At 33.0% G+C, this 58669-nt stretch overlaps 2 protein-coding genes across 2 annotated transcripts; one reads left to right on the top strand and one right to left on the bottom strand.

Annotated features, from left to right (window-relative positions):
- Nucleotides 1-15237: 15237 nt before the first annotated feature.
- Nucleotides 15238-22280, top strand: LOC126836411 (kinesin-associated protein 3). The gene is made up of 19 exons (XM_050569769.1): nucleotides 15238-15421; nucleotides 15567-15756; nucleotides 15872-15989; nucleotides 16874-17039; nucleotides 17104-17325; nucleotides 17441-17577; nucleotides 17858-18110; nucleotides 18470-18610; nucleotides 18885-19063; nucleotides 19169-19331; nucleotides 19470-19570; nucleotides 19632-19844; nucleotides 19983-20148; nucleotides 20220-20357; nucleotides 20668-20766; nucleotides 20839-20924; nucleotides 20994-21174; nucleotides 21250-21334; nucleotides 21401-22280. Exons 2-19 carry the CDS (start codon nucleotides 15725-15727, stop codon nucleotides 21525-21527), a joined length of 2607 nt encoding a protein of 868 aa, XP_050425726.1. The 5' UTR covers nucleotides 15238-15421; nucleotides 15567-15724; the 3' UTR covers nucleotides 21528-22280.
- A 638-nt stretch (nucleotides 22281-22918) lies between these two features.
- Nucleotides 22919-40777, bottom strand: LOC126836580 (homeobox protein SIX1-like). Its single transcript, XM_050570121.1, has 3 exons — nucleotides 40251-40777; nucleotides 34818-35195; nucleotides 22919-24727 (listed from the first exon to the last, which is right to left on the bottom strand). Exons 1-3 carry the CDS (start codon nucleotides 40559-40561, stop codon nucleotides 24355-24357), a joined length of 1062 nt encoding a protein of 353 aa, XP_050426078.1. The 5' UTR covers nucleotides 40562-40777; the 3' UTR covers nucleotides 22919-24354.
- Nucleotides 40778-58669: the final 17892 nt, after the last annotated feature.

Raw genomic sequence — 58669 nt, 5'->3', positions numbered from 1 at the left:
ACTATTATTGATGGGTGCTTTTTAGCGTTTAATACGATTTTTGGACTAGGAGATTTATCAGGTATACCTTTAATTCCTATGAGGTATTTAGTGCATTGTAAAAAAAACAATTTAAATCATTCAAATTGTTCCGATTGTAACTGATAAAAAGAATTCTACAATGGGCGCTATCAAAAAGGAACTGATAAATAGGAAAAAAATTGTTTGGTGAACATAATTTTGCGTAACAAGGAATTTTGGTTAAAACAAATATCATGTACAGGATTTAAGAAAAACATTGAGGTCTATAAAAATGATGTTAAGGAATTGTTAGAAGTGAGCTCGCTTTGTAGCATTGTTACAACAAAACAGCATGAGATAGCAAAGGTTAGGGTTTGGTTTCCTTTTTGTACTTTTTATTTAGTTATAACAAAGGCAAAGCGAAAAACACTAGTAGCTCTTCCGAAAGCTTTCTAACTAGAAGCCAAAAAAAAAAAATCTTTTTCATACACCAAAATAAGTACAATCCAAACATAAAAAGAAAAAATGAAGAACTTGGTATGGAAGAAGTCCGGTTGGAACAGTTGTGCATTGTTCGGTTATAATATTGAACCATACCAGTATATTATAATGCGTTTTCCGTATGGCAGACATGTGACACCCTGTACACGTTTAAGTACCTATATATGTATTATGACGGCCTCGTTGTCATGCAAAATCAACATCGACTCGCCCCGGCTATCAGTCCGTTGGTCGTTGGTTTTTAAGACCACGAAAAAATAATAACAATAAAGTAGGAAATGTCGCCTGTTCGCTGTGGTCGAGCGCAGCTATTGTTGATGTTGTGCTCGGCCGTGTTCTCTGGCCAGACATTTCGGTTTTGCGGCAACGAGTGCAACGACGGCGGATGTGGCGTGTGGGACGAAAAGGGCAAACTCGAGAGGTGCGATTGCGATATACCAAACGCTTTACAGCGCCCACGCGCCGGTGATCGATGCGAGCAGTACGAGGACGCGTGCAAAAAGATGACGACCAACCTGTGCAAAAACCACGGCCAGTGCTTGTCGGTTTTGGGTCAGCCCACGTGCAAATGCCCGGCCTTGTTTGGAGGCGATTTTTGCCAGTATCCGCACGGTAACCGTCCACTTGGCCATGTCGAATAACCCAACATCCGTTCGATGTTCGATTTGAGCCTTGAACGACCGTTTAACGTTTTATTAATCATTATTGGGGGGTCAACAAAAAGGTATGTCAGCACGGCCTATGTATACAATATGTTTTAAAGTAGGCGATTCTGTATTAGGCGAACTTATCGTCCAGATCAGACTTTATTGTAACTTGTAAGGATTTTTTCCAACAGCTGCACATATATATTTTTGTAAGCCGATCAGTACGAGGACTAGCATACCTAATATTGATAGTCTTGTTAAATTATCAACATATTTTTTTTGCACTTTTTGAAGAAAATCAAATAATATATTACGCAATTAAAAATATTTTAATCTTAAAACAAAAAAATAATTATAATAAACAGAAGTGAATATTACCACATTGTAAAATAAATTTTCAAGAGTAATGCGTTAATATATATTTTTTAATTATTAATCATTATTTTAACTAACTAATTTGGGTAAAATGATTTTACTATTAGCTTATGTAAATTTTATTAAAAATAATTAACTAAGTTAAGTTATAAACTGTTTGAAATAAACTTAAGTTTAAGAGCTGTAAGGTGAGAAATATTTGCTTGAACTTTTTTTTACTGACGAAATTTGATGGTGGCTTTTTGCATAATATGTCAAATGTTGGGTACTGTATCCAACAGTAGGACTTATCTTAAATTTGTTTAGAAAACCTTTTTGCGATAACAATTTCAAGTTTTTACACCATATTACCGCAAGAAACATTAGTTACCAGTAACCAGCTTACGTTGCAGTGTAAACTAAGCCATTGTCATCTGTCACTGTGACTTGTTTGTAGACTGATGTCAGCGAAAAGGATCAGGATGACTTCCGATTCACCGGACTGATCGTCCCTGGTATCGCCATGTAACAATAAGCGCAACTAGACCTACATTTTAGGGGGTGCTAAAATTATGACTAAACATAATTTTTATTTTCAAAACAATAGATATAAAAAAAAATATTTATAAGCAAAAATATTGTTAAATAACAAATTTAAGCAGCGTATGTGCATTATTAAAAATTTATGCGTACGAATCAAGGATTGTGGTTTCATTTTTTTTTTTTGGGTGGAGACTAATTTTGAGTCTGGGGGAGCTTATGTCTCCCTAGGTGTGCCTATGCGTGTAACCGTAAATTTTTGTTTTGTTTTAGCGACTGACAAGTCGTATCCAAAAAAATGGAGGTTTTACCACCGCACTAAAGTCAGACCCGGTGAGACAATACGGTTGATGTTCGTCATGGACATAACGGTCAAGAAGAGTTTCTCCCTTACCTTGAAGTTACCGGCAGTGAACAAATTTGATTCTCACACATTGAACTACGAAACGGACATTAAATCCGCCAAATATGTGTACCACGATTGCATAACTTTATTAGATTCCGACCACTTTAAAGTCTACTACCGCATGTGCGATGACATCAAAAATAACTATGGTAAACGCACGCTCATAGGTCATAAACGACGGCGTATGCGATAAGTAGGAAAGACGTGTAGATTTGGCCTCTAAACGAAAGATTTGGCGGTGGACGATAAGTGGGTGGAATGAGGTTGCCGATAGAGGTCACATTAACTACTTAAAGTGCAGTACAAACAAATAAAGTAAAAAAAGATCTTTAACCTAACTTTCCAGCTAGTAGATTATAGAGAAAAGTGTTGAGTGTTAGATCTTGTTTAATCGGTTAAAGTATATTGTTTATATTGACTCCCGGGTTTTTGTAAATGATCTAGTTTATTAAATCCAATCACTATTTATTTTAATAAATAATTTACTTAAATAATAATTAAAATCCATAGGATTATGTTAACATATTATAAATTTTGATTAAATAGGTAACTCGGACGTTATTGTCTTCAGCGTTCCAATTTATTTACCAAAAACTAATATGGACAGAACAAACGTCTACTTCAGTGGCGCAAAAGACAATGGCAGAATGGGTGGTCTATATAGAAATGTATTAACTGGTACCTATGCAAATCAAGATGCACTATTCAACACCAATTTAAAACATCTTGTTGTCGACGATGAGTATTCCTACTGTTTACCGTTTATTGACCCCGGTGAACATTGGCAAGTGTTATATTTATAAAATAGATATACAGCTTGATTTAGTTGATTTGCATTGCCTATTTTTAACCATCTGATAAACTTGAGTTCTCTTGGAAATTTAAATTTAAAATTCATTTACCAGTAAGTAATTTTTATTTTTCTCTTTCCTATGCAAAATTAAAACATATTACAAAAACTGAGACTTGAGATTTAAGAAGTAGGCTGATGTTTAGTCGGTATCATCAAATTATAATGTTATTAAAGTGCTATCTGTCTTGCTTATATCGAATTAAAATCATAGTTTGACTAAATTCAATAAATAAATTAAAGTACCCTAAAATAATTAAAAACTGATTTGTTTAGTACGTTTAACAAGCAAGGGGAACAGATGCTTTTATCCCGAGGAGAAGATACAGAAATAAAAATAGTCATCACCCCTGATGTTGAGTTGTGCAAGTTTACTCTTGACTACACTTTCAATTGGGTAGTTAATATTTCTTACCAAAAAGCAGGTACATACAGTTATTATTTATTATTACACATACACATAGGTACCTAAGTAAATTCACTAAGAAAAAAACACTTAGCTTTAGTCAAATATATTTATAGTATTGTTGTAATTTGAATACCGGTAATAGGCCATAATCATTTGAACTTGTGGGGCAAGGGCGCTAGCAGGTGAAAATTCCGAGGGAGACCGCCTATGATTTTGCAGAATTTAAGATATTGGATATAATTTTATTTAACTTGCAGAAAAACTAGAGTGGAATTGTCCCCCCCCCCTGCCCCTCCCTGCGGGCACTCTTGATAAGGGGGTTAGAGAGTATATTATAACGACTAGTCCGCTGAGCTTCGTACGAATTTTACTGAAAAACTATTACCATTTTGTGTTCCACTTAGATTTAGATCCATTTAGCTTTAAATTCGATCACCACATAGCAAGCAAGCAAGACCTTTTCATTCCGAAATATACGTTGCCGCTGTTGCGTGGTTATAAAAGCCTGATGACAGCAGTGATTGAGCTCAACGTCAACGACGTCAACAAGATTTTGACCAAACGTCAAGTACCCAATCATTACATGGTTCGTATGGGTACGGACAACGGCGACGCGTTATAAATTTATGTTAACAGAGTGTCCAATTGCAGTGTATGTTCGAATATTCTCTGGTAGATCTTCAAGCAGAAATCATTGGCAGTCCTGAGATAGTCGTCAATGTAAACCATTTAGTGACGTTAGACGCATCCTTGTCGCACAACCCGAACGAGCCCAACGATCAGCAACACCACATAGAATACGTATGGCGCTGTAACGTCAAAAGTGATCATCGCAATTGTAATACTTACATTACTAAAGGTAATTGTGTACACGTTGAGGTTCCAAAACGGAGTCGTTTACAATAACGATTGTGTGTGTAGATCCGATTCGAACTTTGACTGCGCCTTTGGATCTTAAGTCGCAGTATACATTCGATTTAGTTATGCGACCGGACAGTCATTATAAAGCAACGGTCGGTGAACCGAAAGAAGCAAAAGCGAGCATTAAAGTGATACCGCGTTCGTTTGATTTCACTATGTCAATTAAGTACGTGAAAATCAACCAGCTCAAGGCGATAATTACGTTTGGGTCCGGTCTATTTATAATAACGTTGCAACACAAAACTATATGGAACTTAAAATACGACATAAAAAAAATAAGAATCCCCCTTTAAAATTGAATAGCCGCTTTACAATACCCGTGGCTACTTAATCTTCCAGTAAAAAAAAACTCGACAATACCTATTTAATACCAATTAAACATTTCCCATTAAATATGTGAACAAACTGAGCACAAGCGATATTGTAAAAAATCCGGACTTAGAAATATTATTTTTTATTATTTTTTTTTTTAACCTGAAATATAAAATTTGTATTATTAACATCCAGTACAATATTGTTAGGTGTATAAAAAATTGCGAAATCGTTTCGAGTTCATTGGATATTCTGTACCTTGTTGTAGAGACGGGCTGCAAGAAATGTACGTTTGAGTGGTCTTATAAAGAAAAAGCCCAGTCTGTTTTCAGCTCAGCCTCTTCGATCAGCACTCCAAAAACACCATCGTACGTCCTTATCGTGAAAAAAAATTCGCTAGACTTTCAAAAGACGTACACATTCAAAGCTACAGGTTAAGCAGAACAATTTCATAGATTAAACATACATAATTCTACTAGACTGTATATTTTGTTAATAACCTTAAGTTGATCGAATAAACCGATCAAATATTTGGTTTAAGACGACAAGAGAACATAATAACACTTAAACGAGGATTTTATGATAGAGGAATGAAGTATAAAAACGTATAGTAAAGTTCCGGTTTAGAGATAATAAATTGTAGGAATGACAGAAAATTATTTAGATGATTTAGATACGCTGAATGGAGGAAGAATATCTGTACCAAAGTTGATGGATATTACTAAGATGATAGTAGTACGTGAGTAGGTGCGAGTAGATATGATTTTAACTATTTCTTATATCACTATTTCCTACCCATAACCTATAAAGTCAAAAGCAAAATGTTCCATCTTGGTACTCCGTTTAGAAACGAAAACATCGTTAGCCTGTTTCACGACAATCAAAACGGCTGGAAGACCAGAGTTGGGCGAATGTCATTTGAACACGATCAAAATAACCGCTGGCGAGTCTCTGTGCAATATAGACTGTTTGGGTTTTCGAGACGAATACGGTCATTTTTCGTTACAATACGATTGCTATCAGTCATATGACGGAGACCAGAGCGGACTCGGTAACATGGAAAAAAGTGTATAACCGGATCGTGTTTAGATGAACAAAATTTCACTATATTGTTTAACAAAATCAACTATACTCTATACAATAGAAGAGCGGTAATGCGCAGAAACCAAAACGCTTCACTCAGGATCCAGGAGTAATGCGTTTAGGTTTTTGCGCAGTACCGCTGTTATATGGGATAGAGTATAATAATGTGTTCACGAGACTTGATTGGTCAATTAGTGTAATTTGTCATATTATATAATCCATCTAATCGCGAAAGGTTTTCTAATACACCAGAAGTGTTAATAACAAAGTGAATAATAATAATTGTTGTCGGTTGATAACAAAATGCAGGAGTACTTCTGGGCGATATTAAAGACAGCAAGGTCAGACTGTCATCCACGGGCTCTTTGACTATAAGAGCGGTCAACAAACATGGGATTTACGTAGATCACAGAATTACCGTTCAAGTAGGCAATTGTGATTACAATACGCCAATCGTTTCGTTAATGCAAATAAAATCTGACCGCAGGTAACCAAAGGAAACAAAGAGAATTTGGCCGACGGATTTAAAAAATTGAAAATAGAAGCGTTGACTACATCAGGTAAAGATCACTTAAAGCGACGAAAAATAGTTGTTGTTATAGTTTTAATTGTTTTTCAACCTAATAGAAATAGTACAAATGGTTTCTTTCATGAGCGATATGCTGCTGGAAAACAATATTCCAGATAAATTCACAGCGTTGCTGAAAACGATACAAAGAGTTAGTTAAAGTATACAATGGTGCTCGCTTTAAGACGGGTTTGAAAGTGTGTAGAACGCATTGGTATTCTTTGGGATTTGTATTCAGGTATCGTCTGAAGGATGTATGGTTTGCATTGAACAGTCGGCGCTGGTCCTGCACAAAGTCGCACACGCTTGTTCTAAAGTCAATAATGGCCGTATGAAGCCGGTAGATCTACGAGAGATGTCAGCTAGTCTATTGCAAACTGCCAATGATCTGTTCAATTTTTTGAAAACGTCTAATAAAAAAACTAGAACGACCGAAGTGGAACGCATCGAGCGTACACTGCAGTGAGTTAGCTGTTTCCACTGAAACCATATTGTTAACATGTTATATTGTTTATCTAATGGGTTGCCAGGACAATACATTGATTTTTAAAGGTCTCGAGGGTTTCACCTCGGCTCTCGATTTCCCGATATCAGTAGAAGGAGGGGAGGTAATTTTTTAGTATAAACGAGAAGAAAAAAATATATAGCCTGAATAATCATGCCTCTAGCGAATCTTATAATTGTGTATTGTAATATTATTTAGATGTTTAAAGAACGTCGTCGACATTATAATCAATAATGAAAATTCGAAAGGCAAAAAAGGAGACGAGCAGCATCTTCATCGGTATTACTGGACGTCTCTGCAAAACGTAAAATATATTAAACGCTATGAGGAATAAACAGATTTAATGCAATTTCTCCTAACAATATCGAGCATAGTTTTTTTAGTAACATAAGGTAACAAGCAGTATATAAAAAAATAGAGGAAATGTCATTACAATTTAAAATGTTAAATATGTTTTGTAAGAATATTTTAGGTATTTGAGAGAAATCCTTATGTTATATTCATTGGCTAGTGAACTTTAAACATGACACTTGATGTAATTTAGTTTTATTATTTCTTTTTACCTAAAAATGTACAAGTAGAATTTTGTTAACGAATATAATAAACTTTCCAATAGACTTCCACCTAATAAGTTTATTTTTCTCTTAAATTAAGTTTATACTTTGTTTCAAAACATATACATGAAACTAAATAATGACATGTAGTTTTTTATCGTTCTCATTTTACTTGATGCTTTTTATTAGTATTTTAATTTGACGGTGTCTATAGTTAGCCGATATGACGCAAAATGTCGAAGATACTTTAAAGTTTTTCGGCGAATCTATCACATTACATCATTTTCTCTATGAAAATGAAAAGCGTTATGAAAGTACGGAATCAAGATTATGGGCTGATGTAAGTAAAGAAACCACCAAGTTAACTAATTTCGAATATTTTCAAATACGATGCGCATACCACAGGTGTTTAATGCTGAATCTCTCGAAAACGGTATCGACTTAATCAATGAAAAATTAGCCGCCGAGTTGTTTTTGAAAAGTAATACATGGGGCGTTAAGATATTCGAACTAAATAGGGATTTAACCATTTGGGCTAATGAGGATCGCGGAATGGTATCGACCATCAAGTACGCTGCACTGTCGGGTCACGGAGAGTTCATTAAAAAGGAATATATGGGTCTCATCCGACATTTAGACTCTCCGGCTTCCATACATTTTAACTTGACAGGATCTCTCAATGACACGCTGGTTGAGCACACGATTCGAGTACCGACAGCAGGGTCCAAACAAATATTATTTGACAAAGCAGTGCGGGTCTTTAGAGTGGATATGAAAGAAATTGGATCGTTCGTTTTGAAAATAGAAACGTCAACGAAAGACTTGCTTGTTCGTGATGTCTTAATTATAATGTTTTTTTTAACACTCACGTGTATTAATTTCGCAAGCAGATCACTTGGTTGAGAAGCAAAAGACCCGACTTCGAAACAATGAGCGACTATCGTTACGTGAGGAGTATATCTGCAGGTAAAACCCACAAGATGTCGTTTAAAACTGCCAAAGAACACCTGAACGATGTACACTACCTAGGCGTGTTTGTAAATACTGTGAGTCTTGATAATTTCTCATTAAATCAACTCATCAATAAAATACAGTTGAATTTCAATGAGAGATTTCAATTTGAGAAATATAATGAGGTTACTAATTAAATATGAGTATATTGATGATAAAAAAAAAAAAAAATTAATACAAAACTGTATGAACAGCTAATAATGAAGCAAAAACTATTACTTTCAAGTAATTGTTTGTATTGAACTGAACAAAAAAGTTGATTGACTCCCAAAAAGGGATATAAAAATGAAGAGGTGTATGATAGTGTTCATTTTTCTCTTTTGAAAATTCAGTGAATAGGACATGCATAGTGAAATGGCCGTTAAGTCATTTTTAAAAGTATGAATAATATTTTTATTTCGATTAGACTAAGGTAAACCGGTCAACCGAAGTGATATTCCGTATGAGCATGGTGTGTATGCGGTGCTTACGTTGGTCCGATGGCGTGTGGTCTCCCGAAGGAATGGAAGTCGGTCCACAAAGTGACGTTAAAGGACATATGCATTGCCTCACCCGTCATTTGTCCATGTTCAGCAGTGAAATATTTGTTATGCCGATCATTCCGAATCCGGTCGAAGATTTCTATCTATTCTCGACCATCTCCGAGAATATGGTGTGTCTTGTGCTAATTGTTGTGCTCTTTACCATTTACGCCGTGTTGATGATTTTCTCTAGAATCTGGGACGTGACGGATATCTACAGGGTATAACGATTCTGTCAACTAATTTCTGAATTACCAGTGCTATATAAAACTAATGGCAAAACGTTTTAGGCTAGAATAACCGTACTAAACGACAATTATCCGGAAGAAGATGAAGTATATCTGGTGGTTGTGTACACGGGTCACCGGCCTGGATCAGGGACTACGGCAAACGTGTGCATCGAATTGCAGGGAAGTAAATACAGCAGCCGAGTAAGTAGATTCCGTGTAGCCTTTGATATCTAGTTTTATCTATTTGATAAACAACTATACATTTCTATTTAAAATCGCAAATATAAGGTTGTAATTAACTTTTACATCAATTACGAGTAATTCTTCTTTTTTTAGATAGTCGCCTACCCAAAAAAAGAAAATGCCTAAAAGTCATAACTGAGGGCAGGCGCGGATCCAGCTTGCGTTAACGGGAGGGGCGGTTTAGTAATGCATTTATAATTATATATATACAACGTATCCAATAAGACATTAGGACCTATTGATGTATTGAACCCTGCGGTCAATATGAACAGCACGGGTTGTGCAGCTAGTGATAGGTACAAACTACAAGATAATATTTGTAGACAAAACAATATAAAATCAGATTCTATTTTTGACAAAAAAAAAAAAGAAGACACATGGCGGTCCTCGGCCGCCGGTGTGAATATTAGTCTGCGTTCACTTTGATAGAGATTTTATTTGTAATACTACATAAAATTGATTTATGAACAATAAAAAACAAAAGCTTTGCCCCAAAATTAAAATAGCAAATACTATGATATAGCCAACGGGGGGGGGGGGAGCGCCGCCCCTACCTCCCCCCCCCCTGAATCCACGCCTGTCTGAGGGTCAAAGTGGTGATAGATCAGCACTACTACTATGGCATTACATAGCCTCCTTAAATCAACCATACTTATTAGCTAGGAGTAACAATATAGTAGAACTAACATAATTTGATGACCTTTTAGTACAAGCACACATAACGTTAAAAATCACACAAACAAGTGATATTTGATTTTTTTTATATTTTATAAGCCACATTGGCTCTATAGTATGCACTATAGAACGATGCAACGATCCAACGACGATTGGTTTTTGATATTCACGCCCCAGAGTCTTGGCGAGATCCGTTCTATTCGAGTGTGGCACGATAACGGCGGTTCTGACCCCGAATGGTATTGCAGACGGATTATGGTCATCGAAGTACGCGGTAATAACTCGACCGAGTTTGAAGTTGAACAATGGTTTTCTCTAACCCGACAAGACAAAAGCATAGAATACGTCTTCAATTCTGGTCCCCGAAGCTATAAGTGGAAAAAACAAGCAAGGGAGTTGTTTGAGATGACCGTTCGCGAAAAACATATGTGGGCCAGTGTTTTTTTGCGGTACTTGTGTATTATTTTGTTTATTGGTTTATCTATCTACTATATGTTTTTATGTATTTTGTTTTGTCTCAAAGTCATCCTAGGTCGCTTTTCACTCGGTGCCAGAGGCTGAGCCTGATTTTCTGCACTATGCTGAGTATAATGACGGCCAGCATGTTGTTCTACAGCCTATTGCATAGTAATCGGACGGATGATAATAATATTTAGCGTCAGCTAAAGCACACATTCGCGTTTAACGTGTACCTTTTTTTTTTTTTGTTATAGCTGACGAGGAAAAATTCGGGACCTTCACTTTACAGCTCAGAGAAGTCTTCATCGGCATCCAAAGTGAATTAATAGAGCTGATATTCACTTTCGGTGTACACATTTCATTCGAGTAATGCTCGATAAATGGTCAGACCAAAAACCAAACCAATACTAATAACCGTATTTTATCCACATGAAATGTATAGAAAAGCCGCCAAGATAACTTACAGGAAAGTTGTGCCAGTGTTTCCGCAGACTAACCCTAATCAACAAGAGGACAATACGAACATTAAAAGTAAGCACGTTAGGCTGTTTTTGTTTTATTATTATTACCTACCTACTCTGTCGTTAGAGACGTGGATTAAAAATCCGCAAATACTGATCGCCAAACGGGTGGCACGGCCGATTTATTACTATCCGGCAAACACTGAAACACCGCTTGTACAGCGCCGTTGTAACGTTTGGCTTATAATAGGTTGGTACGTTCCATCTCGTATTGCTTGTATACTATTGCCCTATTATAATGGCCCGGTTTGAGTTTCAGGTGTCTTTGCCTTCTGTTGTTTGCATTTACTGGGTTTTACATCATTCTGTTTGGTTTAAAATTCGGCAGAGTGAAAAGTCTCTGTTGGCTAACGGCTACAATCATAGGGTCAATACAAAGTGTATTAATAACTAAACCGTTCAACATTGTTTTCTCCAGTTTGTTTGTAGCGAAATATAATGATAATAATGAGGTGGGAAGGGTTTATCGGTATTTATTAATTACACATGATAATTTTAATTCCAATCTTTAGAATTCAATGTTATCGAGGTTCTTCATAAATTTAAGACGGTATAGGAGAAAATCGAAACCGCTATCGCAAGATCCATTTTACTTGATGCACATCCGGAGTATTCGATTAAGAAGCATATACACGCCTTTGTCTATGGAAAAAGCTATAGTAAATAAATCTATTAAATTTTAATACATTAATATAAGGGTATAATAATTGGTAGTTGATAGAAATTTCAATAACAATTTATCCAGAATAAACTATTTGAGAAATTGTAGTAATTTTTAGGTAAAGTAATGTATACTGTAATAGGTGAAGGATTTTTTACTAGTAGGGTTGTTCCTTTTTGTATAGAATAGGATACAGCTTAGTAAAATACCATATCAGTTAAATCTAGCATTTATAATGTGTTCGAACAGGTTTCTAGTAACCGACAATTGCGCATGGCCGAGTATAATAATTCGCAGGCGAACAGTTTTCTTTGCATTGTACTTATATTATTGTCCGTGTGTTATCTTTGTTTACTGGACGCTTTTGGTAGCCAAACCATTCATCATTACGCAAACCAAATGGTGTCGAAAAATATTGAATATATTTTCAACACAAGTATAAACGACGTGATCACGCCGAAAATGTTAGTTAACTGTTAATCAACACGTAAGCCACCCTAGTACGCAAAATCACGTACTTATCAACAGTTAATTTTTTGTCCTTTAGCTTAAAGACAATTTTGTCAGATAAACTTCTGAAATCTCTTCATACTTTGGAACTATATAACGGTGTAGTGCTTATCGGAGACCCGCCGGATACCATGAGACGTATGAATGTTGAAAGTCAGAGTATACGCATAGTAAGTTAACCACATGGGATTTTAATTTCAGACGAAAATATTGGTTGGTTCAGCTTGTACAACAGTAGACTAATCGGGGCGGGCATTCGACTGCGGCAAACCAGGTCTCATTGGAACGGAACGAAAGACAAAGGCACGTATAAACCGGGATGGATTGAATACGCTGCTAAATCAAACGAAACTGCAATTCCTTGGACGTATGACAGGAAATATTCCAAACACAAGTTATTTTTCGGTACGTTGTCTTAAACATTATCGCTCCACATAATATAGGTATAGATCTCTCTTCATTGTATTCCATACGATTCATTCCTTCGTTTTGTATCCCGTTTGATCCCATATGCCTACTTTTAAATTCGTTAAATCTTTGCTTTCTAATAATTAAAATGTCTTCACCCTTTTAATTAGGTACCTACTAAACTTACTAAAGTTTAATACCTAATGAAAGTAATAATGTAATTAAACAGTATTCTGTTTGAGACTTCCTTTTTTTAAAGTCATTTCTCTCCATCGTCTTACTTTATTGTTCTAATTTAATTTTAAAAACGTCTGTATTTTACCAAAAGTACATCGTCCACAATAAATGGACGTTTAGGTTTGAACCAGGATAATGTAAGAAGTAACTATTTTAATTCCAGAGACTATTAGAACAGACTATTCCGGGTTCAAGTTGGATCTAGTCGGCGGACTGACCAAATGCAAACGAATTCTCAATGAACATTTAAACTTGCAATGGTTGGACGACCGAACGAAGGAACTCTTCGTGGAGTTCCACGTGTACAATGCCGGCATAGACACGGTTACTGCGGTCAAGATAAGTTTGTTGTCGGTGTTTGGACTTTCTTACAAGGTCAAAACGGAAGTAAGTATCAATTATTACGACTGAATTATTTTTGTGAGCTAATCAATTTCTCAAATTACACTATTGACGTGCTCAAATTTTAATTAGAATTATATTTTTAAGGTCCGCTCGATACCGATGTTGTCAGTGTTGGTCACGTGGGAGACGTACACGTACACTCTGATTATCGTATTGTTGTTCAGCGGGGTAGCAGTGTGCCAGTTAGCGTTCTTGTACCAAGAGATCAATCGGTTTAGGCTGCCGTTGTTCTGGATTGTGTATGACAGCACGATGGCCGTGGTGATCGTGTTCTGTGTGATCGCATTGCTGGAGCGTCTGACCGCCATGGAAAATTTAACACAATCGTTCGAGCCAGGCGCCTCGAAACAACCGCTGTACGACGACTTCGAAGTGCCTTGCCGAGCGCATTCCATCGCCGTGGTCACAGCTGCCACCTTAGCTGCCATGTCGGCGCTTAGGATGTTAAAGTTGCCCACACGCCGTGGACCGCTGCGCATCATCAAGTTCGCCGTGGGCCAGGCCAAAACACAGGTGGCCACTGTAGTAACGTGGGCGACGCTGACCGCTGCCGGCGCCACTGTGGCCTACTGTTCGTTGTTCTCCTGGGATCTGAGCAGCCTTATCGACGTCGTTCTCAACGGAGGCGGCAGAATGTTCAATACAGCCGTCCCTTTGTCTGTGAAATGCATTGTATCTGTCGCATTGCTTTTGTTCGATGCCACTGTCGTTGCTATATTCGTCAAATACCACAGGCTCCACAGAAATTAATTCAGATCTGTCAGGGAAGGTTCTTATTTTCCTTCAATGTTCGTTATTTGCACGTGTTAATACCACCGTCTATTTTAACAACTATCGTTAAATAATTATTGCATTAAGTATACTTCTATTGTTTGTTTCGTTAAACATGTTTCTTCATATTATTGCCATGAACTTAATTGATAACGAAAATTATTAAGTATAGCAGCAACGTCCGGTTTGAGGGCGGTTTCTACGGGAAATTTGTAATAACAGTAGTAAATAGTAGAAAATGTCATAATTGCAAATCTGGCTTTGCATTAAGTAGGTATCATTTTTTTCGCAACATTAAACTTGTAAGTTACAATTTGTCAATCATACATTTTTTTCATTTCACACACATGCAGAACAAATATTTACTTATGATAATAACTAATCATAGAACTTATATTATATTATTATATAATATCTATAGACTATATGCAACTTTAAGAAATTAAAACCAATATTTTTTTTCTACGTCGTGTTAAAATGTAATGACGAAACGCATCATCACATTTGGCGTGGTAATAACTATAGTATGTCGTAATAATTGTAAAATGGTCTTCAAGATAATATTATTGTATGCTCATAGACATACGTACTAAATTTCAATTTCCTAAGCTAATAATGAGCCTAATAGCCCAAAAGCAATAACTTATTATTGCGCTTAAATTCTACTTATATTTATACAGTACCTACGGAAAATTGTAATTAGTAATTACTAATTACTCAAAAAACCACAAAAACCTTATTGCTTAGTGATTACCATAAACTTATATACTACAGTAAATGATGGGTATATTGTGTATTGCTAGAGTAATCTATAGCGACCTCTATCACATTTTCTTCTTATCAGTCATTTTTTCTTATCAATATCAATATTTTTCATTTATTTGGATCACGGCCATCTGCTATCATAATTCAATACAACATTATTTATTCAAAATAATATTCATTTTCACTTATAATAATTTACTGTTTTCATTGTGTTAATTGAATAAAATTATGTAATACGAGTTTTTGTTTTGGTGTATTTTACAATTTTTAAATGTTTGTTTTGTCAAAATGTGCCGATTATTTTTACAACGATGATAACAATTATTCTAGTCAAATTATAAAGAGAACATTGTGGTAAAAGTTAATTTTAATATTTTAAACATCACCTTATAACTTTATTTTGTCTTTTTTATTTTGTAGACTGTCAAATAGTGTTTTGTTTAAAAACAGTAATAGTTTTTTGTTATAATAAGTATTCTTTTATTATTATTGATTATAGTTATAGATAAAAACTATAGACCAAATATTACCTAATGAATACCTGATATGATAGCAAATACCAAATCCCATTTGACCAATACTAAATTTGTCTATATATGGAAAAAGAGTATCATTATTCTTTATAAAGCAACACGATAAAAAATATCATTTGTCAAAATGCTTGCGGAAGGAACTCACTATATCAAACGGTAAGTCAACTGTACAAAGTACAATCTATTTTGTTTTCCAATTAGTTCTTATCTTCTTCTGCTGGTATATTAAAATATATTTTTTTATATTAAAATTATATTTGTTCTATAACAGGAGGGTAAGATCTGGAGCTGTAGACGCCCATCCAACTGAAACAGCGATTGTAGTAAATTACGAGTTGGATGCTTTCGTCTTGGGTGAAAATGGTGAACCAGTAATAGGAGATCATAAGGTAAAGATAAAACAATTGAGCTTCAAGGGATAAAAGAATACTTAATTCATAAAGTTATAATATAGATGGAGGTTTATCTAAAGATTAAACAAATTCATAAAACTTACAATTTAATACATTTATTAAATGATCATCATAAAATTATTGTTATTTTTAATCCTTTATTATACAATTTTTATTTTTAACTGCATGACCTTAAATAAAACCATTTCTTTAAAGATTACAATTATTAAGAAAACAAAATAGTGGGGGACGAATAAATCAGGATTGGGAGGTCACAGGATATCAGGATTTATTATAACTGAATGTGATTTTATCACTTTAAAATGTACTCTGATGCAAATCTATAGACATAGTAAAGAGTAGAAATAAATATCAATAAAAAAAATTGTAAAGGCAAAATTGAGTGTTAAGATGTATTTTTAGTATTAGGGTTTGATCAGTCTTTCCTAATAATTTTAAGTCGTCAATAAACAACAAAATGAAAATATTTTTTGGTTACCTGGTGACTCTTGATTGCCTCCCGGGTTAATAAATATATGCCCAAATTTGAATCCCATCTAGCTTTAGTTTTGTAATTTTTTTAACATGACTTTAGGACTTCAAACTAATCTTAAAACCAGATCCTCGGTATGCTCTATGCTCATGACGATCGGAAAAGTGGTTCCAGAGCCAACCCGTGACAACGATTCTCATTTTATATTAATTTTTATATATATTGCTCTAAATAATATATAAATTAAAAAAAATATTGTGTAGCACAAAAATGAATAGATGTGTGGGTTTTATAAATATCTGATTTTAGTTTTATTTATAATTTTAAAGTGCATTTAGGTATCTAATTAAATTTACTTACAAAATTTGTGTATATTTGTTTGTAACAGGAATGTCAGAAAGTAATACATTTGAAAAGTTTAAACAGTAATACAGATTGTAGAGCTTTAGCAAAAGAAGTTATTCATAAATGTAATCTAATACATGAGTCTAAACTTTATGATGTGGAACACCTGATTTACTATCTTCAAACTCGTACAACTGCCGCTATTACCAGTAATATTTTATAATCTAATCATTTCATGTATTGAATTATTATTCAACTGATTTTGTATGACAGATAATAAAATTAAAGAAGACAAAAGTCAGTTGGGGTTAGAGAATAATTCATCAAGCACATATCGCATATGTGGCTTGTTACCTGATGATAAAGCAAGCTTAGCGAAAATCGACGACTATATTGAAATGCTGTATGACGATATACCACAAAAAGTTCGAGGTTCCGGCCTAATTTTGAAAGTAACTAGTGAAAAAGACAATCTTGAAGAATTATCTCTTTCAGGTAAAAAAAATGTTCTAAACAATGCTAATGTTAATATTTTTAAACATATGTTTATCGAAGTATTAAAATTTCACATAATATAATATTATTACCAATAATTATTTTTTGTTTTTAGAACCTGCAATGAGCGCTTTAGCAAGAGTTCTACGGGAAGAATATCGAAAAAGTTTTGATCTCAGTTCAAATATAATAAATATTTTTCTTTGTTTTTCTGCCTATCAAATATTTCACAAGATTTTAATTGATCATAAGGTAAAATACACTAATTTAACATATTTATATTAAAATATTATGCACAAAGCTTATCAGATGTGTGTTTGTTGGTATGGATAAAACAACGGACTTGGTTTTCAAAACCAAGTAATTTTAAAATAACTTTGACCGCCTAGACATCACACAAGTTTTGGTTATTTCAGAAAGGGAAAGGGAGGAACAAACACACATGACTGTATTCTATGTTATACATATTTAAAAGTATATGTAAAAAACATTATTTATAATTTATAACGCTTAAAATTTCATTTCATTACAGGTTTGTTTACTTTGTATAGAAGTGTTAGAATATGAACTCAATCGATATGACAAACTTAAAAGTCAAATAGTAAACTCTCCTCCTCGCGAATCTAAAATATCAAAATTACCAACTCCCTCAAAATTACCTGTTCCCAGAAGTGCTCCTACTACATCAAAAATTGCTCGCAGTCAAATACCTGTTAGTTCAAGTACTAATACTGACAATCGTAGACATTCAGCATCTCTTGAAAACGTCAAACAAAATGCCAAAGGTATATTTTTACTAACTACTTAAGTATAAAATTAGTCGTACTCGTAAAGAGATTATTAAATACCTATTTACAGTATACTATACCAATGTCTCTTACGGGAACTAACAAGCTACTCTTTTCTGATAAAAAACTAGACCATTTCAAGTTTTGACGAACATGTTTGTTTTTTTCAAACGAAAATTAACACTTGTTTTTAAACACTTGGTTGTACTGTAAAATGTTAGTTTTTGTTGGTAAATAATCAAAATTTGTAATCTTCATAATGAAATTTAAGCGTGTTAGTTTTTTTTTATAAGGGCATTAATATATTCAATTTTTAAACTACATTATTCACTAACTGCTGTTCAATTTAATTCCAGACAATAAAATACCTAGAAGTTTAGATACAAGTGTTGTTATAAAACAAGGTACAATAACAAGAAGTCCTGAGGAATTAGCGGTACATCAACTACGAAGGAATTTGTTTAAGTTGGGAAAAAATCAAGACCAAGCTTTGAAAGGTTGTGAGTTATTGCCAGTATTATAGGTTACAACAATTTGTATTATACATATAGTAAAACTTAATTTTCACACATTTTTTATTTTTAAATTAATTTTATTAATATTGCAATTATAATAACTAAAGATAACATTTCCGGAGGGTTCATTATTTTTCCTGGTAATTACCAGGTGACATACAACAAAGTTACTGTTATTATTTACTTTTGATTGTATTTTGTAATTATGTTTTTTTCTTGCAACAAATTTCGATTTTAATCTTAAATCTTTATTTAGGAGCTGTAGAGTTAATTTACAATTTGTCGGTTGATAAATCAATAGAAGAAAAAGTCGTTCGTAAAGGGATTATTAAACTATTATGTCAATTATTAGACAGAACTAGTACCGATTTACTGTTGGTAAGCATCAAGTTATTGATCCAACTATCAGTTTATAAGGAACATATAGATAAAATGGTAAGTTAAATATTGAGAACTTGAAATTTAGTAAACAATGTTTTATCCGAGTTGTTTAAAAATATTTTATTAATTTAGTTTTATTATGTTGTATATTATTTTCAGAAAAAATATTCAATAATTGAAAAATTACCTAAATTGCTTATGATGAAAAACCCTATTTTAGAGAGTTATACAATCAAATGTTTGTATAATTTGTCATTTGACATGACACTTTGTGATAACATTTTAAAAGTGGGTTTATTACCTAAGATAACCGACTTAATAGGTAAGTATTTCTTCAATTAAAAAATAATTATTTTTATTATTAAATATATTAATATTATACTAAAATAATACAGTATTTTAATATTCATAATTCTGTGTTTTGTATACTTTGTTAATAATACATTTGACCAATTTTTAGGTGCGGAAGAAAATAGCGAGTTGGTGTGCAGATTGTGTTATCATTGTAGTATGGATGATCGATCACGAGCTTTATTTTCTCACACAAACTGTTTATCAAAGGTTTATCAATTGTTCAATGTTAGTATATAAATTATATTTTAATTAATTGTTATAATTGTAGATTGCAGATTTGCTATTGGAAGTGAACGACTATAATATTATTGTGTCAGCTCTTTGCATAAATATAACACTAAATGAACGCAACTGTCAACTTTTAATTGCGAATCGTGGACTAAAGCCTTTTGTACAAGCGGCTGTTGATACAAAGGATTTAATGTTCCTCAAAATCCTTCATAATATGTCAAGTCATGAAAGCTTGAAACCTCAGTTTGTTGTAAGTATAACTTTTACAGATGCGAATCATTTATGTCGTCATAGGCTTGTTCGATATAACTGTACATTTAATAACTTAATATTGGTGTATACATTTATAAGTAGTAAATATATGATTTTCTTTTTTTTGTAATTGTAGGAACTCATTGGTCACTTTGCTCATTTAATAACAACAATCAGGGACATACAATGTATCATCGAGTGTGTTGGTATCATTGCTAATGTTAACGTGCCAGAAGTAGATTTTAAAGAACTTTTAGAGTCTCATAATTTAATTTCATGGATGGTACAATATGTGAACAATGGTAGTATGGTTATTAGTTTTTTTTTTTTAATTTTAAGTTAGTTAACCTTAAGTATGTATTGGAACTTCTAGCGTGTATGTCAAACGAAACTGATGCAAGGCTTCTAATAGAAGTTATAAAGCTCTTAGGAACCGTATCGAAGGATGAGAATTGCGGAGAGTTACTTTATGAACACGGAACGATACAACAAGTTGTAAATTTACTAAAAAGTAATAATTTTATTTTTGCCAAATTATTAATTTGATCCTTTATTATTGAGTATAAAGATATTATTTCATTAGACGTATGGGTGGGTTTACACAATTAGTAAGACACAACATTTTTTGTGCTGTTTGTGCACAAACAGCAACACACAATTTTTTTTTTTTCAGGAGTTTCTTCAACGATTTAAGTTAAGGTATCTTAACAACTGTGCAGTTAATTTAGTTAAACTGATTGTGTAAACCACTTTAATCTATTATGTTTTCTCTATTGTTAATTTAAATAACATAATATTAATAACAATTTTATAAAATTTAGCTCGGAAAGGGGATAGTGAACTAGCCATACAAATTATGTATCTTTTATATGAATTAATGTGTCATCCTATTACTGGAGATTATATCATACAAAATACAGGTAATAATTTAAGTTATAAAACAAATATTAAACACGCTCCTCAACAAAAAAAAAAATTAATATATTTTTCAGACTGCCCAATTTACATAATTGATTTAATGCACGACTCCAACGTACGTGTTCGTAAAATGAGTAACTATTGTCTTGATATAATAAAGGTAAACATTCCATGTGTTAATATTTATATTATATTTTTTATTTTAAGAAATTATTTAATAAAATTAAAGGAATTCGATGAGACTTGGACTAAAAAAATAAGAGGAGCAAAATTTTGTTGGTTTAATGCGTATTGGCTCAATATGATGAAGGGGGAATGTGAAATGCCTACATTTAAACCAAAATATGAACCTAACAATGAAATTAATGTTTACGGATTTGCTCACCAATCAGTATTAATGCCCGAAGATGGTAAATGCCAAATAATAAACTTTTTTTTTAAACTATGTAGCTAAATAATAGTTTTATTCATTTTTTTTAAATTAGATTTTTTGTTTGACAAAGATGATAATATTGAAATCATGTCGACTAAAACACAAAGCCGGCCAGAAAGTAGATACTTAGATGATCGGTAAGTCTCATTTGAGTTTACGAGTTGTAATAGAAAATGTAAATAATGAATGTTAAATTATGTTAGATTTGACTATGACTTGGAATCATTCAACGAAGTTCATTTTCCTGTTGACAACTTCGATGAAGACATTGATGATAAAAATCATATGATGCAAAAGTTTTCAAATAATATTTTACATTTTACTGAATAGTCCTTTATATAATATTTTCTTTATAATCTTTACCATATATATTTTTTTTTTAGTTGAAGTTTTTCACGTGTTGCCCAATTATAATTTTTCTGCGAAGAACTAACCAAACAATTTGATTAAATCATCTTTGTTTATACTAAACACTATAGTTTTATTACTTACTTATTTTTCAATTTCTTTTCTTGAGTAATGTTTATAATATCACTTTACCGATGATTTTTTGTTAGTATTAACTTATAGTTACTAAGTCGCAAATGTTTTATTTATATTTGTTTTTGTATAGCTAATGCATTCCAGTAAGTATTATTTATAGAAACACTATTATTATGTTTTACTATCAGCAAGTAGCTGAAAGAAACTAAACTTGTTAAAGAGATGAGTAAGAATGAAATTAAGTTATCTAAGATAGCATTGATTTCTATACAGCTGTACTTCTATTTATGTTTTTGATTAATTTTGAATTTTAAATGATTGTTGTCAACTGATATCAGTCAATTTAGGAATTTTTTAAAAATATTTACCATATAATTATACCTAACATGGAAACTGCTGTATACCAGAAATCTAGTCAAGTTAATTTACATAGTTTTTAATGTTTACATTGTTCTTAACATTTTATTTAACCAACTAAATTAATTAATTAAAATCTAGTCATGTCTAGGTTATCTACTGTAATTTATTTGTGCATTTTTAATTTATATACTATTATACTTGCTTGTAATTTAAAAATATTACCAATACATTAGAAAACTGATGTTTTATTAATTAAGTACAATTAATTGTGTTATTTAAAATAACTAAATAATTTATATCACATTTATAATATTACCAAACTAAACTTAAATAAATAAAATACTACTTGTAACACCAATTGTAAACTGTCTTTGTATTTTGTAAAGAATCTGTACAAACTAAATTTAGAGTACTTTTAGAAATCGAAGTAAGCTTCTTTAGCTGTTCACCAAAGTCAAAAGAAAAAAATGTTTTATTTAAAAAAAAAAAAAACATGTGGACGTGTTCCTTTTTAATAAATCTATTATATTAATTGATAGTAATATTTTATTTGCTATTGAATTTTACTACACACATAACGAGGAAAGTTTTTCTTCTTACATACAATTTTCTATGATACATGTATCATAAACTATAATATTGAGTTATATTTAATAGATTTACATATATTTATATTTACAAATTATTTAAACGATTTGAAAAATCTATTGCACACTCCGCGGATGTATAATATATATTATTAATTATAATATAGATAGATTTCTGCTAATATTGCCTATCAATGTTTTGTATAAAACCATAATAACTATTATTTTTTAAACAATTTGAATGGGGTAAAAATGACATACATTTAAGATAATCGAAAAATGTTGGTTTGTTTTGGTATTGTAAAACTAGTGCTAATGCGTATAAAAGATACGGGGATGTGATTTATTTTTAAGAATTAATTCATATTCATAATGATTTGTTTTCATTCTAGGTTTGTAAAAGAAATGCAACTTTAAAAATGAGTTGCGTAATTACCATTTTGATAAGTTCCTAATAACGATATAATATACAGTGTAAGAGATTTGATGTTTTTTAGGTAACAAAATAATATTATTACTAATTCCTACTGTTATACTGTAGGTACAATACAAAATCTTATGGAGAAACATTTACTAAAATACATGCTTAATTCAAATCGAGATAATTGTAAAAAACAGAGGGGAAAGAAAAATGTTCATATTATATACAATCAACGTAAAGCATTATTTTTATTACTTGGTTCATACGTGGTCACTTGGTGATTGCCTTAGATACAAAAAAAAACAGCATTTAGCATTGTTCTGATGTAAAGTATCAATAGTATGTAACTACATACAAATTAATAAATTATGAATTAGCTATACATGCGATCAATGATATTTTAGGTAGCGTATCCCATTGAAAAGAACTAAACAACTTTGTTTTTATAAAATTATATTGTAAACTCGTTTTAAAAGTCTTTGGAGCTACCTTTTCACTTTTGAGAATTAAATACTGTGAAATGTGAATACTGTAAACTGGCGTGACTTTAATAACAATTTAATGTTATAAGTTATTTGTAATTATTTTAAAATTGATAGAGATAAAATAATGATGAACATTTTAATAAATAATATCGTTAGGCGAATCAAGAAGTTTTTTTTTAGTAGCCTTGATGTATTATATTATATATAATTAATAAACAGTACTCGAGTTGAAAATAAATAAGAATAGGGGGAACGACTACGATTAAAAAAGAGCATACCCTGCATTTTTGTACAAATTTATTTTATAAAAATTAGTAGGGGTACGCTACGATTTCTGAAAAAATATTTAGGGTACTCAGTCGGGGCCCACGCCCCCCTTCCAATTCGAGTACTGTTTATAAATATATTTGCTTTTATCTTACAGATTTTTTTATTGTTATTTCTGTAGCTAATATCTATATTTTTGAAAGTCTATTAATATCGTCCCTATTTTAAATTTGTTCAAAAATATATTAGAATTTATGATATTGAATTGTATTTCTGACCATAGAGTGAAAACTTGGGAGTTTTAAGACATTTTACTCTCATACAAATCACCCCAGTATGTAAGTGTACGGTATATCTTATGTATTCTGGTATTTTTGTGGTTCGTCTAATTTATCTACAAAATAATAGCTGTAACCAATAACCTATTGACTATAAGTATTACTTTTTTAAAATGTTATCTATGTTTTTGTTTTTTGAAATTATACGGCCATTAAGGGCAAATATGAACCTGAGTATTAACATTACAAAACATGTGCATTGTTGGTAATAGATTATTACGAATGAGACGCAGCCGTCGTCTGCGGTATTGGCTGCAGCATCTGATGGTGGTGATGGTGATAAAGATGACTGAGGTGAGTGTTGTTACTGCTACTGTCATTGTTGTTGTTGTTGTAATGATGGGAGTGGTGGTGTTGGAGGTGGTGGTTTTGGTAGTCGGCCGACGACGGGTAACCGGCGACCATGTCGGCGTCCGACGGGTAACCGGGCGTGGTGGCTTCGGTCTTGAGAGAGGTGGCCGACGGGCCCATCTTGCCGGTGGCCGCCAGCGCCGCGCTCTGATAACAGGCCATGGCCGGCTTCACGCCGTGGTGCACTTCGGTCATCTCGTAGTGACGACTGTCTGAACTGCCCACGCTCAGCAAATCACTGCAAAAAAAAAAAAAAAACAAAACCCCACTTGAGTTTAATAAAGCTTTTACACGACTCAGCAAAAAAAAGTATACATATAAATAGATATATCTTTAAAGAACTCACAATATTATACTACAGAAATATAATTATACAATTTTCACCATTTACTCTAAAGTATAGGTACTCAAAACCTACTTATTGTTATCATTAAAAAAAAAATAGGAAAACACCACGTATTTCCTTTAATTAGTTATGCAATTATGTAAAAAAAAAACAAAAATCGTCATAAAAATTGCACTTGTTTTTACGGTTTATGTCCGAGACCATTTTTATAAACATCCATTAAACAAAAAAGTACTATTAAAAACAAATTTTATATTTTTATTTTCATAAACTGTAAAACATAGGCAATAAAAACATTTTAGCTTTGATGCAAAGCAGAGATGCTATTTTTTTTTCAATTGTCGGGGTGATTAAAAAAAACTAGACTTGTGTGAAAAGAGAACTGAGGTTATATTCGTGTACAATACTGTTCATGTACATTACTATATATACCACGAGAGGGTAACAGAAAACTTGGGTATAATGAATTGATTGTTATTTATTGACTTGGATTATTTTCGTTGCACACATGAAAATGGCCTGCGACGATGACAATGACACACGATTATGATACACAGTTTGTAATCAAACAATAATTGTTTTTGTGTTTCGTGCAATTTACTTCGTGACTACCAACAAACGGTATTTTAAACGAGTTAAAAAAATTATGTAAAAACTTCTTGTGTTCGTACAACTAAAATTGTTTTGACTGGTCCAAATTACTTAACGTTATTTTGTACCGTACGCTATATTTGTAGGTATGACATAAAAGGACATAGACAAGCATAATAATATGTTACAGAAATATTAAGGCCTAGATATTTGAATGTGCATTCAAGGTTTATTTTGTCACCAGTCGCGGTTCTAAGCTGGACAACATCTTCCTTAGAGCGATAAGTCGTTATCGAGGAGAGATAAAAGATTCATTCAAGATCAAAGATCAAAGATGTAGAATAAATGTTCGTAATCGTTTGTAAATGAAAAACAGAAAACTAATATGAAGACTATAACAAATATTATTAGTTGTATAGTGTTAGTTTTGTAAACGAAGCGTCTGTGCGAAAAACTTTAACAAAATATTGGTTCTCATTAATTACAACAAATAATGACACGGTCTTTATCTAGTAAAAAAGGTACACTTTTTTTTGTAATAATTATTGTTTCAACCATCGAGAATAACGTTTTAAATTAATTCCCTAATATTAGACATAAATAATGGTTTCATAATAAAAAATAAGATTACTATTACCGCTTAATCTGAACGAGACGGATAATGCAATGTGTCAAGCTATTATCAGTAATTATGCACTGTAGTTTTTTCAGTGTTATCACAAAACGCGTTTTCCTACTATTCCCATAAGGAATATCATTAAAACGCAATTTTTTTTAAACAAATCATTTTTTTGTTGACATTGGCGTATGGTAAAGCGTTGTATACCCGTTATGCGTCCTATCTTATCTCCTCTGATCTCGCTATAGTAATTGCATGTGACGGATAAAAAATAATGTAGACGCAAAAAAAAAGAATTGGCCTCCTAGCAGTTTTGGGTTGTTCTTTCAAAAAAAAAAAATATTTATATGTAGGTATAATACAAGCCAGATGATAAACACGTTGCAAATGGAATTACAAATGTGTGTGTTGGTGTGGTAGGTCATGTGATATACCTGTAAATCAGTTACATTGTTTTTGGTCGGTAGACAACGAGTTTAAACCACAAAAGATTGTTGACCTATAATGGTGTAAAGTAGTAGTACCTAATATAAAGCAGCATCTTAAAAAATATTTGTTTAAGTAAAAAATTGGAACATAACATTCATAACATCGACAATGAGCTGGAAAAAAATAATTTTTGAAATTAATTGACGTATTCAAAATTGCAAGTATTTTAGTGAAAAAAAGTAGCTTTGTAAATACTACGTTAATTATTAATTTCGCTTCAAACTGACCAAATGTAGGTATTACGATTGTACTTATCGTTTTTGATTGGTAACTATTAGCTATTTGTACATAAAGTAATTTCTGCGATCGCAGATCAAACATGTTATTGTTTTTTGTTTTTATTATAAAATACAAAAATATCATGCAACTTATCCATAGGTATAATTGTTATCATTATCAAAAATAACAGGTAGCTGTGGTCACAGTTATGTTCTTATAAAAATAGTATTAATTATGTGTACTTATTGTAAAAAATATACCACTTTTAATTAGGCACTGTACAGTTAATATAAGATTTTCACAATTCATAAACCGAGTCACGTTGACATAAAAAAACAAATTAGTTGAAAAGAACTCGAGCGATGGCCAATGCAAAATAAATCATATCAAACGCTCGGTTTGCAATCAACTGAACTTGCACAATATTCTAGATGTAATCTGCACAGTAGTGGCGACGGTGTGACTGTGTTGCACTTAAAGTAAAATCTTAAAACCGAATAGTTTTTGAGAAAAATTAATACTTTACTGTGTCGGACGTGCCGAGAAAAAACACAGAAGAGGGTCCCCGGACGACCGTAAAACCGAGAGGGAAAATAATTTTTTTTTCAAAATCAAACGGCATCGGTTCATATATTATTATATCTATTTAATACGGTTTTAGGCTGTACATAATATGACATTTATGTGTGCCCGAAAACCGGCCGAATTTTGATTTAACGCTGGGTCCACGTATACGTATATGTGTATTATATCCTTTAAATTACAAACACACTCTGTTATATGGTATTATATATATATATATAAGTCTAAACCTAAACAGACGTCGTTATGTATATTTTATATGTGAGTGTGTGTGTCCCTTAATGCGACACGACGTCCTTCCAAAACCGACTACCGGCTAACAAGGCGAGTGGATGAAGGGGGGGGGGGTTGTTTGCCGTCCACATTCTTAGAGCTGCTCATATGACGGTTTATAATGTATATTATAATATGTAAATGTTTTTTATATATTACTTATAATACAATATTATCACTATTAATACTAACGACGGGGTTGAGAAAATTAAAAAATATATAGAACATTTTATGAAAGAAATGGTTGGTCGCTTATGTTTGAATAACTAACATTTGTACAACCGAACATTATTTTTTTGTTGAAAATATTACATGGTGTGCAAATTATATTTGACGGCTTTTCAATTTGTACGATTATAATTAACTTGACTTATTATTAACTTAAAATACTCACTACGCTTGTACCTTGTACTCAAATTTTTACAGTTGTTTATTGCAATCGATTCAAAGCATTTGTTTATAACAATAATTAAAACTCACCCTTTTGAAAGGGCATATTATGATAAAACACCTAATATAATGTTACTGTTTCATTATCGGTGCTCTATTATGTATACGTTTGCCGACCATGAGACTTATTGACTAAACTGCGACAGACAGACGGTCTCCGTTGGTTTTTTGTTGTTGTTTTGTAAAAAAAAAATATTTAGAAAACAACCGAGTAAAATGAACTGTACACCGCGTGGTCGGCTAATAACTTATGAATAAGTTGCTGTGAATGAAGTAAAAAAAAAAACCGTTTACTTTTTAAAACCAAGGCTATCGAAATATATGTTTTTTTGATCCTCCGCGCGGTTAAAGCATAATCAACAAAGAGTCTTATTTTTTCTATCCCATAAACATTATATCTACTATTTTTTTATTCCTCGGAACAGAAAAATACTATTGTGTATGGTCTATCGGCAATACGCCTGTACCAAGTCAAATATTTCCGATGACTCCATGTAAAGATATAAAATGTTATTGGAATAATACGCTTTTTTCTCATAGCCTAATCGTCGCCACTTGTTGCCGTTGGAAATCAGCTCCGTCTTGCCATGAAAACGACCCACTGACGGAGGCGTTTAATCATTTGAAAATACATGTAAGTATAACCGGGAACACCGCGACGGTCGGCTCTTTTAACCCCAAACACTTTTGTACAGCAACGCGGGTGCGCGCACACGTGTTGCAAGAAAACGCGGTCACGATCAACCTAACCTTAAGGCACGGGACTACTTGGAAACGGGCATTTTGGAAACAGATTTCTGTCGAAAATCCTCTACATGTACGTGTCCTCATTAATATTATCGCAAGTCACCCCAGCGGGATGGAAAAAAATAAAATCAAAAACGTCTGTCGCTGGTGGGATGTGTATGTTAAATAATATAGTACATTATTCATATTATTATTGTGTTTAATTGGTAGCAAATGGCTGCGATGATAAAATATAATACAACCAAACATGCATGGATGTACTAGTTAGATATTTAGAAGAAAAAAAAATGAAAGAATATTGTTCAGAAATTGGAAAACGGCCAAGAAGTGGTAATTAAACCCGATTAGGGTGTGATTGTAATTGCAATTTTTTAAATTCAAAATTCTTTTAATTTTATGAATGCAACACGATGATAAAAAGACAACATTTGTTAATTATTTACAAAAAAAAAACTTTATTTTCGTTAGCTCCATTTGATTTGATTTTTCGAATGTACCTAAGTAAAGTAATAATGTTAGTATAGGCAAGGTATTCTCTTTTCTTTACCTATCCCATACGACCCTGCCTTGACGTATCAGCTATTGGACGTTCAGCGAATTGATGTACTTTTGCTTAACCATCGTGTTCTATAGTGACCTAAAGTAAAGACGGCTATGCCGGGGTATTTGGTTTTAGAGCCTTTATTTAAACGTTGTTTTGTTTGTGAACAATTTCAAAAGTACAGCCGATTTGAGTGGTACGGGAAACGTATAATAATGCATAATATTATACCGTATACCGGGTCACCGTCTTTGACCGGTGGCAGCAACAACACAATCGGTATTGTAAGGAAAATAAAAATAAATAACAACGAGAAAAAGAGAGAATGAGAACGTGTTCGCCATTAAACACTCGCGCATAATAATAATAATAGTAAGATATATTTACACTGGACAGTCTATAAATCGGTTCGTATGGACCTTGAGAGTGGACGGCGGTCAACGCACACACACACACATATGTCTACCGGTAGTATACATACTATACAGTAGCAAACGGTAGCATAATATAAAAGACTCAACGACAGTGTGAGCGAGATGAGGATAAGGAGGTATTAGAAAAAGAAAGGAAAAAAAAACGGTCCCTCGCCATATAATTTTTGAAACACGTGTTCGCTAATCACACATTCTTGTATTTCGGAGTCCGTGACAAATTACCCCCCTTTCCTATATACTGCATAACCTTCTCCCATCCCCTCCTACCCCCGTTCACTGGTCAACCCTAACGCGGGTCGGAGCAGGTCCTTTTAAAGACCTCAATCGCGCCGTTACCAGATTTAACACACACTGGTCTATAGGCCTTTATGACATTATTACTATCATTACAACCCCAATTTATTTTAATATAGTTCCATCGTATTCGTAGTATATTTTGTATCCGTGTAATGCACTTCCCCATCACTCTAAAAACTAATTTAAAACATTTACTAAAGCTACATTTTCTCGCCCTTTTTTTTATCCGATGCGACTCCATTCGTGACTAACACGAATCTCCCAGTTGTAAAGTTGATTAATACTTCAAAGTATAGTCGGATGCATAATTATTTTAGATTATTAAATCGTTATTTTTAATAAATTTATTAAACTCCGAATGTCAACAATGTATACAATAAGACTCGATTCTTATGATAATTGGGTCTTGGCTTTAAAAAATTATCAGCGATAAAACTGGCATATTTTTTTTCACCATAATGTTTTGGGACTTGATGATTTTGGACAGTGGTTAGAAACCTTAGGTAATTTAGATTTATCTACCGCTTTCATTATTAACAGTAAATCTCTACCCATACGCTGTTATGGAAAATTAAAAACTTTGATGATCATTCGCCAAATGTGATTAATAAATATATCATTTGACTACCTTTTAAACCCAAGATACTCGAGGTTTTGGTCTATCGTCATAGAGGAACCATGTCGAGAACGTGGAGTTCACCCCCTCGAATGCTACAGTTGACACGCCCCTCCGGATTAACCGGCCTGATTGTGATAATTGAAAAGTTCCACCTAACGTGTGCGTTTGTTTGTTTGTCCTTTAATAATAATAACATTAGCAACGGACGTCAGCCGATGGAATGGGCGTGTCGCTGATTAGGCCAGTGCAGGTGTACTATATAATAATATAAAATAGGCGGATAAAGCTTCGTTTTGAGCGCGTCTGTAGCGTTTAATTATATTGCAAATTGCAATTGTTTGAAGAATGTCACAAAAGAAATCCGCTTTCAATAATAATAGCAACATAAGGGTCTTGTTACTGATGACAATAATTAGTACTTATAACATTAATACCATTATAGTCGTGCAGGACTCTTGTTAGGTTCAAGACATCATAACGACCCAAGACATTTTAATTTTGTAGAATAAATGTTAGATTTACGGAGAAGGACGTTAAAAAATATGGTAGAAGCTATAAAATTATATACATATATTATACCTATGTATACATTTTTTTTTTTGGAAAACTACCGAAGCAAATTTTGACCGTCTGTCGCGCGTTAGGGTTCTTCCGTGAAAACGCAACCAAAAGTGATCTATCGTCGCACCGAGGCCGTTTCCATTTAATAACCGTAACGTTTGCATTCCAACGTATCCCATAAACTATAACTTGTTTCAACGAATAGACTTGAGAGCGGTGTTAGTGTGTGAACTTAAAAAAAATACAAATCCCCAGTCAAGATCCTAGTCATGAGTGGCCCGCCTTATAGTCCTTAATTATCTGATCACCCATTTTCCAGATTAAAAAACAAAACGTTTTGTTTTTTGCTACATTGGGAAACATAACAATATACTTCATCGAAATTGCATCGAATCAAATATCATATTTTCTAATAAAATAAGTATATAAAATTCAAATAATGTTTTAAAACAGAGGTACCTAGTTGAATAAGGAATATTTTAATTGGATTTACCGAGAGATTCGTTTCATTGTAGTCATTTATTTACTATATGAGATTTCCAATGCTTAAGCATTAACGTTAACGTTTACGTTAAAGCGATGAGTAATATAATGTTGAAAAATACATTTTATATAATATTATGTTTTTCGGAATAGCTTAGATAATGTTGAAGTAGTTCTTTGACTATACTCTTTACAGCCAGTTGCAAATTTTTGTAACAAATTAGTGCATTTCTCAAAAATAAATATTTTCAATACAAATATTTATCAAACCCGAACCACAGTGTTATTGAACTACAAATACTACAAGGCTGGCCTTAACATAATGCACAACATAATGTGTTATAACATAATGCACAACTTAATAAAAATAATAATACAAATGTCGGAGGTGAAAAAACGCTACGTTTGATTATTTACCTAAGTGCTTTTTTTTTTTTGGATTACATCGCGACTACCAAATGAGTATTATTATTATAACCATTTTTTTTTTTGGTTTTTGTTAATTACTCCCAAAACAATATAATGTTCGCTTCCGGTTTGCGAAATGTCGTCATAAACTAAGAATTTTTCGCACCTTGTTTTGCTACTTTTTTTTTTAGTTTTTGGTTTTTTTTATTTTTAATGGTTGTTTTGTCGTTTCCGGTTACAAATGTGTGCGCATGCGCATTAATGCAATACAACACTAGGACATATTATTGTAACTTGTAGATGCCATCACTATAATGTAGTATGGGACACACGCTGTGTATGTTTATAAGTATGACGTTGACGGCGCCGAAACGTCTATAGCGCAGTGGCCAATCCAAAAAAAAAAAAGAGAGTCGATTGCTTAACAACTATAATTAGTAAATACATAAATTGCAAGTAACATTACCCACATTTGCTACTATTGTCTATATGGTTTAGAAAGAATAATATAAGAGATATTTAGAACATGGTATAAAGTTGGAAGTAGTAGTAAGGCTACACGCGGTAGGAATACGATTTAGAGGAAACCCAGAAATGAATGTCTATAAGACGGCGAGGATGATACAATTACGTCTGCTGCATTGTCAGAGACTTTATGTGTGGAAATAAAGTTCGAGACCTAGATCTTAAAGTCGGAAAGAGTCGACGAATAAGTAAAATAACTGCAAACATAAACTGTGTTGGATATTAATTATTATGAGGCTTCTAAAAGACCACCCACACAGCGACGGCATGATGGAGAAAATGTCTGTTTCAGTTGGAGTTGATTTATCAGAAGAATTTGCAATGAATAGCAAAACAAATAAATTCTTACACTTGTGAATTATTACAGGGTTAATAAGTTTGATGTTAAAACATAAAACAACATTTTAAAGTGGAGACAATGAATAGAAATCACAAACCATTTACTTACTCCCACCGAATAAGGGGTAAGTGTATAATATGGTGAATACAGTGTTTATACAATTTTAAGAATTAAAAATACAATTTTTTAGTTTTAAAAGTGAACTAAAACCAAAATCAAAGTCATTATGTAAATTACAAAGACTCGAATTCTAATGATGTCCCAAATAATTGTTATGCAGGAACCACAAATTGCTCAAGGATACTTTAAAAAGGCTCAATCACCTTACATTTTTCCTGACTAGGATTTCCTTAAGAGGTACACCATATAGATAAAGACTCTATCGCCTTCTACAATTGTATAGACAAAGACTCTCTATAACATTTTTAGAAACAACGTCAGGGCTTCTCGTAAAGTATAATTCAATTGTGTCAGGTGGTATTGTTATCATAACAGCTAAATACTAGTACTAGAACATAAAATGTGTACATTGTATTATATAATGATAATAATAATAAATATAGTACAATGATTAGTGCCAAAGTCGCATCCACGTGCGAAAACATTGCTATTGTTATCCACATCACGGCAAAGCGGCTATATTTTTCTTTTTCTAATAAGATTGGCTTTTGTGTTTACCAAAATTAGGGTATATTATTTTAAGCAACGTTGACCTCGATTGGGTGATCCGGTTTCGGATATTGAAATAATTAAAGCTGATCAGTATAGAACAATAATTTCTATTGTTTTTTTCTAATTCCCGTTTATTGTTGTTGCTCGGACTTAGCCGCAGTGACGCGAGTTATTTTCTATTATTGGTTGGGACGCAGAGAAAACAACATGACCGCCCAATGCACTTTGCAATATGCACAAAAAGAAACAAATAATAATAATAATAATAAAAATCGTTTCCAGCAAACGTACAAAATCGATTCCGTATTGTTTACGGATATCATGACCGTTTGTGAAAACAAAAAATATTTTTATTTTACTCTCATCCGTCGGCAAGTGCACAGTGGTATCGGGTTCAAGCACACCGAGCCTGTGTTGTAAATTATTATAACAGTTCAGATTTCCTATTACATTGTATATGCGTGTAGCTAAATATTGTGAAAATTGCACCAGCCCATAGCATAGGCCTCGACCATGGGATCGAATGCATCGCAATGGATAGTGCACAGTACATGTGCATTTCCATATCAAGGTCACCCCTCTCTTCGCCCGACCACTGATGGCCGTTTTGGATGTTTATCAAATAATATATGGTAAAAAAAATTCATCGAGTACAAATTATTGTTATTGTTGTATATTATTATCAACGTACTATTGACTTTTATTTTGTCGACTGTTTTATTATTTGTGCCAACCCACATAAATGGAAACGCGGTCAAAAAGTAATTGAACAACACACATATATTACAATAATATTATGTTTCGCTTTCGGCGCAATAACGTTGCAAATTACTTCCAACAACCTTTCTTTTTTCTTCAACGCAATTGGACTTGAAGTTTCGTAAACGGATTATCGTTTGGTTGTAAAAAACCTACGAGAGGATAGGACTTTTTGAAACTAGGATTTTATAATCATTCACGCGACCTATCCATACCGAAACCTTCCTTATATCTTGTCTTCCTCAATTCGTTTATCTCAAACCCTGCATAACTTTTTATTCTCACGTCTCGTTATAGGATTTACCCACAAGAATCTTTTTTTGAAATACAAGCGCAGACTCTGCTTAAGTTATACGTTTTAATTCTTACTGACCTGTGTTGTTGCGGCGTCCGATCTCGCTGCCGGCGGTTTTTGAACCAATTGCTGACCTGCGTGAGGGTAAGGCCCGTCCGCCTGGCCAAGTCCCGTTTCTCGTCGGGAGTCGGATACCTGTTCTTTAGGTAACAGTCTTTGAGCGCGTTTCTCGACTTTTCCTTGAAACAGTACACGGTCTCCTCGCCGTCCCATATGGTCTTGGGCAGCGGATACTTCTTGCGCAACCGATACTTGTCAACAGCGCCCAACGACCGGCCACGGATCTTCTCGGCTTCCAAGTAATGCGCCTTGAACCACAACTGCTGAAGCTGCACATGGTGTCTGGGATCAAAGCTTTGGCTCTCTAAAATCGCGTAAAGCTCGCGAAAAGCGCTCCTGCAAACAACATTCAAGTCCATTAGAATTTAATATATATTATACTCGAAACAATTCTTATAATAATAGAATTCTTTTTTTACGTTAAAGTTGCAATGAGTTCTTAAATGATTAGGCCGTACCACCCGTTTTGCAAAATCTTAATTTAGAGCATTGACTATATATAATGTATACTTATGAATACAGTAATGATGGTTCTTTAATGGTTGTTATTTTTTTTTGTCTGACTATCAGAGTCATTTAGGATCTATAGCATAAATTACGATTTTTTCCCCATCAAAACTGATTTGCTAGAGACAAATTTGTGAGGATAGATTCACAGCATAATTACAACATGGTCACAATATATAGAAGAGAACTTTCTCTGTTTCGTAGCGTTTTTATTTTATTTTTTTCTATAAATACTCTAATTCTTTATAAAAAATGAAAAATTGATGATTGATCTACTCGAGCTACTAAAGCTCAATTTTTAAAAAGCAACCTAAGTTTTAAATGTTTTTAATAGTTTTCCGGCGGCTCCTGCTTAACCCTTTGTTAGTGTGTGTTGCCTGGAAATATTTATAAATCTCTTGTCACGTGGTTTTCAATAAACTTATTTGCGCCACTGGGGTTTAATAAACCCCAACACACGGGGTGAATGTACTTAAATCGAGAGCGTCCTAATTAAGAAGTTTTATCATCTTTTACTTATAACGTTACTTAGGGGGTTGGAGTTCGAATTCAGTCTTAGTAAGGTATAGTACAGGCTTTTAACACAAATTAGAAGGACATTTGTACAATGCTTCCTTTTGACGAACTTATATATAAGTCATAATGACTTAACCAGTTTCAAGAGTAATTTATACGCCTTCTCAATGAACGCCCACCGTCATTTATATAAAGAATGGAATTCACACACGGATCAGCAATACTCTATCAATTAAACCGTCGAAAATACAGTTCATTTGTTTGTGTAAACAAAAAATAAATTAAACAGTTCAATATAACATAATACAGTGAAAAAATGAATTATTGTTGTTTATCGTGCTACCTAGTTGACGTATGTACCTATGTGTATCCGTGTATTATGATTAATTTACACGATCCGCAGCCAAGGCCTAAAGACAATAATTTGCTTTTGGAGGTTTTTAACCTCATCCGCGCTGAGCGTATACCGATCACTAATGTGGATCATATTTCAAGCCAAAACATAACACCACCTAACCGTCGTTTTGACCATGACTGAGTGTTTATCTAAATTATTATTCATTAACAAAACCGAAAACGATACGTCCACGCTACTTAGTGACATACCTACATACTATCATTATAATACTAGATACCGTAAAATAGTAAAAGATGGGAAATCTAGACTGTTAATGATTGTTTCTTAATTTGCCAACTATTCGAATGATGTTGATGAGCACCAATGCAATTTGTATCAGCATATACGAAACAATTAATTAAGGATAATACGCTCATTTTCTCTTTTAAAAAATTAAATTTTGAAGATTTCCGTTTTGGAAACACTTTTTTATTTATGTTATTTTATAATAATAAACGTTATTCAAATGTTTAACTTTTCATTTTTTTTTCAAAGCTTTATCCACTTTTAAAACCCAAAAGGTATTTTTAATTTAAGAATAATTTGCTGAAAATGTTGACCGGTCGATAACTAGTATTAAAGTTAAGAACGAGAAGTGGATAGCGGTAGAGTTGCAAATTATTCTTAGTCTAAAAAACGAATTAAACGCATACGTTACCATTAAAGTTGCAATAGTTGATAGAGCTCTAAAAATACCACAAGAGGTATAGATATCTTTATTAATTTTATAATACTGTAAAATAAGTAATAACAAAGGCAAAATATTTAAAAAAAAAAACAAAAAAATTGCCATTATTAAAAAATAAAACGAGCGTTTTATCGTTAATGAATCACACTGTACACGAACGAGGCTGATTTAAAATTATATTTTGTACAGTTAGGTTTTATATTATGTTCCTATATATATTTCTTTATCTGTTAGCCGTTTTATTTCCCTCTCTGGAATTCCGTTCTTTTGTAAACAAAAAAAAATCTTGTTCGGAGGGGTTGTTTTGTATAGTTGTATTTATTTATATATTTTAATATGAAAATCGTTATCCTGTTCCAGGTTTTTTTGTCGTGTACCGCGCAGTCGTCCAATGGCGTCATAAGTACCGATTTGCCATGTTATTTTTTACATAATCCCTTTTGTCTGGTGTGCATACATAGAATCTTTATATTATGTATCTTCCTCCGTATCCATCTTGTATAACCGTTAGTCGCTACAATCGTATTATACAAATGGAATAATAAATGTTTATTAAATAATTTTAAATTATGCGTGTCCTTCGAAAAACTTAAATGGCTGTGAAAATTAGCACATGTTTTATTCTATAATATTTCCAACAAAATATTATATCTTAATATAGTGGAAGAACCGAGGTCAGCATAATTGAATAAGCGATAACTGTCATTATTCAAAATGATCAGTCGATATCATTTGATTAGTTAAAATTAAAATTGCTTTTGTAAAAATATAATTCGACCATACCTAATATTGTGTAATTATTGTTTCGTTTTATGTATAACTACGTTCAATATTATAACATTATTATCGTCACTGAATAAAGACCTACGTGCAATAATAAGGTGATGGCCTAACAACTTGGTTGACCGCCAAAAAAACCGTTTACCTCAGCATAAAATTAAAAAAAAATACAAACAAACGTGAGAAATAATATTTGAAGAAAAAAAATTCCGCTACGTCCGTTAGGTAAATAAATATATACTGCTATAACGTTTGCAGGACTATTTGGCTTAACCGGGCATTTCCGTTGATTGAAAAAAAAATAATACTAACCAATTATAAATCACTATGCGCTTGCTGTTTTCTTTCTTTTTTCATAGTTTTGCATGATTCTATTTTTTTTATGTATTTAACAGATAACTTTAATAATGAAGAAAGCCATCTTCTATATTAACAGGTGTGCACCACGTGCGATGTGCATTTACATTATTTTTGGTCGTTATACATTTTTTATTTTTGAAGCTTTTAAAAATGTGCAATTATTGTATTAGATTCATTTCAAAACTCGCGTCGAAACTATAAGTAATTCCAAATTTTAGTTAATTTTTTGAGAAAAAGATTTTGTCTTAAGTTCAATTAATCATTTTATTCTCTTGTTTTCATATAATGTGCTTTCTTATTATTTTGACCCGACGCTCTAATTGTAAATGTTTTTCGAAAAGATCTAGATATTTCTATAGATCTATCTACTACTGAGTTAAGCAACAAAACTGTTATGTCAATAGATAAATAATTACTGTTGGTTATATGTATTGTGTATATTAATTTGATCAGTGCTTGGACAAGATTCTAGATTGGACGGATAGTAACTTAATCCACGCGCGCTGCCCTCGTCCCTCGTGGACAGAGTTAAGTGGTAAGATTTGACAACGACAAAGTTCGAATGTAGATTAAGTTCATATAGTTAACTAGAATATGAATTAAGAATCGATGGGGTGTTTATGTGTTATTTGATTATTAAATTATTCCAGTCAATAAAAAGTATATTGATAATTTTAATATATAATAGTATAATTTATTTTAATAATAATAATTATAATATACTTTAATAGATATTAAATAATCACCGAAGAAATTACTGTTCCAGGTCGCTTGTACTAGAACCTCAATCGGTTTTTACAGCTGAGGTAAACGTGCACTATGAATATTTTAATACAAATTAAACAAATTTTGTTTAATGAACACTAGGACATAAGTTACAGCAATTAAAGTAAAATAGAGAAATTTGTAGAGCATAAAACTAAATTTGTTCTCCCAAGAGTATTGGAAACAACAATAGAGGAACCTTTGCATTTTTCCAGGTCAAACTAATCGTTTCGCTAAATCTATTAATTCTTAACATTTTTATGAGTCGTTTTATGAATGAATTTTGCTCATTCGGTTAACTCTTAAAACATTTGGTTTAAAAAATCGAATATATTTTATATTAACGTAACGTATTAACCTTTAACTTGTAATTTAACTGGTAATTGATAAGTAGACACACTAAATTAATAAAACCCTAAGTCACCGGTTACTTATTAACATGATCAAGGGGTGAAACCCCTTTTTTATTAACATTCTGTTTGGCATAACTCATAAGTCATATTATGTTTTTCAGTGAAATACACTAAATTAAATTAGGTGTAATGTTTATAGTTTATGCTCGAGGAAAATAAAAATAATATAAACTAAACATTGAGTTCTACACGGAAAAAAATACATAGCTGGTCCAACTAAAATTATGGTTAATATAGGGACACAATACATTTCTAGTGGGAATAGCTAAATGTTTAGTTGGCTGAACTAAATGTATAGTTGCTTCAACTAAAAATTTAGTTAGGCCAACTATTTATTTAGTTATTCCAACTAGAAATTTATTGTGTCCCTATATTAACATAATTTTAGTTGGACCAAACCAACTATGTATTTTTTTCCGTGTATGTGGTATACAAATTAAATTCTTGTATTACTCCAATGACTGACATGTAAAACCCATTGCCACTACTATCTATCATTAGGTATGGTTATTACATAATATATGGACGCATCTGAAAGGTAGGGCAAATGTATGTTCTGTTTGACTTGAATTATTTTTAAATGAAACGTTGTTAGCAAATTAAACCTAACCTAACGGGAGGTCAGTGGCTATAATGTTTTATCAAAAAGAGACTGACAAACATTTATTTCCTCATATTAATTTTCTTTATGTATGTTTAATCTTCCCGCTATGGGTGTTAATCTACATATAGTGAACATGCGGAGTTCACCCTTGAAAATACATCACCGGAAAAATAGGGCTTCTAGACCTAACCTTATGCCAATTTATTCACGCTTGGATGTAAGCACGGGTTGAATAACTTACAGTGGCTTTATCGGTATCAACTGGTTTCATTAGAAATACAATATAGTTTTTAACATTTAAGTAATGGATATAAAAGTAAATGATTAAAGTTTTAGAAAAAACAATGTCTAAGAAATTTACCTGTGGAAGGCTACAAGTGCTCTAGCCCGGAGAACGGCCTCTTGGTCGCGCAGAGACTCGCTGGGCGGCAGGTACCAGAGGAACCTGGCTAGCCTGTCCACGTCGCCGGACTGCTGAAGGGCTTCGCACATGCACGATATTTGTTCGGACGAGAACGGCAGGTTGCGCTTCGCTTGCAAAAAGTCGGAAACTGTCACTGTTCCACTGCCACCAACACTGGACGCGGAACTCTCGCTGAGCACTTCCATGCAGCTGCTGGGAGACAGGCTGACGCTGCCGTTCATGTCACTGGGTGACAGGTACGAAGACATGGCGGGTCCAAACTCAAACGGACACCAGAGTCATGTTCTTAAAACGGAACAAAAAAATGACACTTTCGACAAAAACGCAGACGGCTCTGGCTTGCGGGCTTCTTATAATATAAGTACAATAAAAATGGTTAAAAAAAAAACGATTTTTGAGTAAAGCCGAGAACGCGCGGTAACTTCAACAGCGGTTTTGGAGATTATGGCCAGCGCCTGTATTGGGTGCCGTGCGAACACTGACACGGTGGGCAGTGGCGGACGCGCACGGCGGCCACGCGGTAGGAGGGCCTGGCACGGTTGGTCGCGCCCCCCTCGTAAATCCGGCACGCTGCCATTGGTCCGCCGTTTGGCACGGGGTGAGTGGCACGCGTTGGCGGCGGCCGCGAGAGGCTTTCACGACTTTTTTTCACAACTTTCGATGGTCTTCAGTAGGTTTGGGTGATTTTTTTGTTAGCTTTTTTTTGTCTGTAACGTAGATTCAAATAAATTGGTACATTACCGTACATACCTATATTGCCCAGGTCAAATATTGTAACGCAGTCATGTACTTGAAATATTTGTACTTCAAATACAATTTGTAATTTAGTTTGGAGATAACATTACCAAACGAGTTAAACGTAACAGAGGTATTTTTTAATCGCGCCGTTGGAAAATCCCTCAATATTCAATTAACCTACTCATCATTCCAATTTCCATGTCACACGATTCCCTTTTAATCTTCCATATTATTATACTCAAATGAACCTAATCGATAGTCAAAATACAATGCCAAAACTGAAGATTTATGTTTGATTTCTTTAAGTATTTACCTACCATAGGCGTAACTATGTCTCTGCACTAGGGGAGGGGGGGGGCTAGAGCCCTAGCTGTTTTTTTTTCTCATAACATTTCCGAGTACCCCTGAAAACGACCTTCCACAACACACACTGCTAATAGGTTATACAAATTAGGAATTACCGGTTCCTCAACGAAGCCTTTGAGGTGGATTAAATGTTCTTCACTAAAATATAAACGAGCATTATAACAATTATTCATACAATTTTTTAAATTAGGTTTCTTAAATTGTAACATTTACGTTATAATGGTTTACGAAGTATTTACTATTTTCTAAATCGAGGTTTATGAAACTGTCTAAGATGTAGCTAATTGTAAGCTTTCAGAAAAAAACCGATTTTTCCTACACGCAATTACGCAGTCAATTACAGCAAAGTAAGCTTTCTGCTGCCAATACGTTTGAATTGAATGGTTATTAGTTCTATAACTACTCAAATTCATGATATTCTGCGCTGGTTGCTGTAGTTGCAATAAAATAATTTAATGCAACAGACTCTTGTCGTTTTCTTTTTGACACTAAAACAGAATGTTTATGTTAAACTAAAATTAAAAATTAAAAATTAAATATTTACATCAACAGTTTACAAAATAAAAAGGTACACTTCAGTCTAGCTGGAATTTCTAACTCTATATTATTTTTACATGAAAATTTACTATATCGCTCCAAAGACTTTAAAAAGACTCTACTATCTTTAAATGTTTTGATGGCACTACTACTATTATTAGAAGCTTGTCCTATAGTCTCACCCGACTTCTGTAATTTATTGCTTAAAATGTTTGTAATCCTTAGTATATAATTTATGATATGCAGATGCACAATAAAAAAGTAATTTTTTCTTGTTTTTTCTTGTAAGACAAGCACTCAACATTGTAAATAACAGCCTTAACATTTTTAAAACGGTACACCCATCTAGTATCGCTGATTCCAGTGAGAGTAATATTTTTCTTCAATAATTATTTATGTACATTTCTCAATTGTTTAACCATTAACCAGCAACCACTATTTGTTTCTGGTTTTACAAACAACAAATTTGTGTTACAAAATATAAATTTTTATCAAAACCTATTTTATTTTACGAAAACAATTTTTTCTGAAGTTTGTAGAAAATACCGTACATTTTAATGTCGTCAGACAGCCTTTTTGTGGGGCTAAATTGATAATTGGAGACTGGATGACTAGCCCCCTAGTTACGCCTATGTTACCTAGTTCGAGTATTTTTTTTGTTTGGCGGATGACCACTGTACAGTGAGTCATTTCAAAAACATATTGACAGAGCTGATTTAAATTTAGGTGACCTATAATAAGTAAACAGCTATATAGATATTATATTGATTTTTGACAGTAAGCCATTAAACAGAAATGCGTTACAAAAATCACATAGGTACAAAAGTACGGTTTATTAATAATATCACAAGGTTGCAATTCTTTTTTTTTTTATATTCATTGCCATCTTTTTTAAGGGCACGTGGAGCATGAGCCCAGGGCTTCCGGCCTGATGGTGGCCCCGAATAATACAATTTCCATCTTTAAGTTTTTTTTTTTTGGTTTTCACAAAGAGCCCCTAAATTGTGTGCCCAAGGGCTCCTGCATAGCCTAAGAGAGTCCTGTTTATATTTTAACAGTGATATTGTATTTTTTGTTTTTGTTAATTTTTACCTGTAGATACCTAGTTTTTAGTTTATTTTGGTATACCTACCTATCTAATCACGTACTCAAATCCTTGGCCAAGGGAGAACATATTCTAAATACATACTTGAAAATTGTAATTATTTTATTAAGGACATAACAACATTTATCATGTATGGTAAAAATAAATTATTTAGAAAAATCAAAGTTGTTTTTTTGCTGTAGGCCAAATTATCTTTTAGCTTCGATGCGGATACGAGGTGTTTATTTTACATTTACATGGTTGTTTATAAATTACTAGAACGATAAAAATCATACAGACTATTTACGTTATCGGTTTTCTTATAGAGTTAACTAGGCGTTTTTAAAACTGTTAAAATCGGTTTTCCTATGAACCGTTTAGCACCGACAGTTTCTTCTGTTATCTTTTCTTTGTCTGCCTCAATAACAGCTGTTATTAGTAAACAGCGAAATTGACAGGATCATATAGTGTATCTAAAGTCAATGCCCCTTTCATCGAGGTTGTTTGCTGACAATCCGTGTTTACGCAAAGAAGTCATTAACACTTTATCTGTGAATTAAAAGAGCGCGAGTGAGAGTGAGAGAGAGAGTATGGGAGAGAAAAACACCTATACCTATTATTATTATGAGATAAAACGTCACCATTAGAATTTTGTGCCGATCAAGACTTATATATTCCCAGCCGGGGCACGTGGTGCTACTAGTGTTTGCACGGATCAATCCGGAGATTCAGCTTAAAACCCGCTTCTGTGTGTAGTTGGGTTGTGATTATAATAATAATACTACTATTTTTTTAATATAAACATTATAATACTATTATGCGAAGCATAGCGGACAAAGCATTTGTATTCACTACCTTTCACGCACGGTACCTATGAGAATTTAGTCATTTGACAACTAACTCAGTATTAACATCTGATCAAGTACACAAGGCCAATAAGTTCTACTCAAACTTTTTAAGACTTTTCCCGAATATAAATACTATTAAACTACACATTTTTCAAACTATTGTGCCGGACTATTATTGTGCCCTTTTCAAGATAACTAGTTCGATTATGATCAATGTTTGAGGAAATTTAGTTGAAGGATGCGGTTTTCGGTCTTTCAAAAACTGAACCAGTTATACCCCGTGGCGACAATCGTAACGGTTTAGCCGTACAACTGTTTCTCGGTCAAATTGTCTTTTGATGTTTTGCATGCCCAAATGTGACAGTATAGTATATTATATACTTATACTATTAATGACGGTTATAACATTGGATTGTATCGGGTACGGGTAACCAAACGAACGCGAAGGAGGTTAACGGATGAGGGAGGCGTGTTTTTCAATGGTCCTACACAACACCTTAACTTGTCGAGGGGAAGAGATCGCAGGGGGAGGATCGTTCCGATTTGGGAGAGGAGGTGCTCGCATTTTCATCCCTTGTCGTCACCGGTGGCGCCGTCATCCTTGTAATCCGAACCGCCCAAGGGTGTCATTCTACCTGTTCGTCTTCATTGTTTATAACGAGCTCCCTTATGTACAAGTTGCTGCGCGCTTTTTACATAACACTGCGGGTGTACCTTCTTGCTATTCTCTAACGTTCACTTCCTCTATATTATGTGTGTATACCGACAGCCGTCTCCCTCCCAAGTCCCTGTCAGCTCGAGTCTTCTGGCTTTGTTTTGCGCAGCTTTCGATCCCTCCGTTACCGGATTAACGCCCCCACGAGTGGTATAGGTACTTGCTATGTATACGATTATACAGGATAATATATATTTATATATAATATGTACTAAAGGTATACTCGAGCAAGCTATCCAATTATTTTTGGTATTCACATTTTACATAGTTGTTTTTTTTCTTTTCCTATGTTTTATTTATATTACCCTTCTCCATATTCATACTACCCTTATTTCGTACAAACCAGTCCCTCAAGGACATATAATACAAAGTTTATAGCTCCGAAGTCTCAATAAAAATGTGTGATATTTGATTTCAAAATATCTTATGGATCGTCGATTTATAACTTTTTGAATAGATTTACATTTTAAAAAAATAACTCAAAGTGAATATTTTTAAATAAATATATTAATTACAGTTTTTCTTATAACTTTTAACTATACTATAGTATAATAGTCTAAGCAAATTTTAACGGTAGTTAATTTATACAAATGAAAAGTGAAAAGAAAAAATATATATATTTGGATTTTTCGGGGTTGATGTTCGGGTCTAAAAATGTTTATGTATTATTCCGGATTTTGTTGAGGTTACCCGGTTTTGTGCTCGGTTTGACTTCCTGATAAGTATGTAGCAGGTCATTTATAAAGATCAATATAATATAGTATAATAATATAGTGGCGTTTATGTATCGATTTTTTTCTCTCATCTTGGTCAGTATGAAAAAGATATATTTTATCATTTAAACGTCTATTATACCGAGTACACATAAAATATTATTGTACAATCGTTGAATAATTAAAAAATAAATATGTTATTTTCCCAGACCTACAATACCCCTACTACGCCGTTTGTAGTGTATTTCGCAGCAATTGTAATACTTTTCGTAATCATGAATAATAATAATAATAATATTAATATAACGTTAGACGATTTTTCGGTCGGACGTTGCCCTGTAAAAGGATAGTTCAGCAACATCTCGGCGTGGCGCCCGCAACAGCATATTTTTCGCAGAAATACTGTTATTGTGATAAATAACATGATATTCATAGGTGCAATACTGCAGAGTATAGCGAAAATGCATCGTGCAGTTTACGCGTGCAAACCGAACAGATTATCAAAAAAAAAAAAAAATATATATATATATATATATATTCATCATCATCATCATCAACATACATTTTACCATCAAACGCTTAACGATAACAGTATTATGATTATTTGCATTAAACGCCATGCATTCATTCCTCAGTAGTAAATCTTGGAGCTCTCTTCCACGAACAATGTGCGCAAACATCAATAATTGTCGTACACGGTACCTAGTCGACCAGTACCTAGCTATAGTATTTGCCATAATATGTGCAAACAAAGTTATCATAAAAAAAGAACCAATTAAGCACTATTTTGACATTAGCAAAATTTCGGATATCATCAGATTTTGTCAGAGATAATATTATAATGGGCAATTCGTTTGGCATTAAACCCAAAAAGCTGCTTAACCCCTTGGATCCCAATTTTTTTCAGGGCACATAAACTAAGTGTATTAACCTACTTATAACTTTGTCAGCCAATATATACCCTATACTCATGGCTCAGCTTAAGCAAGTGTTTTTTCTAAACTATAAAACATGATAAACAACATGCAAAAAATTAGCGCCATGACGATGACAATAAAAAACATTCAATGCTACGTTATTAAATTTAATTACCCGAATAAAACCAATAATAGCTTTCAAACAAATACAACTCACGAGGGGAAACGTCAAATTGTGTGCGCTCTTCGCGGGGTGTCGTCACAATACAATAAGGTCGATAGGGACTGATGAATACCGAATGTAATATAATATATGTTTTTTTATCCACCGCCAATTACTGAGCTTGTCAATTTCACAAATAAAACTAATAACATATTTTAACAATGTTCGTTCCACAATGCCGCGTCCCTTTATAGTTTACCTATAGTTAAGACTCACAACTATTTATATGTATCATTTAAATTATTAAACACTTATACCCAAGTTGTTCTGTTCAGAATAACAGTCATAATTAAAAATGATTAAATAATTAAAACAAATATTGAGTCACAAGATATTGTACCTTATATGGTAATTCTTACGAAGAAATTAATTTACCATAGGTTTTCGAAAAATCCATGAATTTTCAATAAATCCTAAATTTATATTTATACAAACTAATGTTTTTTCCCCAAAAAAATTGAAGGTTAAGTTCAATCAAATATTTTTACTAAGTACATCCCTAAATTATGATTGCCTGGTATAAAATAGTATAATCAAATATTGCAAATTAAAATGAATTATTCTAATACTCTTTATTAAAAAATCAAAAATAATTATTTAAAGACATAAATATTTACACCAAAGATAGACCTTGTGTTTATTAAAGAGTATGTTAAATGCTCAAATAAAATAAACAAAAACTATGCATGTAAAACTTACATTTTTTTGGGGGATGGGAAAGGAATTCGATAATACCTATCGTTTGCAGTTTTTTTTAAATTTTAGATAGTCTTCTACAATTATTCTATTTATAAAAAACCCAAATCAATAATTTTTCATTGACAATATTTAAATTATCTAAAATCTGAATTGTTTCTTTGTCGTTTTTATAATAATTATTTAACTAACCTTTCCTATCCTATTTTGAATGTAAAAATGTTAGTATAAACTTTGACAATAATTTATAATATTATAAATTTACTAACATAACCTGGTCGTTTATTATGATTATTATTATTATTTTTATTATTAACTCCAGACGGGTGTGTTTGCATAACCTACATTTAATTAAAAAAAACACAAACAGAAAAAATATAGTTACAGCAGTGTCGCTTATCATCGTGGGATTTGCAATTTCAACTCATCATGAGGTCAGTGGTACTAAAAAAAAAAACAATAACAGAAAATATATGAGATAAATTTCGCTTGTTTAATTTTTTTTGTCTTCTTTTTTTCACGAGAAACAGCAATATATAAATTGTAAAATGTTTTAATGCAAATCGTTACACCGGTTTCTTGCCAGGCTGTGTTTTTTAGTTGATAATTGTTTGTCTAATTATACAATTTCGGTATGCCACTGGCAGATTCGTGTTTCTATAGAGTGTCATCAAAAAGGTGTACAGAAACATCGGTAAAGAATGAAGACTTGTCAAAATCATCATTCTAGTTAAAATTATTATGCATATTTTAAGAAAAATGTTTGTACGTGAACACTTAAATACATGGATCATATTTTTTGAACGTATCTACTAGAAAAGTGCATGGGTCCTGTGAGTCTTTCTGGACAAATGACTTCAGCATCTTTAACGATGAAAAACACCTTCGAACGTCCTTAGTCGGTAAGTTAATGCAATAGGCGCTGTAATAAAAGGGTTATATTAAATTATGACAAAAAAACTAAAAATTTATTTTTATGGAATCGCCAAGTTTAAATATAGCTTTATATAGGATTTCATACAATAGTTTTCTAATATTTCCTATGAAAATGTAAATCAAATTTGAAATTTCGCACCAAACAAAAGCAAATGAGGACTTAACCCGGGTTTATTTATTTCTTGAAGGCAACGGGTAATTTGAAGCCAAAATTAAAAAAAACGGCCTTAAGGGATGGTGCTCAGTGGGTCATTTCAATTATGGTCTCGAAGATTTAAGATCCATATTGCTTTCAATGCTGGAGCATATATATCAACTTAAAGTTTTGAGGTCTGTAGCGAACGGTAGTAGTAGAACGACAAACGAATCGACTAACCAGCAACATATTGTTTTACATTTAAGTATGAAAACAACATTTTTGGGTTTATTGCACGTACTTCATAATGTATACATAGTATAGTATTTTTAACATCGACACATAGCTGAGAACGTATTGATTTTCTTCATACAAATTTTTAATGAAAAACAAATATTACGAAGAACTTGAGTATTTTTTAATGTTTGTAATTTAAGTAGTTTACATTCGTGTTATTGTTGGCTATTAGTATTCCGCACAAATATGTATAATGTGTACACTGTACAGCGAGATGTAACAATATTTAAAAATCAATACCATTTCAGCTTTGCGTCGCAACTGGAATTCGGTAAGACTATAATTTGTTTTAACTTTCTCTAAAAAGGAAGCTTTTCCAGTTTTTTTTGTTTTAAAAAAATCCTTTAGCAAACAAAAATTAATTTTCCGACTTGTTGTTTTCCAAAAAAAAAAACCTATTAAAACCACCAATTCACAGTGATCTGTGTTAATAAAAATACTATATGCGGGAGCTGTTGGATGTTGATCTAAACTGTGTCTGATATGTCCATTGCACGTGGACAATAGACGGGTACCTCTATACTGTCGGCTTAGATAAACGGTGTAGTGGTACTTTGCCTGTTTACAAAACATACATCAAGTGCTCATCGAGTGTGCATAATATTATTATTATCTTGTACATACACGATCCGAACACTGCGGTTACGGTCAGACTCGCGAACATAAACGACACTAAATATTATATTATTATACCTGTTGACCTGTTTTCAAGTGTAGCGATGTGAGGGCGCGCACTTCGTACAAACGCTCTTTAAAGCCTTTTCTTTTGAGCAAAATAACAAATTTCTCCCTTTGAGTCCATTCACAACGTCGGCCAACCACTGTATGGATGCCCCCCCATTGTTGCGTTTTGTGTAAACAAGCTCATTGCAAAAATAACAAAATCAGCGGTGGGTCCTCCGGTTGTGCCGCGGTAACGCCCGGTTATGTGACAGGGTACGCGGCAGATGTCCCCCGGCTAAAGACATAATAGACTTGTAAAATGTCAAATTATTATCATTATGATGATGTCTTGTGTCTGCGTGTTGTACAGGTGAGAACATTTTATTTAATTTTTACTGCCGACGCGACGATGAACGTTGTGTGAACCGCAAAACCCGAATAAAAGAACGACCGATCCATTATATTACATGATCAATACAAGACGACAAAAAAAAAAATTCATTTTGGTAAACGTCTGTGAACTTTTAGTTGTCATATTTTCCGTACCGTTAAAAAAAAACAGTATACGAAGCATATTGGATAGGGGGAGGGGATACCAAAGGTCTACAGGAATTCTTGTATTTATTGAGTAATTTCTGTATTATAAATGTAAAATAGAAATGTTGAATATTTTTTGATATAAAAGTTAGACAAATACTGATTTTACTTATTTTGGTTTAAAATGTTTGATGTTTAAAACATTTTTAAAGTAATTTCCGTTTTTTAACGGAAAAATTTTTTTTTAAAGTAATTTCCGTTTGATATTTAATTAAATTAAATACATAATTTTCTGTATCGAGGACTCATGTTATTTCAATTGTAATATTTATTAATCATTAATAATTACTTTTTTGATAAAATATATTTTAGCATTATATTGACAAGTCACTTGACCAATAAGATCTTGAGCTGTCTAAAACCCAATGGCTATTTTATAAATATAACATTCATTGTATTCTAGTTATCGTAACAGTTGACCAAATAAATGAAATACAACAATGATGTCAATTTTTATGATTAAAATAAATATCAAGTATGTTCTGAATTTGGTGGTTCATCATTATTAAAATTTGTTTTAGATGTATAGTGTTATTTATTAGTTGATATTTTCCATCAGTATTAATTAAATCCATAGTATATTTTCTGAAATCAAAAATAATATGATTGTTAGTTTAATATTGAACAAACCGCATTTGTGTCGTAGCCAGTGACTTGTGACAACCAAAGGGCGGCGCGCCAAAAAGTATTAAATCATATTTATATCTGATGGAGAGGTAAAAAATATAATATACTAATATAATATCACGATACCAGTATGGTATTATTTAAAAAAAATTGACCTGTAAGTAAAAACCAGTAGGGTGGACCGTGGAAGTAATCGTTTTTTTTTCAAAAATGAATGATTTGGTCTACGATTATTTGTTACAGAAACCTTTTTCTACTTGTACTTGTATCGTTTTGATTGCCACCGCACTTTTTTGGATTTTGGAGAAAAAAACAGAAGCAAAAATCGAACAGTGTAATACGGTTACCTCGGAATTATTTAGTCAATGTAGCTGGATAATTTGGGTTCTCAGTCCCTTTATGGTACTCTTGTAAAATACAGTAATGGGTAGCTTCACACCGCATCGTACACGCTTATACACACACTTATAATAGTCTTCTGTCTTATAATGATAATAATTACATTGATGTATAGACCATACATCATTGTAAACGGTCCAGAGTGAAGGCGTTGTACCGCGAAACACCGAAAAACAAGTGCAAGACAGCGGCAAATGGCGCGGAAAGCCAAACTCACCCTTACAAACGCTAATGGGGTTGTTATTGATAAAACGTCTCCGTTGCTGTCCTATATAATGTGCGGGTTCGTCGGGTGTATATGGTATTATAGTATTATTTTAGGTACATACGGTGGTGTTATGACTTTGGTTGGACCTGTTCACCGGGGTAAACAAAATGTTTGCGGGCAGACGCAATAAATTTGCCGTTCGTTAACAAACATTATTATTAATGTGGCCGGTCGTCGGTGGACCGTGCACGTCGTCGACGATAAATTTTCATTTGCATGCGCATAAAAAGAGAACCCGCTTTTTTTTTTATTTTTAATTGCCGTTATAAAAACGCATTATACAGACAAAACAACGGCGCACACGAAAAAAAACCCCATAGAAACAAACCGCGCCGAACTGGGGACGACAGAAACGATATACGTCTGGGGAAAAAACTAGCGAAGAGTCGTTTTTCAAAAAAAAAAAAAAGTGTGAAATGTTTTTTATTTTGATTTATTGTCCGCTTTCGCGGTCTCCTAATTAATAATAATAATAATAATAACAATATACATAAAAGAAAATATTATGCTAAACTAAAAACAGTTACGGTTCCAGTAGATTTGTTTTCCTTAGAGCGAGTCACTTCAAAAATCAAAAGTTTGTTCGTTAACTAAATTATATTTGTATAAGTATTCATTAAAGTTTGAAACAACAATAATCAGTGTTCTTAACATTCTTTTTGACGAGGAATTCGTTCTCTATCTCGCTTCTAAATAACAAAAGGATCTAGTTACAGCTTTTTGTTTACACTTAAAAATACATTCTCTTGTATAAATAGAAAGAATACTCATTTATTTTTCGAATACTCAAATTCAAATTAAAAAAAAAAATACTAATTACTACTACATATTTATATTTTATGGATTTTCAATTTTTTAAATAGGTTGAAGAGTTATTGATTGTTTATATATATATTTTAAACATATGTCGAATGTTTGTAATTACGAGGTCAAGGTTTTAGAACATGATCACTCCAGATAAGATTTCATGACGGCCAATATGTAAAATGTTTTTGTGCAGTTGTCGTCAAATATAATATATTGGACAAACGGTTTTGGTTTATCTAATTACAATTTTTCTTTAATGATGTTTTTTTTAAAACAATTATTTTCTATTAAGTGTTGTGTTGAAATCGTAGTACCTATCCACGCAAATACGTTTCTTATATTCAAATATGACGTATTAATCAAAAGTAATTTGGTGACTTAAATTTTTTTATAAGATCAAAAGTTGTTTAGATATTTTTTTGTTATTTTACTGTATAGTTTATAAACTGCAAATCGTGTTAGTTTGAGCTGTGTATAATACTGCGGGATTTTTTAGTATAAGTACTCCGTACTTGTGGAGATTGTATAAAAAGAAATATTATCTATATTATAATATTTATTTTGTTATGTTAAATGCAATTGTATACAATTTTTTTTAGAAAATATATTACCTCACGTACTTATCCTGTTAGCCATTTACATAAATCAACAGATGGTTATTATTATTATTATTAATATTATGACTGTGAACACGAGAACTTCCTGCAAAAATGATTTTTTTAACGGGTGATTTTTTTTTACCGGATTGGCCTTTACAGCAACGGTATTATAATTGCCAGACGACACCTCGTCTTATAAATATTAGTTAGGCCGCATGTGTGTATAAATGTTTGCGTTTGGATGTATTTTTAGGAGCTGGCTACACGATAAATAGGTTTCAAGTTTCTGAAACCGATGGTATTAAAAGAAATTAGCGATCTCGCGGTATTTGTTTCGTATTAATCGACTTCTCTTGAATCTCAGCTGAACGATTTGAATGTAATGAAAGTAATAGTGTCATATTTTGGATTGAACATATAAAGCTCTTTCATTTTCCACCTTATCAAATTATGTATGTATGTAGTTTGTTTTTTTTAATGTCTTAGCGACAGTAAACAAACGACGATGATGTCATGACATTCGTTAAGATTTAGCTTGTGCTTGAATATATGTGTCCTTTAAACTCAAATTGGCTTCGTGTAACAGGAAGAAAGAGTATTTTCGAAGCGTTGAGCTGACACGTGGTTAGGAGTTCTTAAATATAGTATGATTAGTTGGTACAGTTATTCTCATCGAGACATCCATAAAGATTTCTTAAGTCATCGAGTCAAAACCCGTTGACGCTTATTAAGATAAATTGTATACAATAATGTAGGTTGTTTTTGTAACTACAGCATAATGCAATTTAAGAAACAATAAGAATCATACATGCTTTGCGGGTAGTCCCGTTTATTTGTCATCTTTAAAACAGATTATATAGTTATAATACACGTTGTACATAAAATACAATTTTGACCACAGCAAGAATAGTTTTTTTTCTACTTATCTAAAATACGTGTAGGTATTACAAATTTAAACATAGAAAATGCCACACTTTTTTTTCAATGAGTTTTGTCATTTGGTCATTGCGTTTTAGTAAAAATAACTTTAGTTTTTGGTAATAACTTTTTATCTACGTTAAATATTATACAAAATGTGTCTGAAAGTAAAGTACGTGATCTCGATCCGTTGTTTCTTGTCGCGTCAAGTAGACCAATGTGGTGTCGTCCACGGTCCAGCAAGGGGCGCTTGCAAATAATATAGCTCAGAGGTGACAATTTTTGAGATTTTGCGTGAACACAAAAACGCTGAAACCAATGAGGACTACTTAGCAGTTAGCTGTCACGTCGCAGGGTTAATATCCAGTGCTATGTGTGTGTGTACGTAGTCAACGGGTACCCAATGGGCCGTGTGTATATTATATTATCGTTATCGGCCCCACGCAATCGACCAGGTTCGGGACACAGACTATATAAACGTTATCTGGTCGGCATTGTGCAATAACGCGAATTATTGTCATTATATTATTTTTGCGCGACCGACGTGGGACCCTCTGTTCGTCATGCCGTGTATACATGCCTAATATTATCTGCCAGCACGGTCAGGTAATCCGCTTACAGCCGTTTATAGCCGTGTAAACGACGGTATACAATAATGCACAGGGTGGGACTCCGCGGACGACGACAGCAGGTCTCCCGAGTTCTGCGGAAACGCACAATGAGCTGCCGACCCTCCCCCGAATTAACGCCCCTCGTCAAGTCTCTTGCCTATTCATGTTCGCCTGTCCGTACCTTCTTTGCTACCTGTCGGATTTCACGCGTTTATCCTGATCGTAATGCCCCACTCGCCCAAGCTGTATATGTTCAACACGATACTGACGCGTTTTCCCAAGCCAATAGTCGTGATGCAACGATTAGAAAAAATAAATGTCCTTCGCAGAATCAACTGTAGTGTCTGTATTACTCTGTAAACTTTATCATCGATCATACCTGCAACGCATATCATCGATTGATGGACGAGCTGTGCGTTTTCCTGTATGTCGATCTCACCGGATAACGCAACATTATAATGTATACCTACTGTCCGCATGCTTGTGACGATTAATATGATAACGGTGCCTATTGATGTGTCGGGAAATATTAAGATGGCCAAGCAGCTCATATTGTGTCAATTTAATTAAGAAAATTAAGAAACGGTTTCTAACTGTTTTTAGTTGTTTAAACTCTAAAATCACGAAAAATATATACTACAATACGTATTACTACTTTTACAACATTATTATTATTTTATTCACTGTATTAATCATTTATACAAATTATATATTTTATTGCTGGTGTATTCGAAAACGATGTAGGAGATCGCGTCGAGTGGAGGTTTTAGGACAAAGGTGGTCGACTCCAAATAGTTGGGTTGAAGACGAACCGCGAAAGAGAAGTAGATGACTAATTCTATTGAAACTTTTGTGAAAGATTCATTGTATTGATCGGTTACGATTTCAATAGTTACCTTTCTTGCTTTGCATTGTAACAAGACCGTATCTAGATCAATCCAAGAAAAGAGTGATGTGCTTTGTGATTATCGTATCCGGGCAAAGCTTATGACCTAGTCATTATTTCAGAGGTGGAGGTGTAAATGTAACATATTATAATAAGAGTCCTACGTTCAAATGATAAAATTGCTTGGCATATTTAAATTCTGTTTTTTAATTTACAAGTCTACTAAATGATACTCTACTATATCTTAAAATACAATACTATTAACTATTTAATTTGCATACTTATTTTATGGACTTGCAAATAATAATATTCTAATACTAAACTTGTTTTATTTTGAATTTACTAATCCAAAAGAATATTTTTTCTTTATAGGATAATATCTAACACATTTTGTGGACTTTCACTCCTGAAACACTATATGCAATAATAGGATTGAGTTTTATGCATTTCTAATTTGTTTAATTATTTTCTAGGCAGACAAAAAGGACTTACAAATATATTTTTCTATACGATCATTTTACTTAAACCTTTAAACCTTAAATCTTTAAAATAACATAATATTATTATTGTGGGCTGTGGCGTCTCGTTGAATCTGGCGAACGGCTTGTGGCTCATGTTTAGCGCAGCATCCGTTAGGCAAGTAAACTGTTACGCCAAAGTGTAGGGTTGCTCGTTAATATTTAGGAGTCTTATTGATGCCGTGGCATTCTATGGTTGTTGGGCTGACTAAAAAAACAGAGAACCCATGAGACTATAGCAAACAATTAAAGAACTGCACATTGCGCAAAGAAGAATCCAATAACGGATCACACTTCCCGGCAACAACCGATTAAGGGACACGGTTCCGCGACGAATATCGAATCCGGTTTCGTTTTCTAGTTAGTTTAGGCTGTATTTTCTTTCTCAAGTCCGAGATATGGTTTGGATCGTCTTCGCGACATACAACGGATAAACAGTGTCGTTTAACACACCACCAATGAGTGTCGGGGACAGTCACTAATTAAACAAGTGCGCAGGAGTAAAAAACGCGAGTAGTCGAATAAATCATAGTAGGTACGCGTTCCGCACACGTGTGGCAATGGAGCGTGTCAAGTTTATACAATGAATTATCTTTCTTACCATTTCCATAACATAATATTGATGTAGCTAAATAATTTCGCACACGAAAATGCCGTAAAAAAGAGTACACATTGTCTTGCATAATATTCATGTAAGTGGTAATAAAAACATATCTCTCCTCTAGGTTAATGTTAATTAGTAAAATAATACATTAGTGTACATTACAAACATTTAAATACGAAATCATAACAATGTTTACTCTCTACTTGGTCCATACTGCTTTACTAGTAATTTTAATATGGTGGACTATTTTTTCCAAATCGCAGTTGATGAGTCAGTACTTAAAATATAGTAAGACAGTACTTAAGCAGTAAAGTCAGTACTTCAAGCTGCCGTCATCAATTTCTTCCATTGCTGTTAAGTTCTGCTTCAGAAATCGCCAATAGTCGGTAGTAGTGATTGCTGTTTCCCTCTGATTTTTCCTTCAATCGATTTTTACGATAAGCAGGAGTTACTGTAGGACTATTCTAACCACAATCTATAGGGGTATAACAATTTTCTAAAAAAAATTATCCGAAAAAAAAAATCAGTATTTTAATAATCTATTATCAATATGAATAACCCAATGATAAGGCAAATCGTAAAAAAAATTATGCGATATTTGTAATATGGAGTTAGGATATCCTTTTGAAAATTGCTCGACCCACAGCCATGAGTTAAGTGAATCGAAAAGTGACTGACCATCAATATTTAACCAGATCATCTATTTAAATTATAATAAATATCTACTCGTATGGTTACAAATAATGATAACAAATAGTTCTAATAACTTCCTGGAAACAAATAAATGACCAAAATAATACTTTCTTAGTTTTATTTGTTTAGGGATAAATCTTTTAATTGATTATTTTTAAATCTTAGTCAATGGTGTACGCTGGGAGGGGGCACGATAAGCTATTATCAATAGTGAAACTCTTAACTTTAGTAATGCAAACAATTGTTTATAATTATTGTTCTTTGTGCATCAACAATGTGCATACACGACTAGACTGAACCATAGTGAATGCACCCTAACGTGACTTCTATGTAATCTAGATGAATCTGTATGATTACAATAATTGCGTTTATTAGTTTTATTACACAGCGGTTTGGGTTGTATGCATATAATATGTTATTATGGTAGAAGATAAAATTAAACGACCCACCTGGTTGGCCCGCCATGACGGCGGCACGTTGCTTGTATTATTATATACGTGTACATACTTACTAACAGCCACCCGACACCAAACGGCGGCGATGCTGCTCGTTAAGCGCGTGGCAAGTACATAGGACGGTCCCTCTGGGGGTTTTCCTCTGATGATTTCGCCTCTTCCCCGGTACACTCCACAGCGTACGGTTGACGTATTGTTTCGACGACCGATCGGTGCTCGGGTAAGTCAAACGGATAAAAAAAAAAAAAAAATTAAATTAAAAAAAAAATAGCCTCTCTCAGCTCCGCATCGAAGCTAAAACGGATAACCAAAAAAAATTACAACAACGTCAAGTCGACGGGTATTCCGTCATCGATTACGGTCGTGACATTATGGGCTCGTTTCCAGACTCCTAGTGGCCAGACTGTGGCAAAAAAAAAACTCACACACACACACTTACATTTGTATACATATTATTTAGGTACCATACCGACGGACTGTTAATGCTTAATAATAATAATGATGATACATAAAAAACAAGTCGGCCGTCTTTTGAATAGACCGACCCTCGATGACGGATTGGCGGATGAGCTGACAAATTTTTCATAAGCAGAACAAAGGTCGTTACATATTTTTAATTTGTTTTCCTTCAAAACGGTTTTCCTAGAACTGTCTTATTGGATAACACGCTACAATAATATAACGATAGTACATCAGAAGCGTATTGCGTCCAGTCTTGACAGTTACTTTTTTGGACGTATTGTCAAAAAAGTGTTGTATTTTATTGTTGATGTTATATTTTCATACTATGCCAAAGCAAGAAGATGGTATCGCCGAATCGATGACCTTATTAGACATAAAACCAAATATATATTTGTGAACGTATCATTATAACCTATTAGGGGTTGCCAGTGAAGTCGTGAAAAATCATTCCTTTTGTGGCAATTCTTTTAGCTGCATATAAGGATCAGGTGTGCTACAATATCAGATAACAAACAACATGGTCTAATCACGATTGTAGTAGGTAATAACGATAATATGTTTACCTAAAATCAGAATTTAAAAAAAATAACTTTTCAATTTGAACTGAAATGAACATCGGACCAGAATAAACTTTATTTTCAAATACTTATTAAGTATAATACTTTAGTAAAAAACAATCACACACGTTTAGTAATAAATATTCAATAATCTCTATCTACTATGTCGTAGTAGATGATAGGTCTACCAACGGCTTAGGTGTAATGTACTATATTACTTGAACTGATCTTTGCGCTTTAGGATCCCCGGACAGCTGGCTTAGATTCGATTTCATATAGGTACCTATACACTTCATGTACTTGGAACAAAAAACGTTCTGTGTTTATTTTTCGAATCGTTATCATGGCTTAACCGGTCGCTGATGGTTGCGATAAGCGTTTACAAGAATAGTTTGTGTACACATAGGTAACCGTGAGATAGTTTTTTTTTGTGTTATTAACACATTTTGCAGTTTTGCAAATTCAGCGAATTCCATAACGTCGGAA

Source organism: Adelges cooleyi, unplaced genomic scaffold (genome assembly GCF_023614345.1).
Source record: "Adelges cooleyi isolate 19-005CV unplaced genomic scaffold, UGA_ACOO_1.1 ACOO_flye_CR_arks_rails_tigmint_CR_PRNA_247, whole genome shotgun sequence".
Lineage (NCBI taxonomy): Eukaryota > Metazoa > Arthropoda > Insecta > Hemiptera > Adelgidae > Adelges > Adelges cooleyi.
Note: the sequence above shows the minus strand (reverse complement) of the source record. Positions and strands in the feature narration are given on the sequence as shown.

Coding starts and splice junctions, on each gene's coding strand:
- LOC126836580 (XM_050570121.1), bottom strand. CDS start 40,561: ATGTCTTCGTACCTGTCACCCAGTGACATGAACGGCAGCGTCAGCCTG. Junction 35,196..40,250: donor GCACTTGTAGCCTTCCACAG/GTAAATTTCTTA, acceptor TGTTGTTTGCAG/GAGCGCTTTTCGCGAGCTTT. Junction 24,728..34,817: donor CGGACGCCGCAACAACACAG/GTCAGTAAGAAT, acceptor TTTTTTTTGCAG/TGATTTGCTGAGCGTGGGCA.
- LOC126836411 (XM_050569769.1), top strand. CDS start 15,725: ATGCTTGCGGAAGGAACTCACTATATCAAACG. Junction 19,571..19,631: donor ACACAAACTGTTTATCAAAG/GTTTATCAATTG, acceptor TTATAATTGTAG/ATTGCAGATTTGCTATTGGA. Junction 21,175..21,249: donor AGTATTAATGCCCGAAGATG/GTAAATGCCAAA, acceptor TTTTTAAATTAG/ATTTTTTGTTTGACAAAGAT.